Consider the following 60,948-nt stretch of genomic DNA (forward strand, 5'->3'; position numbering starts at 1 on the left):
ACGGTTTTGATCCATCTTAAGACAAGCAGTCCGAAGGACCTTCTGATTTCACTACCAGTGACTTCTTTTCGGCCAGAGATCTTCAAAACACCATTCTTGATTGATAGTGATGATATAGAAGTTCGTTGCAAAGCCAAAGACTACGAATTGGTTTTCCTTCCAGAAGAGAAATGGGCCAAACTAACTGAATGGACCTTGAATCCCACGTAAGTTATTTGAATTGTTTTACTTATTTTTTTTCAAATCCACCTCATAAATAACATCACACCAATGCTTTCTCTTTACAGAGTACTTCAGATTGGGCCATCTACATTTGATGCAGAGTTAGCCTCGCGGATAATTGAGCCTAATATTTGGTTGAAGAACTTTGTGAGTTTAGCTCAGAAATATTTTGCAGATTGATTTTTGTTGTTGGTTCTCATTCCTAAACAAAATTGAATTGTCTTTTTCAGGACATGGACGCCATGATGTATTTGTTTCGGGAAAAAACCGCATTGCGTCGGTGGAGTCCAGACCGAGTCGCATTTTTGAACTGTATGTTCAGTAATCAGATTATCACGGCCTATGGGAAGTTTGATGGAAACAGGAGAGGGTACAAAATCGACGACAATTTTCTCGAGTATGGAAGAGGCGAGCTTCCATATCATGGAAGCACAGGTTCAGTATGGAGCATTGATGTCGATCGTCTCTACATCCCTATATGTGTTAACCAAATCCACTGGATCTCTATTTGCGTCAATCTTGTGAACCGGACAATTGATGTCTTCGATTGTGGGGGTAAGAAGAACAGCAGGGTCGTCGAAGCTTTTGCCATCCTCATTCCACGAATCGTCAAGGCTGTCCAGTCGCCAGAGAGGAAGAAAGATTTCAATGTGAAACAATATATTGTTTCATATGTCCCCATGCGCGGCCTAAACATGAGTGGTAATGATTGTGGTGCTTATTCATTGAAGTTCATAGCGTGCCATCTACTTGGCTTAGATTTCTCTTTGGTGAATGACGAAAACATCAAAGAAGCCTGACACAAGATAGCGTTTGATCTTTGGGAAGCAGCAAATGATGCGGTCTTGCAGTCTCGGATGTCTAAATTTAAGCCTCCAAAGCGTGCTCCGGTGAAACCTGTTGACCTCGGTTGACTTTTTGATGTTTTTGCTTGATGCTCTTAGATTTCAAGTTTGTTTCATCTTTGGGTTTAAGACTTGGTTATTTGATTCTTGTATTACTCTTATTGTTATGGAATTATTGGTTTGCTACTATTTTACTGTTTTATGAATTACTTTTAGGAAATAAATCACATAGGGTGTAATTGTATACCCTAAACCCTAAAATACCTTAAACCCTAAATTAGCTCTGAATCATACTCTAAATCCTAAATTAACTATGATTCATACCCTAATTCCTAAATTAACTATGATTCATACCCTAAACCCTAAATTAGCTTGAAATTATATCAAAAACTTTAATATAGATAGGTTTCAAATACAATACCCTAAATCACATAAAGAAATAAAAATAATTTTTTGTTAAAAAAATAAGAGTTAAGTGTATTAACATAGCGATTTTAAGTAGAGTTATAGAAATTAGTATTTTCAAATTTTGTCTTCTTATAGTTTTCAGATGTCGATTTTACTGTATTAGTGTGTAGTATTTTAGCAGCCATATAAGGGTTATAGAGTATAAACCTTTTATGGTTTATACCCACTAGGCCCACCCGAAAGTTCTTAAAACACGACCCTGAACCCGGATCCACACACCCCCAAACACGTGATTTTCTTTTCATTTGTCGAAACTTAAGAAAATAAAGTTGAGAGAAAAGGGGATTAGGGTTCTTTGTCTGCGAATCCTGTGAGTCTCGAAACGAAATCACAATGACCAGTTCGTCGAATTCTTCTGCTTGTTTTCCTCGAATCTTTAATCATGGTGTGCCCACAAGATGTTGGTGTGGCGAGGGTATAACCACTTTTGGTTCATCGACGACGGAGAATAAGTATCGACGATTCTACAGATGTCAAATCGCAAGAGATGTAAGTCCATGTTTCGATTTCGTGTTGCAGTTAACATCATACTGACAGATTTTTTGTTTCTTTTGCGATAGAGAAAAACCTAGAATCATCTATTTAAATGGATTGATGAAGCTTTGATTGACGAGATATGGATGGTAGATGCGAAACATGAGAGAGTTGCTCAAGAGATTACAAAGTTTGAAGAAAGGGTTATAGAAAAAGTGAAGTCCGAGATTGTTAGAGTTGAAGCTGAGATGTCGGAAAAGCTCAAAGAGAAGGTGAACTTGGAGATTGCTAGAGTTGCACAGGATATGAAACAGAAGCTAAAGATTGCGACGGTGGCTATGGTTGTTGTGGGAGCAATCGTAGGATTATGGACTTCTCTTACTGTCTGAGCAAGTTTCAGTGATTGGTTGGTTGTCGTCTGAGTTTGATGGGTTCAAAATATCTTAAGTTTGCATTCCCTTATTTTTTTCATTATGATCGACTATAATACACTTGATGGCTTCTTGTTAACTCTCGGTTGCTGACTATTATCAGCTTCAGTTGACAATCTAATACTTATCGTTTGTTTTCTGTTGTTTCAAAGCTAGTAGTTTCAGTTCACAATCTTCTTGTCTGAGTTTATTGGGTACGAAAGAGATTAATGTTGCAGTAAAAATACAAGAGAGATAACAAGATGTCTAATATCCATAACCAAGAACAATAAAATCCAAAACCAAGCAAAACGATTAAATCAAGTAACCAACACCATAATGAAAAACAAGCTAATCAAAAGCAACAAAAATCCAAAACAACAAACTGGCTAAATAACTCTGTCACATGTAGCTCTGTTATGATTCTCTTCGCCACATCGACTGCATCTGCGCCTCTTCTTTTCTTGAGCTCCTTGCGATGAACGGAGTTTGTCTTCAACCGTCTCGTATCTGCGCTTTCTTCTCCTTCCTGCTCCTCTTCTTGATTCAGGAGGTTCCACATTAGCATTCCGAACATCATCTGGAACAACCCAACTATCCTCCGGCACACCTATTGGATTGATAGTTTCTTGATAAGCTGTTGTCCAAGTGGAAGTCGTGTACATGTCATCCGTTAGTGAGGATGGGGCTCGACCATCTGTTAAACCAGCCTTGATTGCGTGTCTACATGGGATTTTCAGGAGGTCGTATTTCCCACATGAGCAGGTTCTTCTGTTCAAATCAACCAGACAGTCGATTGTATCTCCGCGAACCAAAAAACGGTACTCGTCAACTGGCTGAACCAGAAACGTTTTACCCTTATTAATCCGCCTGTCTATTTTTTTCTCGATGGCAATAGTCAATGGTTTTGTGTACTTCCTGCTTCGTGTGCGGCGTTCGAAGAACCAACGGGTCAGCATTTCTCTGATGCTATCCAACAAAGGAATGACTGGATACTCTCTTGGTGTGCGTAAAGCAGAGTTTATTGATTCAGCTGGGTTTGTCGTTGTGATGTCATACCTGAATCCTGGAAACTGACAGCGAGCCCACTTTGTAACATCTGCATCTGTTAAATATTTTCCAATAGCTGGACTAATATTGCACACAACTTGGAATCTCTTCTGAAAATCAATGACTCTATAAGCTTTAGAAGCTTTTGCAATCAATCCAGCCAGTCCCTTTCCTCTGTAATGTGTGACCACATTATTCAACAAATGGTGGATGCAAATTCTATGTTGAGAAAGAGGATATATATTCTCTATTGCCTTACAAAGTGAGGCATTTTTGTCGGACACAAAAGCTAGAGAATGCTCGTCCGCAATAACAACCTTTAGCTGTCTCATAAACCAATCCCATGAACGATCATTTTTTGAGTCCACTACCGCAAACGCAACAGGATACAAGTTAGAGTTTCCATCTAAAGCTGTCGCAGCAAGTAAAAACCCTTTGTATTTGCTCTTCAAAAATGTCCCATCAACAACAAGAACTTGTCGCATGGCTGTCTGAAAACCTCGTACTGATTGGCCAAATGAAACGAAGAGAAATCTGAATCTACCATCAACATCGGTTTCATAGAACGTATGCGTTCCTGGATTAGGTTCTCTCAGCATATGCAAGTACTTTGGAATTTTTCCAAAACTCTTCTCTGGAATACCTCTAACCATGCTAATTGCAAACTCCCGAGCATCCCATGCTAAGGACTTTGATATCTCGCATCCATGTTCCATCCTCATAATCTGTATGACATCATTTGTTTTGGGACCTTCTTTCACACCATCATACCTATGCATTATTAGACCGCCAATTGTCTTTGCAGAAGCTGTCTGACCACCATTATTCATACTCGACGCAGCACATGTGTGATTCGCCGCATATTTTTTGATGATGAAATATGTGGAACCTGATAACCCCTCAGCCAGAACACTCCATTTGCAAGGGTTATATTTGCATCGGATGTACCAAAGTTTTCTATTAGATTTCACAACTTTGTAATCGAAGTTATGGTTCATTGCCGATATTTCCAAAGTTGCTTTCAACATGGTTTTGTTTTGAAACGTTTCACCCATCTTCACAACATCCACCAAAGAAAACCGAACACTTTTTCCACTATCATCTTCTTTTGCTTTAATGGCGAGAACTTCATCTTCTTCATAGCCGTTTGAGTTAGAATTATCTTCAACATCCTTGCTTGATTCAGATGAACTAACACTGTCATCTCGAGGTGGAAACGAGGAAGGTTCACCTTGCTCTCTGATAGGCGAGTTAGATTTCTCATTATCAACCCCAATGTTGACGTTGTTTCCACTGATAGGTGAAGTAGACACACACAACCTTGTAGAAGCTTTTCCACGTACATATGTAAGAAAAATTTTGACTTGCCGATCACTCTCAATGATAACTGGGGGACAGTCTATTGAACCGATTAACTTCATAGGTAAGTAGCTTAACTCAAGCTCGACAAGGTTTTGGTCAATTCCAAAATCTTCGAAAGCCATACGCCTTAGGTCTTCAAAGGAACTTGTCAATTCCATGTACAATACTCTACCTCGTTTGTTCTTATCAACCGCAAATCCCCATCCTTTAAGGGGATCAAATTTCCACAACCCACAAGAAGCATAGATATGCATCTTCTTCAACAAGAAATTCAAAAATTTTGGATTAAAAAAAATCAAAATCCTCTAACGAAGAAGAAGACCACGATTTTTAAAAAAAAAAATATTTGGAAAACACGAAATTTAAGGAAAATAGATTTAGAATATATTCTCTTAACAGATTTTGGAGATATTTAAGAAAAATATACAATTCGAAATTCGTAGAACCTACATTACGTTGTCCGAAGAATAAAGGAATGTGGTAGATTATGAAATCATATTATGGCAGACTAATGCAACATGACAGATTTTTTCATTTCGCCTCTGTAGATATATTAGAAAATAATAGTTAATCAAATCTACTGTAGTTCAGAAATGAAAAATATGGTAGTCGTTTAATTCTACCATGTCTACCGTCGTTCAGAAATAAAATAAATAGTAGTCGTTCAATTCTACCATGCTAGAATTATAACAAATTACCGATTTAACGTTCTGCTGGTTGCAGATATTCATGTAGTTAGCCGAATATGCAATCTACATCCTCGTAGGCACTAGATTATGTTTTTTGCTATCGGTAGACCAAAATATGAAATTGTGTTACACAAATATTTATTCAACCAAAGTATTTTTCATATGTTTGTCTCTTGTTTATATACATTTTGTATATTTTTCCATATTTTTCTGATTCTTAAATTAAGTGATATGATTTTTCAAAGTTGATCAGGGGTATCTAAGTCCAAATCTGACCAAAAATAGATTTATGGCAAAGGGACAATATACTTATTTTTCTATTCCGTTTAGGCAATTTTTCCAATTTATAATCACTTTTGAGTCTCCATTCCATGAAAAGGAACCTAAGATAGCGTGTGTATATTTATCTTTTGTAATTCGACCAAAAGTTCTACGACCTTTTTAATAAGAACAAGAAACTATCTGGATCACACTCTATTGGGGAGGCTCGATGTTTCTCGATCATGACTAGGCTCTATAACCAATCTGGTTCAGCAAAATCTGACCCGGCTTTCGAGCCAATATACCAGGAGAAATTGGGCAGATTGTGTCCTATGGGGGGAGATGGACGCAACAAATAAAGTATTTAATAACCAACTAGACTCGCGCGGGTTTGAATTTTCGGTTTTTGGTTATTTATTTAACTAAATAATGTATTTGTAATATTTGATGTATTATATTCACCAAGTAAATAATTTTTTGGCATCTTAAACCATCTATTTACGATGAATATTCGATATCATATAAAAAATTGAACAAAGTGACGTAATTAGAGAATTGTAGACGATATATAAAAACAATGGTTATTAATGTAAAATATGAAGAAATATTATATTATGACTTAGTATGACATAAAAGATTATAAATTAGTTATACATGTTTAAAGAAAATAAAATGATTTTTAAACTTCTATGAAAAATTTAACATATAAAAAAGGGCGATGAATTAGTCATCAAATTGTAAATAATTTCATAATTTTATTAATAATAAATTATTTATAGTCTTTGTTTTTTCGTCAAGATAATTATTAAATGTCCATAACATTAATATGTTAAAAGGCCATATTATGAAAACCCATGTTGTAACCGTTTTTTCCGGGAAGTGTAACAAAAAAAAAATTACATTTAACTCTTCGTTTTGTTTAAGTTTGTGTCGGTAAAAGATTAAAAAAAAATTTTCTATCTTTTTCAATGTTCAGTTTGAAGCTTATTATGCGGAAATCATACGCAAATATAGGCAATTAGTTGGAATCTCTATATCTTTATATTCTTATAAATTTTAAATTTATTGTTTCCTCTTCTGCAAGCAAATCAATTACCGAAGTAATAGATCAATTGGTTGGAATCAAATCTATTCTTATAATTAGTGTAATTATGGTTACAGTTTCTATATTTAATAGGTACATTAAAGATACGACATTGAAGATATTCTGTTTTGATTAATAAAAGATATTGGATTTTGAGTTTGTATTTATTGATTTGTTTTTTTATAAAGCTTAGAAAATCAAAGGGATGATTGGCTGGTTGATACATCCTATAAAGAACGAAAACTATGGGTGGTTTGAATATTGTACATCGATCGATGCATGATGTAAGTTGACTATATAAAACTTGAACATGATCATTTCAAACTAAAGTATAGGTAAGTTATATGCATTTGTTATATTGTAGTTAATATATTTTAAATATTACATAAGTAACGTGATTCACGTTTTCGTAAAAATAAAATTCAAGTTCATTCTTGGGCCGTACTCGTACATAATAAGCTACGTTAAATATGATGTATTTTTAGGTCCATTTAAAGACATTAAGTTTAAATTTGATTAAGAAAAACTCATTAATTTAACTGAAAAAAATAAGCATTAAAATAGGTAGGTTTATTTAATGACATTAAGTTTAAATTTGATTAAGGAAAACTCATTAATTTAACTGGAAAAGACAAGCATTAAAATATGTAGTTTAATTTAATTTTCAGTGACATGGAAGTGTAAATAAGTTAGAAAACTTATGGGTATTTTTTAATAGATAGTTCTCTTTTAATAATAGAGATATTCCAAAGACTTGGTTTCAAGGAGAGGATTTCTTAACTCCGATCAGACGCTGTTTACTTCGCCGGAGACGAGAGATTATGTAAAAATAGTGAGACTTATGCGGAAGGGATGGTGAAGATGGGTGACTTGCTGTCCACGAAAATCCAAAGAACTCTTAGTTCTAATCGATATTAGTATTGAATTAAAGGAACATTTCATACTCTCAAATTTATAATAATAATTAAAATAATGTTCCCGTAACTAAGGAGTTTATTGTTCCGAAAACACTAAGGCATAATAAAATGATCAAATCCTAATTACAACAAGTACGAACTCGTTAGGGTTTGTCTATGTACAACAACAAAAGGTTCATTCGAAGTAAACCTGTGGAAAGTTAGAACACACAACATTCCTAGATTGCAAACATAGGCAAAATTGGGGCACATTTGGCATGGATTGCACAATGGTTGGTGTCTTCAAAGAGACGAACCAAAAATAGGCTTCTGCGCAACTTCTTGAAGAGCCAAGACAGCATGTCTCTGGAAATGCAAATCGGTTTTGAAATCTTGAGCAATCTCACGGACAAGCCTCTGGAATGGTAGCTTCCAGAACAAAAGTTGAGGTTTTACTTTATTGCTTTAGTGTGTACTTAGACTATATAGTATATACAATGAGAGTGTTGAAATTTTATTTCAACAGTTTGATAGCTTACATTGAAGGTCTTGAAATACTTAAAAAGATGAAATAGATTTTTTGCTGTTGATTTTTTTCATCTGGTTGGAAACTAAAAAGTTGGGGTCCATAATAAATGTATTCACCTTGATTACTTTAGCTTATTTATAAATTGATAATATATCAAGTTAATTTATTTCTTTAATTATTGTATATCAAAATTATTATTTTTATGCTCTACAAATAGAAATTAGTTTCATATGATTTGGACACATATAAAAATATTATTTACAATTAGTTTTTAAACATAACATGAAAAAATAAGTAGAAGAAAAAGAAGAAAGAAAAAATGAAGTGCAAGGAAAAGAATATCAGGTAGAAGTTTTAAAGTGAAAAGAGGATTTTGAAAAAATGTACATGGTCTTAGAAAGATAAATTCATTTAAAGTACCTACAAGAGGTAAAATACATTTTTATAACTTAATATGGGTAAAAACTTACAGAGTGATATTTTATTCAATTGAAATATTAAATTGAAATAGTATATTTTTATATTTTACATCAAACAGTTATTATATATTACTCTCTCTGTATCATTTTAAGAGATGTTCAAGGTTTTTGCACAAATATTAAGAAAATACAAATTTTTATATAATTGGCTTTGGTTAGATATAATAACATTAAATAAAATTAATTCAACCAATAAAAAAAAGAAGCAGTATTTTATAATTGATAAAAAAATTCAAGCGACATTAAATTTCACCTAGAATTGTGAGAACATCACTTATTTTGAAACAAAATCAAAATTCTTAAACACCAATTAAACCGGAGGAAGTATTTCCTTGATGTTTCCAAATATAATACTTTACATCTAATACTTTTAAATGTTTCCATATAAAGTATTATAAGAAAAAAGTATTATAATAATTCCAGAAATAAAGACTTGAGAGCTGAGAGTAGGGCTGTTCAATATGGCAAAATCGAACCGTACCGAACCGAACCGAACCGAAATAGATAATATGGTTTGGATTTGGTATATACCATACAAACCGAATGGATATGATTTTTAAAAAACCTTAGGATTTGGATATGGTTCGGTATATAACCGATAAAACCGAATAAACCGAATAAAACCGATCAAAAAATAGAAACATGTAAATATGTATATATTTTATAACAACGTATGAAAATCATAAGTTAATTTTTTTTGCTAATAACTATTACCATATTTTTTACAATAATAAAATAGTCCTGATTTGTAAAACACTTGAACTATAATTAAATAACAATTCATCGCAAACATGCTTCTTATTTTTTTAGTCTTCTTTTGATCTTTTTGCTTTAATTTAGCATTGACTAAATTGAAATAAAGATTATAAATTTGATGATAACAATTAGTATAAATTCTTCACAATTTTTTTTTATCTATAAACGAATAGAGTTTCATGTTTAATAGAAGAAACATGACTTTGATGAACGATAAATATGAAAGAATATAATAACTTATTTTTTGTGCTTTCGTGCTTCGTGCTTCTGTTTTATTTTTTGGTTTTTATTTTTATTATCAAAATTTTGAGCTTTGATTTTAATTATAGATTTGATTATTTTATTAGATGATAGAAACATTTTTTATTTTTGTTCTTTTATTGAAACTTATAATATTTTTTTAATAAATGAATGTGTTGACAACAAGACTCTAAAATTCATATAATATGATCCCAAAATAAAGAATTATGTTTTTTGGTATAAAACCGAATAAACCGAAAACCGACGGTATATAAACCGAACCGAACCGAAGTAAATATGGATTTAGAATGGTAGTTATATTTTACTAACCGAAATACCGAAAATCCAAAAAAACCGAACCGAAACCGAACCGATATCTGGATTGAACACCTCTAGCTGAGAGGGACCTTTCAAACTCACCACACCATATAATTATTTCCATTTAATTAACCCCATTTGCGTGTTTAATTTTCGTATATTTAATATTTTATATACACCCTTTCATCATCATAGCATATTTGAATTTCCACTAGCGGGCCCTAAGAAACAAGAGAGTGTTGAAAAATATAACATATAGAAATAAAAAGCTATTTATATTCTTTTACATACCAACAGATTTCAATTTAAAATAGATTTTACTATATTCTTAATTTAAAAATAGAACTCGATTCCCTGCATATGCAATAAAATAGAAAAACGTCTAGGGTTTAATAAAGACACTAAGACCTCATAAAATGTATTTTCCTATTTTTAACTGTAAAATAGAGAAACTCTATAATATTGATGTGTTTTGCTTTAATATATCTATAATAGATATTTCCAAATATGGAATAAAATCTAGAAGGATATTATTTATTACTCTATAAATATAGAAAAAATAGTAATTTCAGTTTTAGAGGCGAAAATAGAGTTTAATTAGAGTAATTTTACTTCTAAATACTATTATAAAATAAAAAGTAGATGTAGATTGAAGATGATCTAAAAGTTTTTGTAGCAGGTATTGTAATATAAATTATTTTTATTTATTACAATGCAATGAAAATCTTTCAAAAATATATAGTCATGATTGTATACATATGCATATACTTTTTTATTTGTAATAATAAATAAAGCTATTATACAGCTTATAAATGATGAACATTTTGAATTTTTTTTTTTAAGTATTAAGGTTTTAAAAAATATTTTCTCGAGACCCGAAAAGTGGATTTGGATTATAGTAATTTTTTTTTCTTTAAATGCAACATTGTTTTCAGTAGCATTTGTGTAACAGACACAATGAAAAGCATCAATTTGCTTTACAGATTGCAAAAGCTTTATATTGCGTTCTCTGAAGCAGCAATTATCTAATTAGTGTCAATCACTATATAAGAAAATAGCTCTCTTTGACGATTTTGTATTTGTTGATTTTTAATCTTTGAATATGTTCATTTCCTAATGTACATATAATTATTCACCTTAGATAGAGTCACTACATATCTACGAGAGTACGAGGTAGCTATTTTATATCAAATTCTGTAAATAATCCATGTGCTTTGTATTGATATTTTCACATTATGTATTAGTTTTCTAGTAGGCACGATACAAACCACCTAAAAAGCATATACGATTCCAATTATATAATAAGTTTGGATGGTTATAATTATTTGCAAGGATTCTTGAAACCATTGTGATCTTTGCCAAGAGAAAGTGAAGCATACAACACAAATGTTCCTTGCATAATATATATATGCATACTAGCATATATATAATTAATTAGTACAATGAGATTTAAATAATTAAGGAAAAATAAGCATCTACAAAGCAAAGCAATTCAAAGTGAAGATGTTTTATGTGCACAAAGTTCTGAGAACAACTCCACTCAAGATGAACCAGAACCTTTATAACCACAAATTGTATATAAAATGTAATTCTGATACATATAAATACCATTTTTGTTGGCTATATCGAAAATTAAAGGACAATGTAAAATAAAACCAAATTCATTTTAATTTATTATTTTTATTTTTGATTTAGTGATTAGAAATAATTGACCTAAAAATAGACCAGAAACTTTTAGATTCAAAGAACTAAGAGCATCGAACTTAAATAGCTTAGACATAATTTTACTCAAAACTAAAATTCTATTATAATACATATAAGTTGATGAGTTTCAAACATAGAACTATACCTTAATGCATATACTTTTACTAAAATTATATCTTAACATATAGTTCTCCTACAATATAAGTGGTCAAATGAACTAGTGAAATAGACAACTAAATTTTTTTGACCGAATCAAAATGGATAACGGATCGAATGCGAATGAAATGGATAGGATCATGAATATTTTTAAAACCAAATATTCTCATCATTATAGGAGGGAACAAATCGAATATACAGGTTTTTGGAAATGTTTATGATCATATTTATTGTGTCCCAATAATCAATTATCCGATCCGTTTTGATATGTAGCTACTCAGATATTTGGTGTCCAGATATATATTTTAACTGAATATCCGATTCAATCCATACAAATAAAATAAAATTTTAAAATAAATTGAAATTTTTAAAATGATATATAATAATATTTTATCACAAAATAAAAAGTATTTAAAAAAAATTAATATCTAAAATAATCAGTTTAATAAATAAAATATGTTGTAAACTTACATAAATATAATATTTATATAATTTATGTATATAATTATTTATATATATATATATGTGCTACATATAACGAAATAGATCGGATATTCCTTTCTAAAAATATTGGTATTTGTGATTTGCTTTATTTTATGGATATTATACATTAATATTTACTTTGCTTTACAGAATTATAAATATCTGAATTTTTCGGTTCAAATTAAAAAGAATAACAAATAAAAATTTATGAGTATTTTATCCAGGCTTACGATCCATGGCCATCCTTCGAGAGTTGAGAAAAGAACACTGTGGCTTTGATTGGTATTTGGTGGAGTAAACGTAGTGGAAATAAATAGGTGAAAAATGGAGGAACACAAAAAATTAAACTAAGAGTAAAATGTTCCTTACCTTTATTATAGAGTAATAATTTACTCTACTTCTTAATCATTTTTGGAGTAAATAGGCAGAAAATCAATTTTGCTTGATTGGTTGAAAAGAGAGTAACTGGGCAGAAAATTTTGTTACTCTACATTTATTATCGCTAACACTACCTTTCAATCACACCCTGTATATGTGCTTATCCTCCTCCAGCTATCCTGCAAGGTAACAAATTATTCAGAAATTAGATAAACTAACAGTGTATTTCAGGCAATAGTGACAAATGTCAATGACGAAAACGACATGTCCATTGGTGCATTCGGGGCCCTACATCACATGGGTTCATGTGCCCCGTTTTCTCGCAGCTTCGTATAAAGAAAGGGAGAAAAAGCTATAGGCCCCCACTCCATTCTGTGCCAATTCGCAGTAGAGAAAAAAATAGAGTAGTACTAATACTTTTTGTCTAATTTTATTTTGGTAATTTATAATAGTAATTGCCTCATACATATGTAGTATTTTAGGGAATAAATGGGATTTAAGTGATTTGAAATGAGGTTGTTCAAAAAGTGATTATAAATTAGTTCATTATCAAGTTTAATACAGCTTTGATTTATTTAATCAGATGTATCTGAAAAGAAAATCTTCCGACGGTTCCAGTACTCCATCTCTTTATTTTTGTGTTAATTGCAACAACTGCATTTTGATTTATTTATTTTTTGATAAAAAAGGTACATTTTTTTTTGTTTACACTTTTTTAAGAATTTACAATAGTACACTTGAAAATGAATTTTAATAATAGTTTTTGGCGTCATGTCGTGACCTGAATGCCTCAATTTCAGATATGATCCGTGACAATGGTAAAAGCTTCGAACTGAGTCAGAATGTTTTCATCATTCACTAAAACCGATGTCCTATGCTTCCACTTATAGACGTACGTACGCACAATCATAAAAACAAAAGCACCTTGATGATGATGACAACTTTCACAAGCCAATCCCATGTTTTAAGTATTTCTTTTTAATTTTATGACCTTTTTTTTAACAAAAATTTTATGGCCTTTAGATTTTTAATTTTCCGTGGAAAAACTTTATTGTCTTTCACCAGAATTATAATTAGCAGACATCAAACCCTTTTACGAAAACTAGGGCAAAACCCGCCCATGTGAATAAATAAATAATACAAACTATTTTAAATGTAATAAAAAATTTGAAATATAATTTTATTGTCAATTAAATAACATTAACTTTAATTATTTGTTTTCTTGTTAAGACAAATATTATCTCATCTTTTTAAAAAAACTCTACGAAAACGTTATTGGTTTCATTTTTTTTACTATTCATTTTATTTGGCTATGAAAGTGAGTAATTGGATATGATAGTAAAAACTTTTTATAGTTTCATTTCTTTTATACATAATATTTAAACTATTAAGAACGATAAATGTTTTATATTTAGTTCACCCATGATCTAAATCTTTAGAGTGAGAAACCTTTACGCGGCTATATAAATTATTATAATGGTGCTAATGATTCGTTAATCAAAGGTTTGAAATATGTTAAATAGACGATTTGAAAAAAAAAAATGTTTTCTTTGAGTGCTTTTCAGATGGTTTGATTAGTTTTGAAAATTGATTCAAACAATGTTATGTTTTCGCATATCTTTTTTTTTCAAATATGAGATTATGGAATTTAAACTATATCATTTATAATATGATAAAATACTATTAACTTTCTTTTTGCCAACACAATAATGTTATCTAATCAAATTTGAAAGAAACTGGATCGCTTGTCTCCTCTCTTTCCAGCAGGAGGGCGCTCTTGTATGTTACTAAGGAAACTGGTCACTCGAAGAACATTCTATTTCCTATGGAGGGAGAGGAATAACATGTTACACTCATGTGTTGCTAAACCTCATGAAACTAGCTTTGCTCACATTGACATGCTTACCTGAAACATCCTTTTTAATTTACTTATTCTGGTGATTCTATCTATGCAAATACAAATAAAACTAAAAGGGATACTTACCACATTTGTTTGACAAAGCTGGGACGACCTTCTCGTTTTCTAATCGGCGGTGAAAACTGCAGCGGCTGTGTCTTGGGAGAGCACAAACACTTTTACTTCTGACTCAAAACGGCGGGGAGGGATTAGACAGTTTCCGAGAGATGCTCAACGAAGGTTGAGTGATGACGACAACACATGTGGTTTTCGTTAATAATATACACAACCCTAATTACAATTTCTTTCAGACTGATAGCCTAAAACCACAAAGCCAGTAACCAAAATCTGGGAGTTTCAGTACTGGTAATGTGCAAAAGAAGAATTATATATCAACTTATGGCAACAGCCTGGCTAAATTGTTCAAAAGTTTCAGTATGCTTTCCGGTCAAGAGACTGAGCTCAGTTTCATTCGAGCTTAAGACGTCGACTGAATCCAATAGCTCATTAGGGATTGGTGTATCCATTTCTCCCACGTCAAGGATGACCGGAACAACTGCTCACTTCACATTTTGCAACACATCCACCACCAACTTAAGCTACTTAGAAAATTCTACTCAACATAATGTTCCATTGGCAATCTCATCATGATGATTCAAATAATATATGATCAATCTACATTCTAGTTCCAAATGCTATATCGTATCCACGACACCATTTCTCTATCTAAACAAAAAGATGCATCCTTGAATAAAATCAAGATTAGAATCAAATAAATTTAAAAACTTGATACGAACTTTAACAACTTGAATGTTGATTGAGTCTGGGATCTCTCTTTGAAGCAGCACACCACCGGCATTCCTCACTATCTCAAGCTCATCATCGCTCATCTTCTTAGTCCACCCTCTCATATTAGCACCACCTACAATAATGATCGAGTTCTGTCCGTCCATTTCACAGAGAAACGGTAAGAGGATAAGCCTCATAAGTTCGTTATAATTCCTGAGAAAAGAAAGTTACCTTGATATCACTGAGAATATGGAAGACACCATACCGTGCACGACATCAACAGCTGAACAAATTGTATGCTTTAGATCTTGAATATAAACCTACCAAACACAAAAAAATCATAAAAATATTAATTAAGAAAATGGATTCTAATGATACAAAGTAAGCCAAAACAAACACTCACCACAGACCCACAACTTTCGAATAATTGGAAGATGAAGTGTGCTGGCTTTCAAGGCTTCTATGTCCAGAAGAGACCAAGCTTCTATAATTCATCTACAAATCCAAATACAATGATTTCGTTAGTATAACATAGCATCTATGAATTTACAAAATAACATGATAATTGACATTGCATTACTGAGACTGATATCAATGCATTCCACATGCATGTACTTATATAGCCTGTTTAGGCTGAGAAAAGAGATAAGGATCATTGAATGGTAGTTAATAAATGCAACGTGTAACGGTTCGGGGGCGAGAGAAGAATCGATCATGAAACGACACGATCTGACGACTCACGAAGCCTCGTCTCCTCAATCCCTAACTCCATTGTTTGTAGACGTTATCAGATTTTGGAGAAAAAGAAGAACCCTAGAACGCTTCTCGTGAAGGAGGTAGGTGCAGGCAAACAACGGCCCAAGGTTTACTTTCTTTCTCAGGACAAAATCCATTATTCAAAGCCCACAAATAATACAATCGTTTAAGCCCATACGGAAATTAAAAGAAAGCAGAAATCAAAGCTTTTTAGTTTAATGAAACACGTGTCATTGTTCCTTTTAATCGTAATCAAAGATGTTTTCTTGTTTTTACTGACGTGGCAAAACCTTATAACATGATTGGGTGATTTTTCCATATGACGTGGACAGTCTATCTGAGGCTCTTATTCCCCTTTTATTACTTGTTTGATCATCAAGTTCTGAACCATTTTCTAAAAGCCACTTTCTAGATTTGACGAACTATTCTGATAATCTCGCCAAAGTTAAATCATTTTTATTGTCGTAGAATCTTAAAGCTAATGTTTGGAAAATATTGTCTTTAACAAATTTGAAAACTTTTTTCTTACATGCATTTAAATCAAACTCCCAACATGGGAGGATTAATTACAAAAGCTTCTGAAACAAGCTTGTTTTGCCAAACAATAAGCATTTTTTGTTTTTATCCAGAGGGATCCAACGAAAGGAAATAGAGCTAAAGAGTCAAACATAGAATATCAATGATGACAACATACATCTCAAGGGCGGCTGCCGTGAAGTGATTGCCTTGATGAATTGAGCTAAATCGGATTCACATTGTATCTTCTGGATCTCCAGTTCCTTGCTCTTGGACAAAGCTTCTCTCATAGAAAACACTTCTGCTGTTTAAAGAGACGCAACGTAATGACAGTGGGAATCAAAGGAGACATGATCATCCTTTTTTTAACATTGTCCAGCCTAAGCCCGCCAGCTTCAGATCGTCTCGCCAAGCTGTGTCCACTTGAATTCTAGTTGCATCAGCGAGGTCAGGACTCATGGAGTTAAGACAAAGGGAGACGAGGTGGAACATTTTGTTCCTCTACCCATTCTTTAGGTGTGATTACTGCTCGATTTATCAAGTCTTCAGGCGAACATATTTTCTTGTTAAAAATCAGCTCATTACGAGCTTTCCACAGAGTCCACAAAAGCCAAAGTGTTAACTTACCAGATGTGATACCCAGAGGCAGCAAACAGTCATTCCGCACTAGGGTATCCATGATTTATTAAAATCCGCCTATCCTCTAGCATCAAAGTGAGTGGAAAAGGGAACAAGAGCCCAAACGTTTCTAGTAAACTCACAGTGAAAGAAAATTTGATTGATAGATTCGAGATTCTTACATCGGGGGCATTTTTCTACAATCGGTATGTTTTTAGCAGCCAAACATTCACCTGCATGTAAGGTGTTTTGGCCTAGCTTCCAAAAGAATAGCTTGATTTTCAGATCAGTTTTGAGCTTCCACATTCCTTTGTTTAGGATGCTGCTGCACAGGTTCAGGAGAGCGAGTGTGTAGGAGCTCGCAAGCAGCCTAATATTCTGATTTTGTCGTATATTCTCCATCTTTTTTTTTAAGCCAGATTTGCTTGTCCGCAGCCCCGGACCTGCTAGGCTTAATTAATAAGATTTCGTCTTCCTCAAAAAGGAGAATGTGTTGTAGTTGCTCTCTATTCCAGTCTAACCGGTTTGGTAGGAGGAGATCAGTGAATTTAATCATATCGTGATTGGCTGGAATAGGTCCCATTGGTCTTGCTTTTCTTGTCACACTCAACCAATCATCATTCCAAGCGCTATAGATTCACCATTACTTATTTCCCATCCCATGTTAGCTTTCAGCATGTCTCCGCCTATTAGAATTTTGCGCCAGCCATGCGATTTTGAGTTCATGTCCGACACTGTCATGAAGTCCTCATTACCACAATATTTGCCTAGGAGCGCTCGTCCCAACAAGCTCGAGGGATTATGAAGAAGACACCAGCTGAGCTTTTTGAGGAAAGCGTCATTATAGCATTGAAAATTTATGAAACGAGTCTTTTTTGGTCTTTTGATTTTGTCATTTTTTTCCAAGACACCCATAGTATTTTCCGATTTCTATCTTTCTCATCTCATAAAAATCTAGTCACTGCTGATTGGATTCACTTGCAGAAGGATGTAGAGAGTTTAAAGCATGTCATTGCATAAGATAGTATCAGTGACTAAACACACATGAGTAACAAATTTGAAAACAATGATAAAATGCAATATTAATGACATCACACTGAGTAAACACACATGGTTTTTTTGTTGAAGAGATCACAGTAAGTCATTGTTGTAAATTTTAGTTTACTCCTGATTATAATATCAGATTTAACCTCGACTCATATACAATTGAATAAATATGAATTTGTTTGCCGTGATCACTACACAATAGTTCAAGGTTGTTTTCGTGGTTGAATTTATGTTTAGAAAAAAAATTATGTTTAAACAAAAAAGGAAACAAAGAGAGAGATGTCGTGGTCGTGGGGAGAAAAGCTGCGTCTACGGAGAAAACATATGCCCTGAGTTATAAACTATAAGTTATTACATACTGAGAGCATCTCCAAAAGACACTCTATAACTTCAAATATGAAGTTTTTTACTCTCCAAAAAGGAACATCAAAACTTCAAATTTGAAGTTTTGAAGCGTGAAACTCTATATTTGAAGTTTCACTACTCAAAACTTCAAATTTGAAGTTTCATATTTTTATTTTCATTTTAATCCCTACAATCACACATCACCTTTATGATTCATAAATATTTTCTTGTTTATTGTTTTAAACCTTAAAAAACTTATATGTCATATATATTTTATTTTTTGTTTACAGATTTAAAATTTTACACATAAAATTAAATAAAACTTTAAAATAAGATTTAAAATATTTTAAACTAGATTTAGACAAAAATAATATATAAAAGAAACTTAACAAAAAAGTTTTTTTTTTTAAATTACATGAAGACATAACTATACACAAAATTAAATATTACAACAACACTAACAGTCAGGTAAGTTTGATCCGGAACCTTCAAAATTTTCAAATATTGTCTATTTTTTTTTGTGTAACTGAAGAGGGTTGTTGTTGTTGTTTTTGATGTCTTTTTCGTACAATTCTTTATTGTTCATATCGAATATATTCACGAGTATTAATATCATCAAAAAAATTAGTCTTTTAGCAATATTTTATGTTTCTCTTTTACTTTCTTGTTCCGATATTATGTACTACAAGTATCAATATCATCCGATTTCAACAACTTTTAGCTCGTAATCTACAAAGTAAAAATGAGGAGAGCCATTTTTACTTCGAAATGCACTAATAGATCATATATGCATTACGAAAATCATTTATAGAAAAAAATATGGTATTTGTTTGAAGTTTAATATTAATTAAGTTATTTTTATTTAAATTTTGATAGAATATTTTATTAATTAATATTGTTGTAATATGTTTATATATGTATTAGTTATTTACAAAAGTTTTATGAATTCAAATTAGTTATGACAAATATAAGGTCCATATTATAAAATACAAATAGTTTTAAAGTTGAGTTTGAAGTTTTGCTTTTGGAGAAAAACAGCTTTAAACTTCAGATATAAAGTTTTGGAAACTTCAAAATAGAGTTTCTTTTTGGAGATGCTCTAAGCACACAAAAATCAATAACATCTCATAATAGAGCATTCGAAGAAAGGATAATTAGTCAAGTGGAATATCCCTTATATATTATTTGAGAAGCATTACAACTTTTTTTTGTAGCCACATGTCATCACTAGGATGATTCTTACAATCATTAGAGAAATATGTTGGTCTATCTAATTATATAATAAGTTTTTTATTAAACTAACAATAAATTCATCATTAATGTACTTTATTATTTCTTTAAATAAAATTTACGGAATTGCCTAATGTGGCAAAAACATATATGGCAATTAATGATTTTTAATAATAAAGATTTGATAAAAAAATAGTGTATCTTCTATCATATTTGTTTAATTTTAAACTATTAAATAAATTAAACAATCACAATAACCATATAATAAAAATTTAGATTTTTATGTATATGTTATATTTTGAATTTTTACAAACGCCTATAAATTACTAAAACTGTTAAGAGTCTCACATTCAAATGTTATGATCCATGGTTTAAAAATTTTAGTATGACAAAATACAAATGATTACAAAAATTATATAAGTAAAAAGTCTAATTTAATTAATTATTAAGATTAATATATATATCGTTTTAAATTAAACTATAAACCATATAAAATACAATATTCACTACAAGAAAACAGCGGTATTCTGACGGACATTCCGACGGAAAATGAAATCGTCGGAATATACCGAGGAATTTCCGAGGAAATTCCGAGGAAACACAAAATTGGGTTCCTCGGAATTTCCTCGGAATATACCGACGGAATTCCGAGGAAACCTCAGTCCGTCGGAATATTCCGAGGAAATTCCGAGGAACAATGTGTTCCTCGGAAAAAACCGATGAATTCCGAGGAAATATTATAGCCGTTGGAGAGCTGTTGGGGGATTTTACAAAATTCCGAGGAAATTCCGACGAACTAGCCTTTTCCGTCGGAATTCCGTCGGAATTTCCTCGGTATGTCGGCAGGATTTAATCTATATAACAAGCACTCCTCTTCCTCTTCATTCACTCCATATCTTCATCCTCCCTCTTACTCTATTTACACACGAATTTGATTCATAAAAAATATGTCTTCTTCAAATTATTTCCGTTCTTGGATCGATCGACCTCATTTGGATCCGAACACGAGATTGCTTACGGAAGAATACCAACGAGGTATAACCGAATTCATGGGGTTAGTTCACCGACAACCGGAAGCAAAAACAGGTAAGTTAAGATGTCCTTGCTCTAATTGTAAAAATAGAAAGGTTATTAAAGAGTGGGATGTTTGGACTCATCTATATTTGAGTGGGTTTACACGAAGTTACAAAATTTGGTATCATCATGGGGAAACTGATTATGAACATGGTAGTACTAGCGAACCTCAGCCAGCGGTTAGATTAGAAGAACCAATTAGAACGGATGTAGATTATGGTGTAGGTACTGAGCAGATGGTAAATGATCATTTTAGAGGGGAAGATTTACCCAATGCAGAAGCTAGGAGATTTTATGATATGTTGGATGCTGGAAAGCAACCATTGTACGAAGGTTGCAGAGATGGTCATTCAGCTTTATCATCTGCTACAAGATTGATGGGCATTAAAACAGATTATAATTTGGCTGAAGACTGTGTGGATGCGATTGCTGATTTTGTAAAAGGTATTCTACCCGAGGATAATGTAGCTCCTGGTTCATACTACGAGGTTCAGAAACTCGTAGCTGGTCTTGGTTTATCGTATCAGGTAATAGATGTATGCAGCGACAACTGCATGATTTATTGGAGGGCGGATGAACAGCGGGTTACATGCAAATTTTGTGGAAAGCCTCGTTATAAAGATACGAGTGGAAGAGTTCCAGTGCCATATAAAAGGATGTGGTATTTACCTTTGACGGAAAGGTTGCAGAGGTTGTATCTGTCTGAACGCACAGCGCAACCAATGAGATGGCATGCGGAGCACTCAACAGATGGTGAGATCAGACATCCTTCAGATGCAAAAGCGTGGAAGCATTTCCAATCAAAGTATCCCGACTTTGCGTATGAGAGAAGAAATGTCTACCTTGGATTATGTACTGATGGTTTCAGTCCGTTTGGCAAGAGTGGAAGACAGTATTCTCTATGGCCCGTCATTCTTACACCATACAACCTCCCCCCAAACTTGTGCTTGCGACGAGAGTTTTTGTTTCTCTCGATTCTCGTTCCCGGACCAGAGCATCCTAAGAGATCACTTGATGTGTTTCTTCAGCCACTAATATATGAGTTGCAACAACTATGGGCTCAAGGTGCTGAAACATACGATGTTTCGTGTAAAGAAAACTTTCAAATGCGGGCAGTACTAATGTGGACAATAAGTGATTTTCCAGCATATGGTATGTTGTCTGGATGGACAACGCATGGAAGGCTATCATGTCCATATTGTCAAGATAACACTGATGCTTTCCAACTAAAACACGGAAGGAAAACGTGTTGGTTTGACTGTCACAGGAGATTCCTACCACCTGATCATCCATATCGTAGGAGTAGGAATTTGTTTACGAAGAACAAGAGGGTGTTTGACAGTCCACCTCCGGAAATTTGTGGGAAAGATTTGAAGATACAACTAAGAGATTTTGGTGCAGAAAGGACGCCAGAAGTCGGTGGACATGAGCGTTTTCCGGTAGATGCTGTTGGAGAACTACATAACTGGCACAAAAAAAGTATTTTCTGGGATCTGCCATACTGGGAGGATCATCTGCTAAGGCATAATTTAGATGTCATGCATATTGAGAAGAACTTTTTTGACAATCTCATGAACACGATCCTTAATGTTCAAGGTAAAACAAAGGATAATTTGAAGTCAAGACTGGATTTAGTCGATATATGTGCTCGTTCAGAACTTCATGTTGATGAGAATGGTAGGGCTCCTTTTCCCATATACCGACTTGATGCAGCGGGAAAAGATGCGTTCTTTGATTGGATTTCAAACGATGTGGAATTTCCAGACGGTTACGCATCAAATTTGCGTAACTGTATCGACAGAAAGGAAGGAAAGTTTACTGGCTTGAAAAGCCACGATTGCCATGTAATGATGCAGCGCCTCCTTCCGTTCGCCTTCAAGGAACTATTACCACGAAATGTTCATGAAGCAATTGCAGGGATAAGTGGTTTCTTCCGCGATTTATGCACGAGATCAGTGACTCTTGAAGGTATTGAAAATTTGAAGACTAACATAGCCGTGATTCAGTGCAACCTTGAGAAGATATTTCCTCCCTCATTTTTTGATGTTATGGAGCATCTTGTTATTCACCTGGCAAGAGAATTGGAACTTGGTGGTCCTGTGCAGTATAGATGGATGTATCTGTATGAGCGGTATATGTTCCATTTGAAGAAGATGGTGAAAAATTTAAGTAGGGTGGAAGGTTCTATAGTCGCACAGATGATCAATGAAGAAACTTCAAACTTTGCCGAGTACTACTTTCCAGCAGAAGTTCAGACCAAAAACAGAAGACCTGCTCGGCATGATGATAGAGGCGAACGGGCAGCATATCATGTTACGGTTCCAGACATTTTCACAGATGTTGGACGACTTAGCGGAAAACCAAAGGACCGTCGACTTACTGAGCAGGAGCGCAGTCATTTGCAAACATATTTGCTCACCAACTGCGAAGACGTTCTTCAATATGAGAGGTAAATAAATGAGCTTACAAATTTTTATTTTAACAAGTTGAAATTTAAATCTTAATTAATTACATTATTGTCATCATATACAGGATTTTCATGGCAGAAAAGCGGTTCGAGTATAGATACGCCACAGAGGACGAACTAGAAGAAATGAAGCAGAGAGAATTTAGTGGATGGATGTTTACTTATGTGAGTGCTTTAAACAAATTAAAATATATTTTATCACATATTTATACTAATTCACATTTATTGATATATATATATATATGTGCTATTAATAGGTGTCTGCTGGTTTGGCCAGAGGTGAAACATTTGACGATTGGATACGTGAGATGGTCGTTGGACCAAACTTTGTTGTGAAGTCATATCCGAGATTTTGTACTCGAGGATATGCATTCACAACTCAGAAGAGGAGACGTTCGAGTACGACTTATGATGCTGGCGTTTGTTCTGCATCAGGAGATGATGTATACTACGGACACATACATGAGATTTTGGAAATTAAGTATTTGGGCATGGTTGGATTGCGCTGTACTGTTTTCTATTGTGATTGGCACGACAACACCCCAGATCGAGGTGTGAGAACAGATGCATTTGGTGTTACATCAGTAAATTCGAGGCGAAAGCTGCAATATTATGATCCTTTCATTCTTGCTTCTCAGGCCGATCAGGTAATTAAATGTTAATTATTCAGAATGATTCATCATCATGTGTATTAATTTATAATTTTTCTAAATGTTACAGGTTTGTTATATCAAGTACCCCCGGGTAAGGAACAGAGATGATCCATGGGTTACTGTTACAAGACTCAACCCGAGAGGCCGAGTTCAGGGAAGTTCTGAGCTGGAAGACCCACTACAACCAAGCACATCCGGCAACTTAAGTGCAGCAGAAGATTTAGCTGGAGTTGGCCTTGTAGTCGATTTAACCGACTTTGGAGAGGAAGCCGTCGTTCACGTAGAGGATGAACCAGTGATTGGAGAGTTTCACCAAGATCCAGATTCAGATTCATCTGGTGATGATGACTCGGAAACAGACTACCATTGAACTTATTTGTTTTTTTTTTAAAGAAATACCGAGGAAATTCCGAGGAACACTTGATATAACCTCTTTCCTCGATAATAGTTATTTGGTTTATCTAGCAAGGCAAAGCTGAATACGAATTAAAAACTACTCAAACACAACCAAATAAAACGAAGAAACCATGTAAAAGAAATACGAACTCATAATTAAGAAACCCAAAAAAAAACTCAGTTCAAAATTAACAGAAAATAAGACCATAAAACGTTAGAATAGAAAAGAAAATAAAATAGATGGTGATAGCTCCTACTCCTCGTCTCCTGCTCCAGATGTTCCTGCATCGTTGGGTCTCTTGGACCTCTTTCTTACCCTGTGTGTACCACTCGAACCCGAACCAGAGGTGGATGGAGAGTTGTCCCGATGAACTACATCATCCTTTTGGCAACGACACGGCCTGATACGTGAAATGGCAGCCCAGATCTTGTGTAGCATGTCGTTGTTTGTCTTTATGCTCTGATCTCTCCAATGTTGTTGCTGGCGCGAAGTGGCGTTCGGTGGAAGCTCTTGCAGCTTGTACTGGCTGGAGTCTGATGGGAGTAGCTGATGGGGTTGTGAATCATCTGGAATGGCTTGTGCAGCCTCATCTTCTCCTTCTTCATCAACCACGCCCTTGCCTTTGGTCTGATATTTTGGCGTGAAGAAGGATGGCTTGTCTACTAGTGCGGTAGCAGGGGGTAGGAACTCAACTGCAGCCTCTGAAAGTAGAGAAGTGAGACCGATCTGAGGTAGGTGGCAGTAGAGTGTTTTCTTCGCTCGGTCCTGGAATACGTAGACGTAAGGACCATCCCGATGGATCCTCGAGTGGGGACCAGCTATGAACTCCTTACTTACTAGAGAAATGACATCCAGGTAGTTCCAAGCAATGTTGTTCGATCTGTCCAGTGCTACCTCCTGGTTCTTGCAGTCTACACCCACATGTCTAAGGATCCGAGTAATCACTGCACCAAATCCACATGCATTGCTCTTTTTTTGGTTACTTTCCCCTTGTATCCTGCTAAGTTTGCGGCCAGCACCGCTCCCATGTTGAAGGCAGTAGCAGGTGGGAATGTAGAGTTTCCAAATGCCGGTAGCAAATGCCTCACACCTTGGTACAGGAGGCACAACTCCCATTGCGTGACTGATGCGGCTGTGGTTGTCCCGTATAGCAATGAGCCAATGAGGCGTGTGGCATATCTCAGTACTGGGCTCCGGATAAGTGACTCCTTTGCCTGAGAAGATCTATAAACCCCTGTGCCAATCGTTTCCCAGAAGTTCAACAGCTCTGAAGTCCAATAAAGACCAGATGTCCTCTCCCCTGCACTCAATCCAAATAGTCCGCAGAGGTCTGTGAAAGTTACCTCATAGTATACTTTCTGCACTACGAATGCCAGAAAACCTTCCTGATGCCTATCATCGGGACGGGTGACGTATGCGGATGCTATGAACTGGCGTACCAACTCCGGATAAGTGGGTTCGTTGAGGTTGCATAGTTGGCCTAGACCCATGTTCTGGAACAGTCCTTCAATGTCTGCTTGGATTCCCAATATTGTCATCGTCTCAGGACATGCTAGTTGTGTAGCCGGAACGGCTACCTTCTTCATGTTGTTGTAGTGGGTGGTATCAGACTTATCCCACTTCTTTGGCCTTTGCTTCTCCAGATGAGACGAACCCTCTTCTTGTGGGTTCTTCTTTGCTGACATTTTTGTGCGCTTCATTCTCTACAAAATAGAATCATTGCTCTCAACATGGTTATAATCAATTAAGAACTCAAAGCAACATGAAAATGAAAAGCGAAATCGAGTTGTGATAAAAAAAAACCAAATTCAAAAAAATTGTCAATCCGTAAATCATCTCAAATCCTGTTACAAACTCGTTGATCACAGACAATTGTGTTCTATTCCATGTTTAAACATCTGTTTCATGCATATTTGATCAAGGAATCAACACGGAAATAAGAAATACACAAAACCCAAAAAATTGCTCAAGAACACGATTTCAGAATGTGGAGATTCGCGGAGTATACCTGTCTTAGGGTGAAAACGAGTGTAGGAATCAGGTAGAGCTCGAAAAATCAAGGGGAATAGAGCCCAAAATTGTTCAAATCGGATGATTATAGAGAGAGAAAAAGGGGGGGGGGCGAATTATAGGGGAAATCGGAGGGGATGAGAGTTCTGAGGTTTAGATCCAAAAAGGTCGGGTTTTGCCTTATAATTCTGTTCGCACACCATCGATCGATGCGTTTTTTCCACATAAACGCATCGATCGATGCGTTTATAAAAAAACATACAAGATTTTCCGAGGATATTCCGAGGAAGGCTTCAGATTTTGTTCCATCGATCGATTGTTCAATCCAATCGATCGATCACATTCTTACGGCTTTCGTCCATCTGGTGATCGATCGATGCGTTTTTCTAAACAAACGCATCGATCGATGCGTTTATAAAAAAACATACAAGATTTTCCGAGGATATTCCGAGGAAGGCTTCAGATTTGTTCCATCGATCGATTGTTCAATCCAATCGATCGATCACATTCTTACGGCTTTCGTCCATCTGGTGATCGATCGATGGGTTTTTCTAAACAAACGCATCGATCGATGCGTTTATAAAAAACATACAAGATTGAAACCCCAAACACTAGTTCCTCGGAATTTCCTCGGAATATTCCGACGGAATTACGAGGAAGACAAGGGTTTCCTCGGAATAGTCTGAGGAAATTCCGAGGAAATAGGGTTGTAAACCGAAAAAAACGTTTTGCGGTTTGAATAACACCTACATAACCCTTATTAAGTGTCTTACGTTACTTATGAAGTCTAAAATTTGTTCCTTACCCCTTAATTAACACTTTTCCGATTGTATGAACGAAATCCCACAACATAAGAGAAACACTTATACGTTTTAATGAATGGTATAGGGAATACTTTCAATTAGTTTTGAAATTTGTTATTTCATGGTTTATGCTAATCTATACAAAGAATCCTCAATGGTATACATTACAATTGTATAACAAATGAAAAACCCCAAAAAAATTGATGTTTTGAAACCCCAAACACTGTTCCTCGGTATTTCCTCGGAATATTCCGAGGAAATTCCGACGGATACTTTACTATCCGTCGGAATTTCCTCGGCATATATTTTCATTTTACCGGGCAAATATTTCGCGAAAATTGAAATTAAATTCCGACGGAATTCCGACGGAAAATGTCCGTCGGACCCTAGGTTTTATAACCACGAGCCACTTCTTCTTCCCCATTTCTCTCTTCTTCCTCTGCGCGATTCCTCTCTTTTTTTCCGGCGATTTCCCCCTGAAATCCGACGATATCTCCGGCGATCTCCCCCTTTTCTTACACAAATCATGTAAGGACCCTATCCCACTCTCTTAGATTCTATTTGTTAGGTTTTTGTGGAGTTTTGATAGATTTTTGTTAAGGTGATTGGTTAGGATTGTGATTTTTGGTTGTATAATAGGTTTAGAATTGTGATTTAGTTGAATAATTTGTTTTGTTGAATTGATTTATAATTTTTTTATTATTTTTTTATTTTTTTGTATTTAGAAAATCGATTTTAGTATATAAAATCGATTTTTGTATTTTACAAAACGATTTTTCTATATAAATTCGATTTTTTGGATTTTACAAAAAAATTTTGTATATAAATTCGATTTTTTGGATTTTACAAAACATTTTTTAATATCTATACAACTTTTTTTTTGATTAAAAACTATTATTTGGGATTTAAAAATATTTTTAATATATATATATATTATTAAAACTATTTTTTGTAATTATTGAACTATTTTTTATTTATTAAAACTATTTTTTTTATTAGAACTATTTTATATATTTATTAAATATTTTTAATATCTATAATATTTTTTTGTGATTAAATTATTTGAGACTTTTAAAAAAAAATAATAATTTATATATTTCTGTATTTATTAAATATATTTTTTTTAATTTACAGGTCTCATGATGATCAGATCCGGCCTCGACAGCGTCGTGGTCGTGGTGGTACGGGGAGCCAGTCTCGGGATTCCACCCATTTTCAGGATTCCCCTTCGCCCCACAGCTCCTACCATACATCTCCCTCTGCTGCACCCGCTCCTGCTCCTCTGCGCCCCGCTCCTGCTCTCCGCTCCCGCTCTCCTCCTCCTCCTCCGGGTCCTCCAGGAGTGATGAGTGTTGCGGATTTGGTTCAACAGCCCGGTCGTGACCATCTTCCGTATCTCACTCCGTATCCACATGGACATGGTCAAACATGGTAATTAAACATTTTTTTTTCTTTAAATTTTGATTCATTATTAACCGTTTGTTCTTTTTATTAGGTTCAACCGATCCGGGAACGGGATCAGCGCATGGATCAACCGTATGATGTACTCGGCCCTCGACAAGGGACATCCGACTTTCACTCACTTCCCTACCGAAAAGCAGGTTCTGTGGTTTCGTCAGTTTGCGGTAAGTATTCTAATTTTTTACTTATATTTTTAATCTTTAATATTAATTTTTTACTAATTGTGTTTTTTTTTCAGCAAGAGTTCAACTGGAATTCCGATGAGACGCTCTTTATCTATCACCACTTCGTCCATAAAGTTATGGACAACTATGGGAAGCAGATCCACGAGTGGAAGAAAAAGTGGGAAATCAATAAGGTTCGATTTAATTTATTAAACAATTTTTTAATTTATTAAACTATTTTTAAATTTAATAAACTATTTTTTTTTTATATTAAAAGGTACCAAAGTCGATGAACGACACGGTCTGGAAGGAGTTGTGTGCGCATTGGGATAAGGAAGAGACGAAAGAAACTTCTTCCACCAACTCCACCAACCGCAGGAGCGACCGTAAAGGGAAGGGCATCTACAAGCATAACTTGGGTGCTCAATCTATTGCCACTCTGGGAGATCGCATGGTAAGTTCAAATGTTTTTTCTTCAATTATTTGAGTTTCAGAATTTTAATTTATTGTGCATTTCTTCTAATTTCTAATGTTTCTTTAATTTATGTTTTTTTTCAAGGCGGAAGAAAATGATGGCGAGCCGGTTGATGATCTCGCCCTAATGAGGAGGGCGTATACCAACAAGAAGACCGGCCAGATTGATGACGGTCTTGTGAGGGACGTGGTCGACCTGGTCCAAACTCAGGTGGTAGACGAAGTGTCTCAGCTTCAAACCGAGGATGACGCTTCGACGGCTTCGACCAACTTGTCTCGGTGTCGAATCAACGAAATCGTTGAATCCGTAAGTTCTTTTTTTTTAAAGTTCAATTCATTTATTTTTTGGTTTAAATTTGTAAATTTGGCTATTTTCTATTCAGTCGGTTCCAAAGAAAAAGGGACGTTTGGTCGGTTTGGGTCGTCGCACCCGGTCGGTTCCTCCTTCTTCTGCACCACCGCCCTTTGTTGATCCAGAAGTACTTACGGCTCAGTTGAAGGACAAAGATGATCGTATATCTTTGTTGGAGACCCAGATGGCGGCTCAACAGGCGGGCTATGAGGCACAGAGGAGGCTGAACCAGCAAATGATGGAGATGATGCAGAGGATGTACCCGAACGAGGTGTTCCCGGACGTGCCAGACCCGTAGATTATTTTTTTTTTCCAAAAACTCGGAATGTTTTATTTTATTTGTGAAACTTTGAATATTAATTAATATGATTTTAATTTTAATTTTAATTTCATATTTTCGAATTTAAATTTCAGAAATTTTATTTTTTTAAAAAAATTAATATTTTTTACATTCCGAGGAAATTAATTATATTTTTCACGCGATCGATCGATGCGTTTTTGGACATAAATCCATCGATCGATCTGTTTACAAAAAAAACGTTCGAAATATACCGAGGGACATGTTCCTCAGAATATACCGAGGAACTGTTCCCTCGGAATATTCCGAGGAACGTGTTCCTCGGAATATTCCGAGGAAGATGTCCCTCGGTATAATCCGAGGGAACAGTTCCGTCGGTATATTCCTATCGATCGATGTATATATGTCTAAAACGCATCGATCGATGAACGTCCGAGGAAATATCCCGACGAAGTTCTCCCTCGGTATATTCCGAGGACATTTCCGACAAAATAATGGTCCTCGGAATTTCCTCGGAAATTTGTTTCCTCGGAATTCCGTCGGAAAATTCCGAGGGATTTCCGACGAAAGAAGAAATTCCGAGGAATTATTTCCGACGACTTGTTTCGTCGGTATGTCGTCGGAATAACGGTATTCCGACGAAATTCCGACGATTTTTTCCCTCAGAATCTTTGCTGTTTTCTTGTAGTGATTTTAGTTTCAAAATTTACTTTGAACAAATTTTTTTGATAATAGTTTTGAACGATCATTGACAAATTTTTTTTTAAATTATAAATTACTAAAACTATTAATCCCACAATGAAAATTTTGTTATCAGTAATTTAGATTTTTTTCTATAAAAGATATAAATGATCGAAAAAACTATATGAGTAGAAATCATCCTTTAATAGACATTAATATTAAAAATATACTAAAATATATTATCTATGTTAGTATCATTTAAATTTAATTACATATCCTATCAAATATAAAAAAAATATTTTTTGGATTAAATAAAATTAATTTATATGTTCACACCAATTTAATTATATATTTAATAGTTACTGAACTTTAATTATTTAATATATATTAATTATTTCATAATATGTAAAAATATTTAATACATAAAATTTTTATATATAATGTTGATCCCGAAAGGCGCGGATGTTAACTTAGTTATTATTAAAAGGTGAAAATAAGGAATACAATCGGGACTAGAGTGGGGTTAATCTCAGTTTTAATACTCTGAACATCGTTAATTACATCGAGAGTAATCATAATTACAGAGTAATATATAACCCGACCATTAATTCTTTATTTTCGATTATTCCAGGTTTGCCCTCCTATTAACGATTCTCATGTTCAGTGATCAGAGGCGGAGTACCAATGAAGAGACGGTGGTTGCTCATCGGAGAAGAAACAACACGCTTCTTCACCGCTCAGAAAGTCGTTATGATCCTCCATCTGCTCTGCTTTCACGAACTGAAATAAATTTCCGCCGGTAACCGTCGGCGTCGTCAATCTTCCGTTCTCGGAGCTGGTTTCGGCGCTCGAATCGCAGCTGTCGGAGGATCCACCGTCGACGGCGGTGGAGTTCGGTAGAAGGTCACAGAGATTGGTGAAGCTTCGCCGGTAGTCAAAGCCGGTGGAATGTTCAATAAACTCAGGAGGAGACGAAGGAACATTCTCTTCTTTCACGGCGGAGATATCACTCTCCGCCGTAACCTTGTTGTTATCTTCTTCTCCGTTGATCTTAGCTTTGAGTTCACTAATCTTTAAAACAAGCGAGTCGTTATCGCGGCGGAGCGAGTCGAAGTTGTGGCGGAGAGAGTCGTACTGGCTCTTAAGAAGGCCGTAATCTTTTTCGAGCTGTTTTGTCTTCCACCGTGCACGGCGGTTCTGAAACCAAACCGCTACTTGACGAGGTTCAAGTCCAAGCTCTTGTGCTAGTTTTGTTTTCCTCTCTGGTTCGAGTTTGTTCTCGAGCTCGAAGTTCTTCTCGAGAGCTTTGACTTGGTCAACACGTAACCTCCTCTTCTTCTCCGATTGACCCATGTGGTGGTTGCCGGAGTATTCCTCCATCATTGTACTGTCGTCTTCGTAACCATCAAGCATAGACTGGAAATTATGTCCGTACCCTCGAAAACTCTGCTCATCTGTTGTCAGTAACCAATGAGTTTGTAAGAAAAAAAAATGAAGCAAAGATCTAAACAGTAGAGATTATGAGAATTTGATATTGAATGAGTTTGTCTGAAAAAGACAGAACGAAATGAGTTTGTCTGAAAAAGAAGACGGCAAGCACCTGTGGAATTGGAGATCAGACCATACATTGAATCTGAGCTGCTAAGTCTCTTCATGACACCAAAAAAAGTTTAAATTCTTCTTGAGTTTTAGTTTTATGCTTCTAACTTTTCATTACAACAATGTTCTAAACAAACAAAAGAGAATACTTTAGAGGAACAAAATTTAGAAATGGATTAAGACATCCCGAGAAGGAGAAGCTCTTAGTTGGGCTATTTAGAAGAAAATGGTGTAGGGGAAGAGAGAGAGCGCAAGGGTTCTTTGTTTATTCAATATGAACAAGTTGGATTCACACTTTCTTTTCTTTAAATAAACAAAGCTTGAGTTAACCTAAAGAGTTACAATGTAACTAGGGTTAATATGTGGGTTGTCTGTTATCTCATTGGCAAAAGCAAAGGGTTGGGCAAAAGGCTGTGGGTAAGGGAACAAAGACCTGACAATTTGGTTTTGGTTCTTTGAATTTATCCAACACTATGGGCTCAAGGCCACCTTCAAAAAGACAAGTGAATTAATACAGACGTTAAACATCATCATGAATCAACTTTCACTTTTCTAATATTCTTAGTTAAAAAACAACGCAAAATATTAGGTCACTTAACTTCTAATATTTTTAGTTGTTGAATCAACTGTTATAACATAACTACAAAGTCTACAACTGAGGTTGAGATCAAATTATTTGCGACCCACATTCTCTTGTCCAAATGGGAGAGAGTGAAAATAACTTTGATGTAAAGAGATGACAGGCCTCCACATTTATGATCCAGTCCGAGACAGTGGACCACAAAATTGTAGTTGCTTTTAAAAGCCTGCTCCTTTTATTATAGATTGTTATTGAATTCTGAAATCAATTTCTCGTCTTGTTCTCAGGTTGAAAATAGGTCTAGTTTGACGTTTCCGTACACGTTACAGCGTAACAACTTGTAACTTAAAATATATACACACTAAAGCAACTACAAGATCGGCTTAAAACATGATAGTAATATAAAATGAACTTGGATCATGATGCATCAACACACGCACTTTGAAGATAACTCAAACACATTTAAGATATTTGAATGAAAGATATTTTGAAATTATGTCATATATACGCCTCTTTGGATTTTATAACTTGAAGTATCGAGATTCTGCAATCCCCTTTTGTAACCCATAAATATCTAAGACCTTTTTAGCCCAAAATTTTGATGAATGTATTAGCGCTAGCGCATTACAGCTGAGTGGGTTGAAGTTATACCTGAAAATATAGTTTTAAGCAATTAAATGAAACATTTATATCAAACAATTTTTTTAAAAAAAAATCATCAACTTGTTACTCAATATAGGATACTAGTAGTATTTACAATTAATCATTTAACCTCAAGGATAAGTCAGTTAATAGCTTCTGTGTCTCTTCTGTTGTCACGATCATTAGGATCATTGAGCTATACAAACCATTTATCAGCTTGTGTGTGTTCTGTGGGCTTGTTTGTTAGTTTCTTGTCTGAAATCAAGGAAAAGGCAATTGTACGACGATACATTCTGACCTCAAATCATTGATTAGTTTGACCCTAACGAAGAGACTAACTATTCGTGTATATGCATTGAACATGTGGATAGACATGAGCATCTAAACGAAGCACAATCTAGTGGATTAGACTATTTCATTAAACAAGTGGAGTAAATAAAAAATGCAATATTAACGAACTTATCTTATAGCCCAAGTTGACAAAATGTTGCCAGTTTAAAACTTTAAGCTAATCAAAAGGTCAAAAATAATTATAATAGTTAACCTTTTGAAGATTATTAAAGACAACTTTTACTTGTTTCTGCTCTACTCTCCAAGTATATATAAATAAATTGCGGTCTTCGTATTTGATATCTATAGCATAAACCTTCATACTAACAAAAAACTTATTACATTTGCAATCAGCAGTTAATTCCATCCAACGGTTCCGTTTCGAATGAACGATGGCGCGAGTCCAAGGTTTCATTTCTCACCGTTGGATCATCTTTCAGTTAATCATAGTCCTCCACGTGGCTAATGCACAATCGCTCCCGCCACCGAGTCAGGACGAGTTGCAACCGGGTCACGCACCGTCTAAGACCACAGTCTTCGCCGTTCTCGTCACCGCGTTTTTCTTCTTCGGGTTACTATCCGTCTACATCCGCCACTGCACGCGAGCTATGCCCGGACACTCCAACACAAACTCCCGCCGCCGTGCTTTCGACGGATGTTCACGGCGAGGCGGACTTGAAGACGCCGTGGTTGAGAGCTTCCCCGTCTTCGCTTACTCCTCCGTTAAGGAGTCGAAGATCGGAGCCGGTGATCTCGAATGCGCGATTTGCCTTAACGAACTGGAGGATCGCGAGACGGTTCGGTTGCTTCCGGTTTGTAACCATCTCTTCCACGTTGATTGTATCGACGCTTGGCTTTACTCCCACGCGACTTGTCCGGTTTGCAGATTCAATCTAACTGCTAAACCGGTTAAAACCGGAGCGGAAGATCGAGCTCCGGTTAGCGATCACGTCGTGATTGATATTAGGGGAGATTCGGAGGCCGATGAGGAAGAAGAGAAAAGCCGCCACCGGCGGCCGAGTTCTGAGATCGTCGGTAAGTTTCCGCGGTCGAATTCCACCGGTCACTCGATGGGGCGACTCAGTGGTGGCACCGAGAGGTTTACTCTGCGGTTGCCGGAGGACGTGAGGAGGCGGATAATGGCGGCGAAAGGACGTAGGCTGAAACGAACGAGAAGCTTTGATGCTGATTTGATGGATAGCGGGTACGTAGTCGGGTCGGGTGGAAAATCGGATCGGGTTAGCTGGGCGGATAGATGGGGTTTGTTTGTTTCAAAGTCAAACTCGGGTTCCGTTAGATCACCTAACGGCGATTCGTTGACGTGAGGAATGTTATAGTTTGCCTGCCGTTAACCACGCACTGGAGTGGGTCAGTTGTGTTTCTTTATACAATTGGTGGTGAATACTGAATATTAAATTGTCGATGAATATTTTCATTGACTTTTAGGTTTGTTTCATGTGCTTCGTACACTAAAAGGGTCCAGCTTGTTTAGTGACTCGCTAAACAAGTTTTCTAAATTTTGTAAGTTCTTGTAATATTTGATTAATGAAGACATTGTTTAAGTTTTTGTGTCATTATGTTGGTTTTACATATAGACTGGTTCCTAACTTGTCGCGAGAGAGGCATTGATGTGTAAGCAGCTTCATCATATGATGAAAGAATGCATTTATGGTTTGTATTGAAAACATGATTGCCGGTGGCGGACGTACGTTCATAGGAACGGGTCACGTACCCCAGGTTCATATTTTGTTTTCTCTTACTAATCCTTTGATAATTACTTCTACCAAAACCTTTGATAGTGCCCCCAACTAGTTCAAATTCTATGATGGTGCCCCCAACTATAAACTCTCCTACATCCGCCACTGATGATTGCCAATTCCATGAATCATACACATGCATATAGACAAAATAAATATGTTTTAACTATACCAATTATATAAATGATCTGCTTGATGATATATGTGAGCTATAGACGGTTAGTTAACACTTAACATCATCACTATCATTTAAATAGCTAGAACAGTGTATTAAACGTTAGAATCTACTATAATCCATTTAAAAATCTGTTAACCAATTAAAAAGAACACAACCCGGACCAGTCATAACCTATCGACCCAACCAAATTCTTTCTTGATCTTTCTCTATCTCTACCCAGCTATTGATGGTTAATTCTTTATTAGTTTTGTAGGCAAGTGGTTCTAATTATCATTTAATCAGGGTATCATTTGTTTACGTCTTCAATATGACCTTAACGATCTCATATAAAGGGTTCTTTTCTTTTCTGTACCAACTTCTTAACTAAAATATAAAATTTAAGTGTCTCTACCATGCGCCAGAAGCTAATATTATTGGAAAAATGATTGTTTACTATAGGAAGTATTGGCCATCACATGGCTAACCATGTAAACTAAACTAATGTATACCTAGTAACGTGAAGTATATATTATGCATGACAGCATCTCTCAACTTAATTATGTTATGTAGGCAACATCACAAATTTAATATCATTGATCAAAAAATTGATGTGGATGTCAAAGACCGTTTGTATCTCCCGTTTTTATCAATTAAAATATGATGTACCTCACAAGTAATTTAACTGAATATGAAAGTTATATAAAATATTATTTAATTTTGGTTTTAAATTATTTTAATCTGTTTTGGTATCAACTATTAATAAAATTTATGTAATTCGTTTGATTAATTGTGTGATATATACTTATTTTATTATTTTTATTATAATACTTATTTCATGTCAATTTACTGATTCTAACATTTTATTTTTTTGATATAAATTAAATTAAATTAATGAATTATTTTATTTATATTTTCATAAACAAAAAATTGCATCCATTTAAAAATGTATCAAATAAGTATATATCACACAACTAATCAAACAAATTACAGAAATTTTATTAAAATGTTATAAGAAAACAGATTAAAATAATTAAAAACAAATATCTTAGATAACTTTCATTTTTAATATAAATAAAAATAATATAAATATATATATTTCAAATGCATTAAAATAAAAATGTTAAAACACTACTTATCAAAAAATGTTAAAAAATATTGATTTGTAAATTTGATTTTGTTAAAAATATTCTTAAGCTTTTAAAATGTGAGTTAAAATCTCATTTAGTCAAATTACGGTCGGGTTTGTATATTTTAATTGATGAAACGAGATATTTAAATGGTCTCTGACATCTACATCAAATTTTGGATGAACGAAATTAAATTCATGATGTTGACTACATAACATCGTTAAGTTGACGGATGTTATCATGCATAACATATACTTCGCGTAGCTATGTATACATTAGTTTAGTTTGCATGGTTAGTCATGTGATGGCTGATACTTCGTGCCGTTAGCAATCATTTTTCCAATATTATTTCACAATAATTTTATTAATTTTGTTATGAAATAACTTATAATTTATAGTATCGAGAAATTTAAATAAGAGTAGAATTTAATACCCGTAGGAAGCAAATAACACTAGTATAAGGGAGAGAGTTTATTATAAGAAGAAAGAAGAAAATGTAATGGTTCTTTGATTATAAACTCTTGTTCTTGTTTATGGTGTACAAAAGAGTAAGATGAGTGATGGTATTTATAGTGAACAACAATACATAAAATAACAAAGATGGTGCTTAATTTGGTAAATGAGTTGATCATAGTGCTTGATGAGTAGATGATCATAGTGCTTGAGTTGGTAAAGGAGTGGATGATCATAGTGCTTGAGTTTGGTAAAGAAGTGGATGATCATTTCAATGCTTATCTTATAACACTCCCCCTTGATCATCCATCTTGTATTACGTGGTGTCTCGTTAAAAACCTAGTCATGGAAAACCCAATGGGAAAAACCGTAGTAAAAGTAAAAAGAGTACAACTACGTAAGCTCCCCCTCGAATGAGTAGTCATAGAACCTTTAGAACAATGATAGATTTTCATCTCTCAAATTGTAACATTCTCTTTGGGTGTCTATCTTTTGTATGTTCTTTGTTGCCTCGTTAAAACCTTGTCATGGAAAAACCCAATGGGATAAAAAAAAACATGATAAGGAAAAAGAGTACAACCACACTTACTATCATATTTCTTTCCCTGGAAACAATATCTTCAGGATATGCATTCCAATCAACTCTCTTCAGAGAATTAAGCTTAAGAGAATAAACTCTATTCATTTCTATTATGATATCTAGGGCCTTTAGACTTCTTGTCCATAATTCTCTTTTGACTTAGACAATAGTTTATTGGTCTATTTGGATTTCAAACCAAATTTCTTACATATAATCGTATAGAAATTCGTCTCGTACATACGAATTATTCATTTGTAACTATAGAAGTTACTATTATGATTTTCTTTCTTTTCATATGAAATTACATCTTTCAGTAATGAAAAAGATTAATAATTTTCTTAAATAACACTCTTACGTATGGTATTTCAGGACCAAACATATACGAGCGTCTTAAATAAAATACTTTAAGGATCTTTATGATAACATCTCAGTTTTAGATCTCCAGTTTAGAATACATAAAAACAATATAGTATTGTCAAGAGTTTTCTTTCAAAATATAATTTTTCTATAACTCTTCAGGAGTTTTGATTATATTCAAATCATGATTCTATTGATTTATAATCTCTTGATAAATACAAATGGATACATTTGTTAACCTTATAATATTTCATATATCCCATAAAATAGTTTGTTTCAATTCGATCGAATATGCAGAGTTCCCGGGAACATGATTTTGATATCATCAATCCTTCATGGATTATACTTTCAGGGATTAACATTTTTCAAGTGGATTGTTTCATTCAAGTTCTTCCTTTATTACCAGACTATAAGGAACTTGAAACTAGTTGCATCTACCACATGAAATTATGTCTCTTCACAATTAATTTCATATTGATCCTTCTTTGTGTGCAACGGTTCATTTACATCTCACTTGTTTTACACCTTTTAGTGTATGGACTACTGGTCCAAATACTTCTCTATTTCACAAGAAGTTTATATCTTTGTCTATTGCATCTTTCTGATTTGGCCAATCATTTCTTTGTGTACACTTTTCAATAGACTTTCTTTCATGATCCTCTTTCTCATTTATTATATCAACTGCTACTTTGCATGTATAATATCATCGACGTCAATTTTCTTATCGGTTCCATTTTGTTTCATACATGACATAACTTATTGAGATCTCTTCATTTGTCTCAGGTACCTGAATTTTCGTCAGTCATGTTTAATTTCTCTTCTGGAGATCATACAAAACTATATTGCCTCGTTTTGACCATTATCAATATATGCTCCTTTTCATTTACGAGGATTTATCTTGGGAACCAATCTGTCTACCACGCTGCAGGCGTGACTAGCAGTTTGATATTGTTCTTGTAGAACATTTATTCTTATTGGAGCATTTACAGCTGGTATATGTGACTTGATCACTATATTTATATGGGTCGTGTCTGGCAACTGCTTTAGTAAGTTTTGAAATGAATTATCTTTTGGACTTCTATTTCACATTGTGTTTAGCCCGAGGATCAATGATAATTCATTTCAACTTATTTTCTTTTCCAGCTGTTTATTTTCTCCCCCTTATGTTGGAAGTACTAACTCACTTTTAGAATTCATGTATAGCCTTACTTATATTTTTCGGGGATGGCTCTGGATTCTTAAGTGTCAATAGAGATTTATATCCAACATATATTTCCAACCTCATTTGAAAACACATCTTCATTTGAAGCTCTGTGGCGGAGCAACATCCAACATTCTTAGATGAAAATGATTGGTTTCTGATCCTATACCAATGATGGGGAGAACTAGTGAATATTTATTGGCTTGATGCGAACCAGTGTTGCTCAAAATGTTTAGCACTTATCTCAGTGAATGTGCTATAGTCGTTAAAGACTTTAAGAAGTGAATTCACCAATATTATAAAAATGCATAGTGGGTGATCAGTCCACTAACATCTTCGTTATTTATGCCAATATCTTATTTTGGCTGGTGAAAACCATATTACCCTTTTATCTTATGGGTAAGCAACATATGTCAAATCATTCGGAAGAATCTTTGGTTCTTATATGACTATGCATATGACCTATATATTCGCATTATTAATGAACCAAAATGGTCTAACTGATTCATGCCAAATGTAAACTTCTAGTTTACTATACATTTATCTTCATTATACTAATCTTTGTGTAGTACAATATATAAGAGGCTGTAGATATTTTCTCTAAAATACTTATACTGCTTTGAGAATTATTTCTGATTGAAATGTATATATCATTTCGTTTGCTTATTGTCTCAACATAAGTGTCTCAAAATCTCATGGATTTACTTTGAGAAAAATTCATCAATCTTAGTTTTAGTGTAAACATAATCTTCTGGATGTTTGACTTATCATAAAAAGTGAGATTCTTTAACTCTTCCCCTCGAGATGATAATACTACAGGTTTATCAATCTCGAATGTATCTCATTTTCTTAATCAACACATATCCTACATGGGTTATGTATTTTTCGTAGATCCTTTTAACTTTTGATACTTATAAAAATACAATACCTTAAGAACTTTAAATTGCATTCTTAAGAACTTTAAATTGAATTTTATGTGCAGTAATACTATGTACACTTCTGGAGCATCATATAGATCCTCTTTTTAAGCATTCTATAAGTTTTTACTACCTTGTATTGTACACACAATAAATTTTCTTTCATCTTCAGATGAATTCATAATTTCTTTTCTTTATTACCATGTTTATTTTCTCAACTTTAAGTGAGAGTATGAGTTCTATAAAGAAACTCTTTGGACCTTGACCTCATTTATGCTCACGTCTAAAACCACTTTTATGTTCATTTTTTGATGTCACGTTTATAAATGTCATATTCTCTTCAGGAGAATGAATCATAATCAACTAGACGTGATTTATCAATAGATATTTTTCATATATATGCATCATAAAAAAATTTCTTGAAGAAATTTTACTTTTAAACTTAACATCCAACATAGTTGGCTTTATTTACAGACTTCAGGTCTTGTAATCTTTAAATGCAAAATACAAAATGAGCTTTAGGTAATCACTTCAGGTGATAATACTTTTTTTATATATTATTCTCCAAAACTTATGGATCTTTTAGAGTCAAGCTTTAAACTTAAAATCCTCAATATAAATGGTAATAAAATCAAAATATTTCAAATATATATAAATATGTATTAACAAAGGTGTCTTATTATATCAGAAAATAAATAAAACTTTCATAGTAATTATTATATAGACTATATTATTACTCTCATGCTTTTTAACAAAGTTTAACCTATCAATCAATTTAATGAACAAATTTATATCACTGCCAACTTCATGCAAATTGATTTATCTAATCAAGTTTGTTAAACTTGTATATAAAGCATAAAATACTTATCTTATAAACAGAAGTATATCGGCGATGAAAGTTTCAGCTGTTCACGTTTCTGAATTGGCTGATAACTTGTACATATCTTTCCGAGAGAATACACAATCCTGAAAACTTTAAATTTTGCTCATATAAACATGGCCATTACATTAGTAAATATCAACATATAATCCAAATTCTTTTATGATATTAGACCAAAGACTAATCGACTACAAAACTAACCGATTACAAATAATTTCTTTTATGATGTTAGACCATGAATCATAAAGTATGTTTCCTTAATACCATTAAACCATGAAGCATATTAAAGTATAATAAGCAAAATTTAATTCATCAAATAACTATTATTCTTACATATAGACAAGCGTTGATATATATATATATATATATCATCGTCTAAAATGACTATATATATATATATATTTTTTTTTTATTTTTTTTTAGAATTTCGCAATTTTAAAATGAACCATTTATTATGAACTTCATAATTTAAAAACCGTTTACATTAATCATGCAAGCAATTACAAGGAGAAGCGATGTAAAGAAAATTAAACCGATATTCATCTTAAATTCACTCGGAGTAAATTCTCCAACGAATAAACCATAAATAGAAACACAAATAAAAATGGTACATAAAAACAAAAGTGCGCGAATCATCTTTCTTGAAATGAAAAAATCGGAGGCGAGCGATTTGAAATTTTTTTTTTTTTTTTTAGAGAAGATGAAATGTTTTGGATGATGAAATAGAGTGAAAATGAGTTGTATTTATAGATGAAAATCACTGTTCATGACCGTTGGAGAAAGGGGAAATTTTTGAAAATTTTTCTTTGTGACCGTTGGGGTTAAATCGAGTGCACCAAAAATTAGTCTGAAAATATCGTATTAAACGGTCAATCAAATCTATAAAATTTCATAAAAGTGAAAAATTATGACAATGAAATATTTATGTTATATGACAACAAATCATGCGACGGCTCAGCCGATCAATGCAGAATAATAAATAAATTATACGGCGGCTCGGCCGACCAATTAATAATAAACAGAATATAAGGCGGCTCAGCCGACCAATAAATAATAAACAGGATATAAGGCGGCTCGGCCGACCAATAAATAATAAACAGGTTATAAGGCGGCTCGGCCGACCAATAAATAAATTAAATTACTAGTAAATAATATAGGCGGTATTCCGGCCATTATAACATGATATAAATAATAGTAGAGGCGGTATACCGACCATTATAACATGGTATAAATGATACAAATAAATTTTACCGAATCGCAGAGTGATCGTGCTGATAACGTGTTATGAAATAACTTATAATTTATAGTATCGAGAAATTTAAATAAGAGTAGAATTTAATACCCGTAGGAAGCAAATAACACTAGTATAAGGGAGAGAGTTTATTATAAGAAGAAAGAAGAAAATGTAATGGTTCTTTGATTATAAACTCTTGTTCTTGTTTATGGTGTACAAAAGAGTAAGATGAGTGATGGTATTTATAGTGAACAACAATACATAAAATAACAAAGATGATGCTTAATTTGGTAAATGAGTTGATCATAGTGCTTGATGAGTAGATGATCATAGTGCTTGAGTTTGGTAAAGAAGTGGATGATCATTTCAATGCTTATCTTATAACAAATTTCACGTTTCTTAAACTATTATGACAAATACTTGACTATAGAAAGAAAGAAAAACCTATTCTGATCGTTATCGTAGCCGACTAAAGTAGCTTGTTCGTTCGTACAAGATTGTTAATTTATATGAAAAGAAATTACACATATTCTCAACAGAAGTTTTCTCACAAGTTGAAGGAAATAAATATATAAAGTTTCTTAACAGTTTTCATAACACTTTGACCATAAGCACTTTAGTTTACCTTTTCCTCCTGTCAAAAATCTGTTTTTGCCTTTTTTATAAGATTAGAAAAAACTAATGAGTAAGAAAAAAACATATCAGAATTTTATATTCGAACTTACATTTTAAAAGTCAAATGAAATTAACGGAAGAATGAATGAAATAATATGAATAACTAGATCTCGATCCGCGCAACCGCGCGGGTGTTTGTTTCCATTTTAATTGATATTAGATATTTGGCTTAAAATTTTAAATTGGTATATATTATAATATATATAATGTGTGTCTATCAATTTTTAAAATATAATAATTTAACCATATATGTTTTTATTGAATAGGTTATTTTAAACTTTCACATACGTCAGTTTTTTATTATGTTTTTTGGATTGTTATTTCATTATTGAACTCTTAATTTTATATAAAGATTGGTAAATATTGTTTTATTGTTACTTCGAAAGATATTGTAATATTTTACAAATTTAAAAAGTTTTATAATTTAATTTTTACATTCATATATTATCGAGTATACTTGTTATCCATCAAATAGATTGTTTCAAAATTCACATGTGTTTGTTTGTTCTTATATATTATATTTTGTTTGATGGATTAGTATTTCATTATTGAATAAAAAATAGAAATAAAATTTGGAAAATATTAAAATATTATTATCTCAAAATATAATCAAACTTTTCACAAAATAAGAAACTTAGCAAAAATTAAACTTAAAGCTTCATGTATAGATTTTATAAAGAATATAATTATTCATTTAATTATATTTTTAATGAATTATCTAATTTTAAAAGTTAAGATTGTAAAGAGTTAAATATTATACATATGGGTCAAGTAGTCTTTAAAATATTAATCTAATGGGTCAAGTATTCTTTAAATTCAATTATTCAAAGTCCAAAGTGAGATTAATGTTTTGTAAGCCCAAAATGATCGTTAACAGATTTTTCTCCGGGAAAAAAAGGTGTCTGTCTACCTAACCATTTTGTTTGGTTTATGTCTTCTCTTTAACCTAGACACGATCCTAAGTACGATCCTCAAGCTATTTGATCGACTAAATCCGTCTCTCAGACACCATCCTCTCTTGACTCCCGACCAAGATCAAGTAAGCATGTCTATTTATAACAGTTTTAGTTTTGGTTATTTTAGTTCACCTCTGTTTATTTTTCAATTGATTTTATCTATCAAATATGTGTAGACGGAGATCTGTACTGTTTCGAAGGAGATATGAAAATCTCAGCGGAAGAATATATGGAGCTCTGATGGAGCTCTACCCTAATATAATTTAATATGCAATTCCGATCAGTACCTGAAAACAGAGGTGAATTATTTTCTTTTTGAAACTCCTATTCCTTTATAATATGAATAAATAAGATCAGTTTCTATTACCCTGTGAATTCTTTTTCAATTCGTTTTTTTTTCCTGTGATCTGATGAGTTTAGAATCAAATTGTATATATTGAACACTTGCGTTACGGAAACTCTGGTCAAAAGAATTTGAACAATTCTCGATTGAGCTTGACTAATATACATCTAGTCCATCAAACTGATATCAATGACAAAAAGGAACTTAATCATAGGTGTTTTTATCAACGTCTGACAAAGAAACCAGACTCAATGACAAAGGACCTTAACCATAGGACAATATTATGTTCATTTTTTTAGTTTTGTGTTAGTTAGTGCCAAAGAACATGACGTTTGACAGTTACTGATAGTTTGATGGACAACTAAATGCTCTTTTATTTGCTCGCAGTAAAGTTTAATCTGATGGATACCTGAAGAAATGGTAATGGAGCTTACCACAACCAAAAATCATTAAAGACGCCTAACTCCATTCACTATAAGTGCAGGTAAAGTATAAAAATTGACTTATTGAGAGTGTTATGGTTTCTTAAGCTCTGTTTTTGTAATCTCTGCAGAGAATCAGCTTGAAGATGACTGATATGGAAGATCTCTGCAGGGGAGCTGTTGAATGATCTTGAGATCAAGAAACAGAGCTCGTACATGGGTTAGGCATCTCAAACAGTATAGGTAAGTTATGTATCATCTATAAATTAGTTACAAAGTTCAATGATTGACTTCAAAATTTATTCTCTTAACAGTTTTAAATTACAAACAGGCTCCAAGGAAAGCCAAGGAATTATATTGTGAGGAAGATCGTGAGGAATGATAAGCCCAGCTAACCAAGATGAATCCAATCTGACTCGCGGCAGGCATGCCATGGATGAAAAATTGTGAGGATGATCGTAAAGAGGCTCCAAGGAAAGCCAAAGACTCCCGCCAAACTCATCCATTTGACTCTCACTATTCGATAAGTCAGGTAAATTTTTGAGAACCATTTAACGTTTGCTAGAAAATCTAAGTGGTTTGGTTAGATAAGAAGGAAAATTTAGAAAGGAATCCTAGATAATTGTTTTCATTGGTTTAATGTAGTATAGTTTCATCGGTTTATTGTTTTGGCTGTGAGTTGATTGTATGTTGCATATCTAGGTTTAATTGTCTTTATTTCTTTGCTATAGTTTTAACATCTAGAAAAAAATAGAAAAACGATAAGTTATATCAAAAACAACAACATGCTTCAGAAAATAAATCGAAAACAGCTTGTCCAGAAATTCAAGTACGATAAAGAACTTCCTCCTCTCTTCTCATGAAGTTCCAAAATCTGAAAAACACATCACGTTTCAAAGAGATTTTAAAAATATGATCTCCAGTAGAGTAATAAACAGTAAATGATGGAGAGCTTAATCACATACCTCACCAAACACTCATTGGCTTATATATTATTGAAAACCTCTTTGAAAACAACATTGACGGTCTTATGCTGAGGTTTTCCATCTTTGTCCACAATAAGAATTTTCAATCCTTTCTTGGATGTGACCCTAGAAATAGCTACGTAGAGCTGTCCGTGTGAAAACACAGGTCTGGGTAGGAAGAGTCCAACTTCTGAGAGAGACTGTCCTTGACTTTTGTTTATGGTTATAGCAAAAGCAACAGATAAAGGCAATTGCCTTCGGCGCATTTTGAAAGGCATTCTCGTATCAGATGGTGTAATCAATAATCTAGGAATATATACTGTCTTCCCAACATTAGATCCAGTGATAATCTTAGCGGCAACCATAAATTCCATCAGCTGAGTAATCTGTAGCCTTGTTCCATTCATTAACCCTTCTGGAGGATCAACATTCCTGAGAACCATAACTGGGCAACCAACTTTCAGGCGAAGTCTATGATTCGGTAATCCAGACACTTTAATATTGTTTAGAAAATCTGAGTCAAGTGCTTCATCATTCACTGCTTTTGTATCAGTAGGATCAATACTATCTGCACTTAGATAAATCATTTCCTCACCTAAAAACAATTAAAACATAGGATGTAGTTAGTGTATATAAGAATCTCGGAAATCTTGGCTCTAAAATAAAGCACAAAAAGGTGATAATATAAATTACCATCCAGCTTATCCAACATGTAATCATTGATCATGTTAACATCCTCATTAGTTGGACACAAAATAGCTCTCTCTTGGAAAAATTTAGCTTCTTTGTTTCCTTTTAATGAAGAAGGATCTCCATACACTGCTTTGCTAATGGCCTCTATTGGTTCATCAGAATCAGTAATCAAAAATTCGGAGGGGATCTCGATCTCAGCTATTCCATCGTTAGGCTCTCCAAGTGTACCATCACCAACCTTTAAGATCCATTCAGAGAATTCCTTAAGATCATTCAACTCTTCAGCTGACAAACCACCAGATGATAATCGCATGTTCTTAGTTAATTTCAGCACTTTACAATGCTCCCACAGATACGAAGAATTCATAGAAGCCAACACGATTGCAGCTCTACTTCCTCCATTTATTACTGGGAGCACTTGTCTGAAATCGCCTCCAAAAACTACAACCTTTCCACCAAATGGCTTGTCGCTCTGCTTCCCAATAATATCAGATAAGCTTCTATCTAATGCTTCAAAACAATACCTACTCATCATGGGAGCTTCATCCCATATAATCAATGATGCCTCTTTCACCAAATTAGCTTGATCTGATCCATGAGCCATAGTACACGAAGAAAACTCATCTGGATTAAGTGGTATGCCAAACCTTGAATGAGCAGTCCTACCACCTTGTAACAACAAAGAAGCAATCCCACTCGATGCAACATTAAGAGCAATATCTCCTCGTGATCTAATGGCTGCAGATAGTAATTTCCAGAGAAACGTTTTTCCAGTGCCACCAAATCCAGACACAAAAAACATTCCACCTCTTTCCTCGTTAACAGCATCTAGGATTTCATCATATATTTTTCTCTGCTCTGAAGTCATCTTTGGAACATCTCTATCCAGAGTTTCTAACAAAGCCTCACGATCATAGCTTCTCTCGTCTAATATCAACACATTTGAATCCTTACTATGTGTCTTTGCTACCTGTGGCATAGAAGGATATTTTGCCAAAGAAGTCCCACAACGCTTCAAAATCTTTTCAATCTCCAGCAAAGCGAATTTCTTTTTCTCATGGTCACTTAACAATAGTCCTACAACAGAAAAAACGAATTTCTTTAGAAGGATTTTGCTCATACGTCTGTGACAGAAAACAGTATGTAACATTTAGCAAGAAAATTAAATAATAAACGAAAATAGTGAAGTAAAAATACCTGGCCTATTGAAAGTTTTACGCCTGTGATGCTCAATATCATCTGAAAGACATTCCCAAGTCTTCTCCCAAACATCCTCTGGCCCAGATAAACTGTTGTTCATGAGCATCATAACAAACAACTGTCTTAGTTCAGCTCCTGTGCTTTCATAGCTTCTCCTCAGAATATCATCAATGTACTCTTGATCATCATCTAACAATCCTCGAGCATAACATGCATCTTTGTAGGTTGGATAAACAACACCTTCAAATGTTTTGATGTCATCATAACTCGTAGGACCTCTCACATAGTTTAACAGCACACGGAGATAATAAGCATGTTCTTGATTGCGTGGAGCATAGTTGATTCGGCCGACACTGAATCCCCTTTTCCGTCTTATGAACTTCTTCTGCCTCTTTAAATATGTAAAGAAGTTAGGAATCTGAGCATAGGTGAGAGTTTTAGCCAGATCATCAACTTTGCACAACTCAAACCATGCTAAGAACATAGTATTCTCAATGAGTTTACGACTAATGACTGCTTCCAGTTTGTCTTTTTTTTTGAAAATAATGGTTTGTTTGCCTGGTAGATGGAAATTAAGCTTTTCAACTGCAGTAGACCTATAATGAATAGGGAACTTAAAAATTCTCCATGATCCTTCAGACGAAGAAACATATCTACAATACCAAACAAAACATATTTTATTAGTTTTTTATATCATTTTTCTTCTGATTTTTAAATTCAGTTGTATGTAAAAATATCGAAAAAATACCTGCAATCAAAGAACTCTTTGAATTCATTCCTTTTGTTTTGGTCCACTTCTCCTTCTGGAATACCAAGCGCCTCTGCAACCATGTGATCTGGTGGTTCTACAGCTACTGTCACACGATCACTTCCTTTATTAATGTACTTAAATAAGTACTTTATAGAACCAGCCTGGTTGCACCACTCTACATTAATATGAGCTCGATAACGTAGAGATAGTTTTTTGTTATAAGGAATAACAAATCTGTTGTCACATTTCACCCCATTCTTCTCTACATAACGATCTGTATCTTCTCTTCTACGGTAAATCGGAAATCCTTCCTTACTCACCGTTGTATTATCAGCAAATGATTTCGGGTAGAGCTTCGAACATTTCCCATTTTCCATGCAAGGAGATTTCATATTAGCAGCTCCACATGGTCCATGAATCATCATATCCTTTACGATATCGTGCAACTCTGGTTCTTGAGACTTATCAGGAATCTCAGCTGAAATGATCTTGTCAATATCATCTGTTGTGGGGAACTTGGCCGTAGGATGCATAAATAAGAGAATGTGAGCATGTGGTAGACCACGTTTCTGAAACTCAATCGTGTACATAGCTGCAAAGATCAGACAACGAACACTGGTTTAGTAAATAGTTGAAATATAAAAGCATACAATCAAGAAAGCTGAATATTTAACTCACATGATACAGTTTTGCCAAGGATATTCTTCTTAGTTAAATCATCCATCAATGAATCCAGTTTCATTTTGAACATCCTGCAAATGATGTCTGATCGGTCCTCTGCCTTTAACTTTCGGCTCTTAAGATGTCTTGTGATCTCTGGCCATTTAGGATTGCATGTAAAAGTGATGAAAAGATCCGGAAAACCAAAATGCTTACATATAGTCATTGCATCAAGATAGAGGTTTTTCATATATCTAGGGCCACCAGTGAACGTAGCTGGTAAGAGAAACGAAGATCCTTGCTCGGCCATATCAATCCTGCCAGCATTTTCTGACTGCTTGATAGAGTCATAACTGTCAGAACGCAAAGTCGTCTGGTGAGTCCTCAGATAGCGTAGGCGATTGGATTCTATAGTTGTGTAGGCATCCACAACAAACTGCTGAAACAACCTTCCTGAATTTAGGATAGTATGAGCCTCATTCTTACGTTCATGCAAACGAAACGCAAAGAACTGCCTCATGCTGATATTTTCCTTTTTCAGTTTCTCTGTAGCTTTAGTAACACCTTTCTTTATCCCAAGTCTGAAACCATCCTCTCCATGTACGAATAAAAGAGGATACTGAAGTGCAAGATATGAAGCATGTATTTCATCGATCCTTAGCAACTTGCCTGATTTCTGTTGAAGAACAATATCTCTTTTATCCATGTCCAGATTAAAATCTCCAGGAATCAGTGCAGCGACTTCTGATGCTGTCGGTGTGTCATATGTTCTTCCATCCTTTGCTCTATCACTGACTATCCTCATATGAAAAGAGTCTTTAGGATTGATGGTGAAACGATCTTTTGCTGATCTGAACTGCTTAACGTAAGGGTTGGTCTCATTCAGCATCTTAATCAGAAGGTCGATGATCTCTTTCTTAAGTCCATCACTTTTTTTATAAGCTTTTGATTGCCTCCCTTTGCTGTAAAAAATAACACATAAAACGGGTAAAATTAATAGTCACAGTAAACATCTATTCTTATAATTATAAACATAAAAAAAAGTCAGGCTTAATTACCTCAACGCCTTTGTTCTATTTTCTGCTTCATTTTCAGTGTCAACGATATAAAGCTGTCCAAACTTAGCATCATTTCCATTATGTGGTTGTAAACTACCAATTAAATGGTAGTTCTCACCTTGGAGGACCAACATGTTAGGACCTTTTCCCTTTCGAACAGATCTATCAATTTTTCCACCAAGTGAAGTGAATGAGAACACCATGTTGTAAGCTCTTGTGTTTCTCTGAAAATGCTTGCTTAATTTATCATCTCCATTCAGCAAAGTTTTAAGAACTTCAGGTGGTTGTTTTAGTAATGGCAACTGCACTTGTCCTTTCATACAACAGAGAGAAAACTTAGGATTTTTGGTTTTAAGACGCCTATTTAAGCGTTCACCAACCACATAATAGCGCCACAGTAAGTACATGTGTAAGTTGCATCCCCTTCATCTATATAAGCTGTAGATTTTTAAAAATAGTTAGTGAGAATTGTAATACTATATATGTGATTTTAGTATCTTGGTGTTTATTACCATCTTCTTTTGGTAAAGCTTTTTTAGCTGGCTTTTCTGTAGCACGAAATGCTTCTTCGAAAAGTGCTGCCAAAGATTTAACTCTGTTAGTGTTAAGCACGGTATCTGGCTCAGTGTCAACGGTTAAGTCAACAACTTCTATTTCTGGTTCCGATTCAGAATCAGTGTTTTCTTGTGAACTACACTCAAAGTCTGGTTGAAAACTCTCATCAAATATATCTACATAATGTTAAAAAATAAAAATGTTAATACAGTTACATATTGCCAAACTCATAGATCGCATATACATAGACAAATCTCGCTAAAATATAACCTTCAAAGTCAGATTCTGTTGCTATTGCATTCCCATCCTCTTCACTTTCATCACCACTCATTTGCTCAAGAAATGTATCACTATTCAAATCTTCATCAAGACGATCCATAAAACTCTTTTTATCAGTGTTGTCTGGTAAGCCCATTGGTGGTCTCTTTCTGATGCCAGATGTGTCTAGCACAGTAATAGGATCAAAAAATCAGTTTTGTCACAATCGTTCAATATATGCGATTGATACTATATTCAGTACTGGTTTATACTTACATGCTAAAGATGTGATACAACTTCTCTGTAAACTTCCGTGTTATAAGTTGGCCAGTCCCACTGTCCACACCTACTGATTTAAAACATATAGTTTTGGTTTAAGTAAAATGAACAGGGGTCACACAAAACAATGTCATTAGAAGTAAATATATTGAACCATACTTTTAAAGCATTTGCTCATGTTTCCTGGTGTACATGGAGTGAGTAGTTTCCCTTGATTGCTAGGTGGAACAGCATCAGTAGGCATGTATACGACATCATGAAACAGTCTCTTAAAAATAGAAGACAGTGGGACATCCGCACTTCTAACTGATTTTCTGTTAAGATTTCTGTCGACTTGCATCCAATTCCCACTGTTCTGTTTTTGTCTAGTTTTACTCTCTGTTTGTAGTGTTGAATCCACCTTTTGAATTGGCGGATCACTTTTTTTCCTTTTCATTGTGCCTGCAATAATGTTTGTTGAAAACCAAAACCTATATACAAAACACGTTTTGAATGTGAAATCAGTTTCGTGATGGTAAATGTACCTGATTAGATGTAGAAGTTATGAGAAATATTTATGCTCCTTGCAGACTCTTAAGTTACACAATGGTACAGGAGTGTGAAAATTGATAACAGAGTTTAGAGAAAATGAGTTTTTTTAGCTTGGATGGTATATTATTTAGTTGCTAAAATATAATATTATCTAGTTGCTAAAACCGTGAAAATCTTGTTAGAAATGGAAGATTATAGTTTTAAGATATGTAAATAAAAATTAAATATCCGATATGTATATATTTTTTTAATTTAAAGCTAGATGAGCTTTCCTTTGTTCCGGTATCCTTTTTTGATTTGTGAAAGTATTTTGATTGATGTATATAGTATAAAAACGTATCACTGAAATCCATACAATCATTTTTTTGGTTTCAGGAATGATATCAAGAACTTTGATTCTCCTTAGCTCTGACAGCGCTCAGACACTGGCCGTCAAACCATCAAAACACCAGTAAGTCACTGCTTTCCAACTTATAGTTTGCTAGTACAATTAAGTTGTTCGGCTAGATAAGAATGGAAGTTCTTTTGAAGCAGTCTCAGTCATTGTTTGCATTGGTTAATGATAGTATTTTTAAGGATAGTAAATAAATTTATTATGCCAATTAAAACCCATAAATATTAAGTTCGAGCAAAGAAAATAAATAGTCTGTTTTATAAAACAACAGACATTATTAAAAACAAACCAGAAGAAGAATTTTAAAAAAGCATAAAAATAATGAAAAACTCATCAATCTCGCATGAAACCTTCTAATTCCAGCTAATCATCTTTAATCTTCTCCATCTTGATAGCCTTGGTACAAATTTTTTTGGAAGTTGAAGTCTGCTCAAGTTGATCTTTTTCTTTGCGCTTTGAGAACGGGGTTGAGGAACCTTCTTCTGAACTCTGACTGTTTTTTTCTGGTGCAGACACCTAATCATAAGGTCAACAAACAACGAAAAACGTTTATATAAAGCTAATCACACTAAACAATATATAAGGAGCACAAACCATATAGTCACATCCATTGTATTCTTAAAACATACCTCTCCACCAGACATGATTGATGAACCATCTGTAACATGAGTTATGGGTTCAGAATTTGTCTCGATTTGGAGAAGCTTGTCTCCAGACAAAACTTGTGAAACCAAAAAGATTTCTGATCCACCGGAAACATTCTCAGAGCCAAGAGTAACACCAAAACAAAATGATAACCCAACCAAATCTTTAATAGGTTGTGGTAAGACATCAGGATCTTCAATCTGCATTTTCAATATTTCAAAGCAAACGTCATTGATGTAGTAAATCAAGTATTAGTAAATAAACTTAATAAAAATCTATCTATAGTAACCTCATCATAGGAACCATCCCAAAGCTCTACTGCTTCACATCCGACAATGACTTTACCAATTGTATCAAGGATCATCAGTTTGCAAGTACTTGTGTCATCTTTGACAACCAGATGCAATTTGAATCTGTTTAAAACCAAAAAACATAGCAGTTAAATGTAAAATTAAAAAAAAAAACAAATAAGACATAGGTAATCTAAAAGCATAAAAACTCACTTTGGAGATACAACGGTGACATTAGTACGACAATTTGTGCACCAGAAAACTGGTTTCTCATTTGAAGCCAAATTTCCACTCTTTGATTTGATTAGTATTGCACGTTTCTTACAACTGTCATGGCCTTGGTAAAACCAGCTCCAATCTGTATCTATAGATTCGATTGAGCAGATGATTTTGCAATCCTCTTCCTAAACATGCAAACAAAGCAGAATCAGATATTATTGAAAACATAAACATGATGGTAAATTAAATGTTCATCAAAATATAAGAACAAAACCATTGTTGCCATGTTGATCTCAGAGATAGATTTAATATCCACATCATTCCAATCCTCAGCTTGGTATCTGGTCACACGCTTCTCTTTCTTTGGATCAATAAGAGCGAGAGCAAGCTCATTATGTTCCCTTTTGAAAATAAAATAGCATGTATAAAAATAAAAGGGTCAAAGTCTTATAGTATAAGAACAATATAAATATAGTAGTTAGAATCATACACGTTTGTTAAACCAAGAGTTTCGGGTAACTCGGGATTGAAAAGGATTAGTGATGCATCAAATGCATTGGTTACTTGAACTTCTCCTATAAAACAAAAGCACGAGAGAAGAAGAAAAACATTAATTAAGTACATTATTTTTATTAAAATTAAATCCAAAGCTTTCTGTTATGGTTGTTCAAACCTCTGTAAAACCCAATTTTCGCAAACCGGATCAAGCACACCATATTAGGATCTTTTGTTTGTTGGCGATGATCATCAAGCTGTTCAGCATACTTTCCCCACAAACAACAGGCAATGCTCTGACCACTGAAATAATAAGTCATTCAATCCATAAGCAATCATATATTATATAAAGAGTGTAGATATCAATTTGTTATATTAACTCACATGCTGTCCAGTAAACGGAATTCAACTTTCTTCTTATCCTTGCCAGAAACTTGGACAGTTTGAATGTCACGAAGACTGGTCACTTGACCAATGACATCTGAAAAAATAACATACTAAACAAAATTAACTTCAATCACCTTAAATAATACAACAAAATATGATTGATACACTAACCAATTAGAAAATGAGTTTTGAGGGTTCCATTTCCAATCTCTTCAAAATCGGCAAAACGGAAGAACTTATCATCACACACATAGGAACTTTTAGATATTTTTGTGTCCTCAATGATGGACATCTTGTATGTATGGTTCGTTGTACGATACTGTCCCGTTGCATTAGACAACGAAAATACATCTATCATATGCCATTCACCAAGACGCAGGTCACGTTGCGTACGTTGAATGTAAGTCCTCTTGCACGAACAGTGGATTTTATCACCCTGAAACAAAAAAAATAGATGATACTCTTAGTACATATATGGATATGATTACAAAAAAAAAAACAAATAACCACAAATAATCTCACAGTCACATCAGCGAAGATCATCTCAAGACTATCTCCTCCATATATGGTTTTCTGTCTCCACGAATGAATCAACCTAACTTGAATACGCCACCTTTGTTTGTATGGCTTGACGGCCTTAAGCAAAGAAACACTCTTATTAGTTGACATTTTTGCAGAAAAGTGAAGGTGATGTCGAAGTATGAAACATCACGTAGTTATTTATAGATGGTTAAATAGAGAGTATATTCTGTGAAATCTTAAACTAATCTACACTAAATAGAATAGATTCTATGTATTAGTTGTTATAGAAAATATAGTAGATTTGTTGAGTAGTTAACGGCAACAGCAATTTAAGGAAATCTAACAAATGTGTTTGATACATATCGTTAGGATATTGGATGTTGAGATATTTTGCTTCTATATATTTATAGGTGGATCTACTGACTCACGAACTTATGGTGGATCTCCCCATTATTACGCGAGTCAAGTTAATTTTGAGATATTTTGCTTATATATATTTACAGGTGGATCTACTATAAAACGAACGGTAGGTGGATCTCCCTATTATTACGTGAGTCAAGATAATTTCATTAAAAGATCGAAAGGGTAAGATGGTTATGTTATATGACATTCTAGTAATAGGTCCAATAAGTCCAATATTTAAAAAATCACACATGAAAAGAAGTTGTGACTTCTCTTTTAATAGATAAGATATGCAAAAATAAAATGTATTTATGTAATAATTTCTTGTCAATATTACTGAAGAATGCTTTTCTTTATACTAGGAAACGAAAATGCGCGGGCAATTAAATTTTACACTGAAAACTAAATTGTTTAATATTCAGAGAATGCATATATTGAATAATTATATATATATATATATATATATATATATATATATATATATATATATATATCACTTTTTAGTTTTCATTTAAATACTGAATATATTAGTTTAAAATAACAAATTCAATAGCATAAAAATACTTTTTATCCGAATCCGAAGAACCAAATCTGATCCGAAAAAGTAATACCGAAATTGATTAAATATCCGAACAGGTTCAAAATTTTGGTATCTAGAGAACCAAAACTGAACCTAACCCGAACCAAAGTATTTCAGATATCTGAACGTATCAGAAATAGATTTATATACGTTTATATACTAATTATTTTTAGATTTAATGTATATTAAAAACATCCAAAAAATAGAAGATAGTTTTAAATTGTCCAAAATACTTGAAAATATATAAAAATAGTGAAAAGTAAATGTCTAAAATAACTAAAGTATACTCAAAACACCAGAAATACTTGAAATATATATTGTTCTCTATCCAAATATTCAAACCAATTTATATTTTAAGTTTAAGGTATTTTGACATATTTTATTCAAAATTATATGTAATATATTATTCTTTATAGATTTTGAGAAATTTAAAGTATATAATAATTTTTAAATAATTTAAATGGATTATCTGAACCCGAACCAAAATTTAGAAATACCAGAATGAAGCTGAATCTTTGACCCCAAAAATTTGAAACCCGAACAAAAACCAAATGGGTACATGAACGCCTACCCTAAGAAAAAGGATGCAAAATGTATGTGATAAATTAAATATTGAATTTATAGAAAAATAAATATACATTTTTACTAAGAATATCATGTTGAGACGATGATAAAAGATTGGCCGAGACAAGAAACTCGTGTTCAGTATTAGGAATATCAACCTTTTGTATTGAATTAAGGATTTGAGAGTATTCAAGATTTTAGTAAATCCAAGAAAATCCGAGATTTGAGTAAATTTTAAAAAGATTTGTTAAACATTTAATTTGGGGGGGGGGGGGGGGTGATCTTTAAAATTTTAAATATTTATTTAAAGTAACATTTTTATTTTGTTTTTAAATTACCATAATTTGATATTTTAATCATTTTATGAAATATTTGAAATATATACAAATTTTAAAATCGATTTTTCAAATAATTTTTTACTTTATTTTTAATTTCAAACATTTTCATTTTCATTTTAAAAATGTAAGTTATTTTTTTTTAACTTTCAAATACCATTATAGGAGGTGATATTCCAATAATTGCTTTTTCATTATAAAATATTGGGAAAATTGTCAAATATGACTCACAACTTGATTTCAAATGCAAAAGTAAACCCAAACTTGAATCAAATGCAAAAGTAACCTAAAAGGCTATTGAAATTACAACCAGCCCCTTGTGAACAAACAAAAAAAACCAAAATTTTTTTACGTTTCTAACCCCCGTAAGTCGTCCAGACGACTTACTGGAAATTCGTCTGGACTAGTTCTACTTAGAAATAATTTAAATATTTTGTAAAAAATATTTTGATAAGTGAAAAATTGAAATCATGTAATTAACATATGTTTTAAGAGATATAAATTAAGATATAACAAAAGTTAATTTCAACATAGATGAGTGAAAGTAGTGAGTCATGATATTCTTTGGTTTAAGTTTTGCTAACATATGTTGTAGTATTGTATGTGTTCTTAGGGTTAGATTTTGGAATGCATAAATGTTTTTTTGAAAACTTTAAAATTTACCTAAGTGTGTTTATTTCTGTGTATAGTAAACACTATTTAGTATAGTAAACACTATTTAGTATAACTACGGCTTTATAACGTGGTTAGTTAGTTAATTTAATCAATTTAGTTTAGGGGTTAAATTTAGGGTCTGGGATGACTTACTAGTAAGTCGTCTGATGTACAGTATTCAACAGACGACTTACTAGTAAGTCGTCCAAACCGGACCGAACCTTTAATTTTTCAATGTACTTTTAAACCTAACCGGATTATTTACCGGACATATATAAGGTGTTTTTTTTATTCATTGTTTTGCGAAATTCAGAAAACCCTAACGTCGTTTCTCTCAAAGGCGATTTCGAAGGCGATTTCCGTCGATTCTCTCTAATCCATCGTTCTCACCGCCGGTTATCTCTCTGCCGTTATCACCGTCGTTCTCACCACCGTTCTCACAGCCGCTTCCTCTATATAAGATCTGAGAGGAAACCCTAGCGCGCATTCTCTCAAAGGCGTCTCGTTGAACTCCGCCTCCGGTAAGTTATATCTCTTACTGTCGAGTGATTGATTGAGGAAAAGATGAACATAAAACGTTGTCTCTATCAATTTATACACTCGTTCTTTTTTCACGTCTATTTTTGCAGATATATAATCGCTATGTCGAAGGCGACTATATCTTCTCCGAATTTTCAGGTCGGCTTTAAAATGTTCTACTGGAAGTCTTGGAAGATTTATAATTAAGTCGTCTGGAAAGTCTTCCAGCTGGAAAACTTTCCAGACGACTTAATTATAAGTCTTTGATTGTTTGAGAAGGTTGACTTAATGATAAGTCTTTGATTGTTTTGAGATGGTTGTGTTTGATTTTTTTGCAGGGAAAAAAATGGATATACCAGAACTCCCCCGTAGGATACATACATTAGGGGAATAGCCCCCCGCAGTACATAGCATTTCATATCATACTTGTTGGACGTTGCATACTGCTTTAAAGAAAGCTCTTCATGATGACGAATATGAAGAGCTGAAAGAGTTGAAGTTGAGAGTTTTCATCAAGTTCCAAGAGCTGGTATTTGATTGGGCTTCAAGGCTGGTTCACTACATGCTCGGTTTCCAGCTGGACATAAAGAAGAAGTATGAGCTGTGGAGTCTCGTTGGTCCAGAACCTGTGAGGTTTTCACTGTTAGAGTTTGAAAACCTCACTGGTCAAAACAGCGAGTACATCGAGGACCTTGAGAGACCTCACTGTGTTGTTACAAAGGAGTTGACTTCTTTCTGGGAGATGTTGGGAGTTCATGTCGAAGCTGGGCCATATACTAGGAGATAATAACATCATTTGAGAGATGCGAAGGGTGGTCTCGGGATGATCGCAAGCGGCTCGCGTACCTTGTCATCTTCACTGGATACATTGAAGGGATAAAGTATTCAACCCCTACACGGGTTAGTCTGGCAAGGCTAGTGATGGAGTTAGAGCGGTTTGAGAATTATCCATGGGGGAGAGTCGTGTTTAAGGTGCTGATGGACTCTGTGAAGGGCAGAGATATTTTGGGTTGTTACACTATTAATGGGTTTGCGCAAGCTCTCCAGGTCTGGGTGTACACAGCTCTGACGGAATTGGGTGCTAATTATGGTAATCCGTCTCCACCGACACTAGCTTACAAGGGTCGCAAAGGACGCAGACAGTTTAAAGAGGCTATCCTCAGTCAGGTATTTACTTCAATATGGACGACTTCACAGAAAACTTATAATTAAGTCGTCTGATAAGTCTTCCAACTGGACGACTTAATAGAAGACTTATAATTCCAGCTGGATGACTTAGTAGAAGACTTATAATTAAGTCGTCTGGGAAGATTATCCAGACTACTTAATTATAAGTCTTCTACTAAGTCTTCCAGATGGAAGACTTTCCAGATGACTTAATTATAAGTCGTCTACTAAGTCGTCCAGCTGGAAGACTTTCCAGACGACTTATAATTAAGTCGTCTGTGAAGTCTTTTCTTTCCATCTTTCTTAATCCGTCAAATATCTAAGTTCATATCTTGTATTTACTGCAGACTAGGGTGATCAACTTTGTTCAGAAGGACATTGGTGTAATGCTTCCAAAATGGGAGTTTGATGTTGAGGACACGCCCACGGAGAACATAATTAAACTAATGTTTGTGAAGAAACCGTGGAAGTGGACCATGGATTGCTGGGAAGTCACCGGTACTTGGGTCAATACAAAGCCGGCGGTTGTGAGTCCAGCGAAGAAAAAGGTAGTGAAGGAAGACAGTCCAAGACCTCGGAAGAAAGCTCGTAAAGAGGCTAGTGAAGAGGCTGGTGAAGAGGCAGCTGCAGTGGCTAGTGAAGAGGCAGCTGCAGAGGCTAGTGAAGAGGTTCATACGACTGTTGGTGGGTTGACCAAAGAGGATATTAAAACCATGTCCAAGGACATAGTTGATGCCATGAGGAAAAGGTTTGGGACGTGCCTTAAGGAGATCGAGTATCTGCCGGAAAGGGTGGAAGCTGTGGAGAAGAAGGTTGGTATCACCACAAAACGGAAAAGGACATCAGTTCAAAACATTACCCCTCCACCTAAACCGACGCTCGAACCCGGGGTTAGTAACGAATCCTCGCCCAACAAGAGATTGACTAGACAAATTCTTAAGAATAATAACTGAAAAGTTGCATTTGCTTTGTTTCTTGTATGTCAGAACATGTGTGCTTTGTTTATAGTGTATGAAATGGATCTTTGGACAAAGTCATTGGTTATTATTGTTTGAACTGGATCTTTGGTTATTATTGTATAAACCCATCTTGTATATTGCAGAGTGAAAGTGTTAATGGGACGAACGCGGGAAGGAAGAGCTTGCCAGAGGATAAAGGTCCAGATGTGCCCGCAGATGCTAGTTCGTCGAAAGATAAAGCTCCAGAACCGAGCTTTGTTCTATTGGACAAAAATCAATCCACTGTTTCAGATTTACAGAAGGAGGATGCTAGATATCTGGAAAAGAGAGATGATACTTTGGCACTTTGCCGTGCAAAGAGTGATCGAACAAGGAAACTTGCTGCCTCACAGTAATCTCTTTATATGGCAAACAACACTGCCAAAGTGATCATTCCAAACAAAAAGCTTTATCCAGGCTATAATCCTTTTGCACCAATTGACAAGAAGAAGTTGAAGGAGCTCGCTGATTGGTTGAAAACTTGTCCGTAAGTGTTTGCTTTTCCCATAATAGCTTGCTTTAGTCTACAAAAACTGATTGCTTTTCAACATTTTGTGTTTGCAGTCATTATAGAACACCTCTCGATAAAAAACCACGTACAAGTAGAACTTGGTGGTTTCAAATCCTCCGCACCTCCTTAGAGTGGCTGGAGGACTGTGTAAGTCTTCTGCTATGACTTAGATGACTTACTGGTAAGTTTTCTTTGTAGACGACTTACCAATAAGTCTTCTGGTAAGTCGTATACGTAGAAGACTTACCAGTAAGTCGTCTGATATCTTTT

At 34.2% G+C, this 60,948-nt stretch overlaps 5 protein-coding genes across 5 annotated transcripts; 1 reads left to right on the forward strand and 4 right to left on the reverse strand.

The window, feature by feature from the left end:
* Positions 1 to 2,808: 2,808 nt before the first annotated feature.
* Positions 2,809 to 5,085, reverse strand: LOC106426543. The gene has a single exon (XM_013867257.1). The coding sequence runs from the start codon at positions 5,083 to 5,085 to the stop codon at positions 2,809 to 2,811; it is 2,277 nt and encodes a 758-aa protein (XP_013722711.1).
* Positions 5,086 to 31,349: 26,264 nt separating this feature from the next.
* LOC125584012 (homeobox-leucine zipper protein ATHB-16-like) lies at positions 31,350 to 32,741 on the reverse strand. The gene is made up of 2 exons (XM_048751706.1): positions 32,437 to 32,741; positions 31,350 to 32,290 (listed from the first exon to the last, which is right to left on the reverse strand). The coding sequence occupies exons 1-2, from the start codon at positions 32,489 to 32,491 to the stop codon at positions 31,497 to 31,499; spliced, it is 849 nt and encodes a 282-aa protein (XP_048607663.1). The 5' UTR covers positions 32,492 to 32,741; the 3' UTR covers positions 31,350 to 31,496.
* A 1,535-nt stretch (positions 32,742 to 34,276) lies between these two features.
* LOC106359924 (RING-H2 finger protein ATL32) lies at positions 34,277 to 35,561 on the forward strand. The gene has a single exon (XM_013799543.3). It carries the CDS (start codon positions 34,380 to 34,382, stop codon positions 35,310 to 35,312), a length of 933 nt encoding a protein of 310 aa, XP_013654997.2. The 5' UTR covers positions 34,277 to 34,379; the 3' UTR covers positions 35,313 to 35,561.
* Positions 35,562 to 43,554: 7,993 nt separating this feature from the next.
* On the reverse strand, positions 43,555 to 55,634 carry LOC106369409. Its single transcript, XM_022692972.2, has 6 exons — positions 49,334 to 55,634; positions 48,653 to 49,247; positions 47,880 to 48,557; positions 47,827 to 47,828; positions 46,705 to 47,781; positions 43,555 to 46,606 (listed from the first exon to the last, which is right to left on the reverse strand). Exons 1-6 carry the CDS (start codon positions 50,202 to 50,204, stop codon positions 46,032 to 46,034), a joined length of 3,798 nt encoding a protein of 1,265 aa, XP_022548693.2. The 5' UTR covers positions 50,205 to 55,634; the 3' UTR covers positions 43,555 to 46,031.
* LOC106369410 (replication protein A 70 kDa DNA-binding subunit B-like) lies at positions 52,754 to 55,095 on the reverse strand. The gene is made up of 10 exons (XM_013809568.2): positions 54,949 to 55,095; positions 54,598 to 54,862; positions 54,424 to 54,520; positions 54,218 to 54,342; positions 54,035 to 54,119; positions 53,819 to 53,945; positions 53,539 to 53,729; positions 53,325 to 53,448; positions 53,020 to 53,235; positions 52,754 to 52,906 (listed from the first exon to the last, which is right to left on the reverse strand). The coding sequence occupies exons 1-10, from the start codon at positions 55,093 to 55,095 to the stop codon at positions 52,754 to 52,756; spliced, it is 1,530 nt and encodes a 509-aa protein (XP_013665022.2).
* Positions 55,635 to 60,948: the final 5,314 nt, after the last annotated feature.

This window comes from Brassica napus, chromosome C3 (assembly GCF_020379485.1).
Source record: "Brassica napus cultivar Da-Ae chromosome C3, Da-Ae, whole genome shotgun sequence".
Taxonomy (NCBI): Eukaryota; Viridiplantae; Streptophyta; class Magnoliopsida; order Brassicales; family Brassicaceae; genus Brassica; species Brassica napus.

Bases quoted from the DNA above. Each gene is read 5' to 3' on its own strand.
- LOC106426543 (XM_013867257.1), bottom strand. From the start codon at position 5,085: ATGCATATCTATGCTTCTTGTGGGTTGTGGAAATTTGATCCCCTTAAA.
- LOC125584012 (XM_048751706.1), bottom strand. From the start codon at position 32,491: ATGAAGAGACTTAGCAGCTCAGATTCAATGTATGGTCTGATCTCCAAT. The intron at 32,291-32,436 runs GTGCTTGCCGTC...TACTGACAACAG, and splicing joins TCTGATCTCCAATTCCACAG to ATGAGCAGAGTTTTCGAGGG.
- LOC106359924 (XM_013799543.3), top strand. From the start codon at position 34,380: ATGGCGCGAGTCCAAGGTTTCATTTCTCACCGTTGGATCATCTTTCAG.
- LOC106369409 (XM_022692972.2), bottom strand. From the start codon at position 50,204: ATGCTGAATGAGACCAACCCTTACGTTAAGCAGTTCAGATCAGCAAAA. The intron at 49,248-49,333 runs GTGAGTTAAATA...TGATCTTTGCAG, and splicing joins CCTTGGCAAAACTGTATCAT to CTATGTACACGATTGAGTTT. The intron at 46,607-46,704 runs GTAATTTATATT...AATTGTTTTTAG, and splicing joins CATGTTGGATAAGCTGGATG to GTGAGGAAATGATTTATCTA.
- LOC106369410 (XM_013809568.2), bottom strand. From the start codon at position 55,095: ATGTCAACTAATAAGAGTGTTTCTTTGCTTAAGGCCGTCAAGCCATAC. The intron at 53,946-54,034 runs GTATGATTCTAA...TATTTTCAAAAG, and splicing joins ACTCTTGGTTTAACAAACGT to GGAACATAATGAGCTTGCTC. The intron at 53,730-53,818 runs GTTTTGTTCTTA...TTGCATGTTTAG, and splicing joins AGATCAACATGGCAACAATG to GAAGAGGATTGCAAAATCAT.